This window comes from Miscanthus floridulus, chromosome 8 (genome assembly GCF_019320115.1).
Source record: "Miscanthus floridulus cultivar M001 chromosome 8, ASM1932011v1, whole genome shotgun sequence".
Classification (NCBI taxonomy): domain Eukaryota; kingdom Viridiplantae; phylum Streptophyta; class Magnoliopsida; order Poales; family Poaceae; genus Miscanthus; species Miscanthus floridulus.
Genome location: NC_089587.1, coordinates 154,031,340 through 154,102,524, shown reverse-complemented (window position 1 = coordinate 154,102,524; position 71,185 = coordinate 154,031,340). Strand labels below are relative to the sequence as shown.

Genomic DNA, 71,185 nt, shown 5'->3' with positions numbered 1-71,185 from the left:
ATCATGCTCGACCACCATGGCAGTGGAGACCACTCGATTAGTTGCCGCAATATAAAGCAGGAGGGTTTCGTCTTCTCTGGGAGCAGTGAGGACCGGAGGTGATATAAGGAATTGTTTCAACTGTGTGAAGGCATCGTCTGCTTCCTCCTACCACTCGAACTTCTTGGATGCTTTGAGCAGCTTGAAAAACGGTAGTCCTTTTTCGCCTAATCTTGATATGAAACGACTAAGAGCAGCCATGCATTCGGTAAGCTTCTGGACATCCTTCACCTTTTTGGGCAGCTTCATGTCTAAGACAGCTTTGACTTTCACCGGGTTAGGGCATATGCCATCATGACTGACGACGTTGCCAAGCAGTATACCAGAAGGAACACCAAAGATGCACTTCTTTGGGTTTAATTTCCATTGGAATGTATTAAGGGCTGCAAAGGTGCGTTCTAGGTTGTCAACAAGGGTATGTGCTTCCTTGGTTTTGACAACTATATCATCAACATAAGCCTCGACAAGGTCGTCTTTTATCTCGTCTTTGAGGCAGGCCTGTATGCCGCGTTGGTAGGTAGCCCCAGCGTTCTTGAGCTCGAATGACATGGTCGTGTAGCAGTAGGCGCCGAAAGGCGTGATGAAGGATGTCTTGATCTGGTCGTCCTTTTTGAGAGCGATCTGGTGATAACCAGAGTAGCAATCGAGAAAGGAAAGCAGCTCGCAACCGGTGGTTGAATCTATGACCTCATCTATGCAAGGTAAGCTGAAGGGGTCTTTAGGGTAGTGTTTGTTGAGATCAGTGTAATCAACGCACATTCTCCATTCATTATTCTTTTTGCGTACAAGAACCAGGTTGGCTAACCACTCTAGATGATACACTTCTTTGATAAATCCGGCTGCCAAAAGCTGTGTAACTTCTACCCTAATCGCCTCCTTTTTGTCGCGAGCGAACCGTCATAGCTTCTGCTTGACAGGTTTGACCTTGCCGTTGACATTCAAGGAGTGCTCGATCAAGTTCTGAGGTACACTAGGCATGTCAGTAGGTTTCCATGTGAAAACACTCACGTTGCTCCTCAAGAACCTGATGAGTGCGTCTTCCTATTTAGGATCCAGGTCGGCCCCGATAAGGGCCATTTTGCTGGGATCACCGTCGACCAGCTGGATCACCTTGTGCTCCTTGGACTTGATGTTCTTGCATGGGGCCTTGAGCTCTAGGATCTCTAGGTGGTCGGCTGAGGTCTTCTTAGCATCGAGCATGGTCTCAACCATGCGAATAGAGAGGTCGTGAGCCTCTGCTATTTTGAAGCTATCGTCCTCGTAGGTATAAGCTACATATATGTTGCCCCTAAGAGTTAGAACCCCTTTCTCGGTAGGCATCTTGAGCACCAAATACCTGTAGTGAGGTATGGCCATGAATTTTGTGAGCGATGGTCGACCAAGGATAGCATGGTAGGTGTCGTCGAAGTCAGCAACCATGAAGTTGACGTAGTCGGTGCGGAAGTGGTCTGGGGTACCAAATTGCATAGGTAGCGTGATCTGCTCGAGAGGTGTAGAGCTCTATCCGAGAACACCCTAGAACTATGCCTCGTATGGCTTGAGATCCGCCTAGGTTATCTTTAGGGCTGGTAGACTATTCTTGAATAGTATATCGATGGAACTACCGCTGTCAATCAGCACTCTATCGAACTGAACCTTGTTGATACAAGGATCGAGGACCAGAGGAAAACATCTTGGCTTAGGTATTTCAGCCCATTGGTCCTTTCTGCTGAAGGAGATCTCACAGTGAGACCAAGGGGGGAGCCACAGATCGGTGATGAGGTTGTCGGTGTTGGCCACGTTCAAGTAGGCACGGGTGAGCAGCTTGCATTCTCGTTTGGTCTCGATGAACACTTTGCCTCCAATGATGGTGTGGACGCGATCGGTTGGCTTCATGTACTTGTGACAGGGATCTACGTCTTCATCATCGTTGTCCTCATTGCGCTGTTCCCCTATGTCATTAGGCTTGTCGGATGTATCCAGAGCCTATTGACGCGTGTAGATAGACTTGAGAATGCGACAATTCTCCATGGTATGGTTTAACTTGGGATAGAGCTAGCAGGGCCCTTTCAATGCTTTGGCGTAGTCTTCTTCATAGTTACAATGTCTGTCGACAAAATATGGTCGGCAGTCTACCTAGGGGTATGCCCAAGGTAGTAGATTATTGGCAGATAGATGCGCAAGCCACAAACAAGATGGTGACGCAAGACAGACATGAGGTTTTATCCAGGTTCAGTCGCCGCGAAGGCATAATACCTACGTTCTGCGTCTAATTATATTGCTGTATGTCAATGAGAGATGTTTTTTAGAGGGGTCCCCTGCCTGCCTTATATAGTTCAGGGGTAGGGTTATAGATCTAGAAACTAATCTTAGCCAGTTACAATTGTCATAGGTGGTCGGATAAGGATTCCTATTCTAACCGACCAGGATCTTGCTTGATCTCTAAATCTGCCTTGATTCCTTGCGTGGGATTTCAAACAGGTTGACCGAGCCGCGCGTCGTCTTCTAGTGGACCGGACCCCCTGATCTGGGCTGGCCCAAGCCTAGCCGTAAGGGTATAGGGGTTAATACCCCCACAGCTAGTCCCCGAGCACCATGTATTATGCTGCGACACGCCATTCGATCTCCTTCGACTAATGCGATCTGTCTTCATGTCATCTCCAACCGATTGAAACATTGACCAATCGAATGTGCCAGCATTCTGGTCAGAACAAAGAGCAGTAGACCACGATTATAGCCGAAGATTCTGGTTGTCTGAAGAATGCATGGTGCTCTTAAAGAAAAAATAAAAAGATTTATTTCCTTATCAAGTGTGCCCACTTGTATTTCTGAAAAGAAATGTAAGTGACCCTTGGACAATAGTAATTCTGGCAATCAGTCAAAGCATAGGGGTTGATAAAATAAACACATTCACTGCAAGGTGAAGTGTGCCCACTTAGTCCCCGAGCCTGGCAGTAGGTGATGTAGGCACGTGGTGCCAGGGTCTAAAAAGAATTTCCACTGAAGTTAATAATCCAATCGTCATACAAGCAATACGAGATGCACTGGCAGGTGCATCGTACCGATGTAGTCCCCGAGCTTGCTGGAAGGCGAAGTATAAGCCTTATAGCAAGGTCCAAATAATGCCTCTCGACTATATGTGAGTACAAATCGCATGTAGTCGAGGAGAGCGGTCTCTGAGCAGTGGTCGGAATAGTCCCCAAGCATGGTAGTGGTCAGAGCAGTCCCTAAGCATGGTAGTGGTCTGAAAAGCATGGTAGTGGTCAGAGCAGTCCCTGAGTACGGTAGTGGTCTGGACAGTCCCTGAGCATGATAGTGGTCTGGGTAGTCCCTGAGCACGATAGTGGTCTGGACCATCCCTGAGCACGAGACATGCAGCAAAGAATCAAATGCCACTTGTACTATTATTTAGTGTATTTATTTATCTTCTTACTCTGTCAAGTCCAATCTAACACGTCTGGTCAAAAAAGTAGACGGGTATAGAACGTCATACTACCTTCTTGTCCTTTCAAGCAAACAGTCACTTGGCACCTGTAAGGAGGTGCGTTAGTGTGGGCCCTCTCACACTGGTAATGAAGAGGTGCATACACTGATAACGAAGAGGCACATATATTGGCATAGATCTCGATTTTGTGAAAACAACTGTCTATGGCACGTGCGCATGTCTCCCAAGAATCTCGGGCAGACGAAATGGCAAAACTCTTGGTTAAATATAGTATAGAATTGGTAAGTTACTTTTTACTGAACCCCATTACCATTCGCCGCCGTAGCCTTCTTCTTCCTCTTGCCAACCCTAATATCTCCGAAATCATCACCAATCACTCCTCCACCATATCCGCTTTCATCAACAAGGCCAAATTCATGGTGAAAAGTGACGCCCAGAAGAAAGCCGAAGTCATGGCGAAGGAGTGGTGGAAGTCGAGAAGCAACGAGCAAACCATCGACGACCTCATCATCATGGGAGTACTCCACAACAAGGAACTCATAGGATGGCGCGTGCCGAAGGGCGAGGGGTACCCCGATCCACAACTAGGTGAGATTGTGGTTTTCGAAGATTTCTTCAAGCGGGGTTTTGGGGTTCCAGTGCACCCTTTCCTTCAGGGGCTCTGTCTGTATTATGAGATTGGGATTTGCAATCTACATCCCAACTCGATTCTTTTTGTCTCCACCTTCATTTATCTTTACGAAGCATATGGCAGCTTCCAGCCCCATTTCGACTTCTTTCGCCATCTTTTCTGTCTGCGGAAGAAAGGAAGCGGTGGCTCAAAGATAGCTGGAGGTGTGTACCTCAACCTTCATGATAGGATGAAGGCCCAGTACCTGCACTGCCCTTGGAACATGTCGCTTGACGACTAGTACAAGAAGCAGTTCTACATCCGCGAAGAGCCAAACATGATCACACTATGCGACATGGGGTTCATTCCGAAGAAGGGGACCAGCTGGTCGGAGAAGCCCAAGCACCTAGAACAGATCCTAGAACTACTTGGGATGATCTCGTGGAAGAAACTGGATGGTCCAAGCATGGTCGGGAACTTCATCAGCCGAAGGATCCAGCCCTGCCAGAGGAGGGTACATCCCGGCTTCGAGTACCAAGGTAGCACAGACCCAATGAGGACAAGGCAAGAGGCGCTTGACAAGATCAAAGTCAAAGCTAGAATTGGGGAGCTATTTAACTTAGCTGATCTAAATTATGTTAGATTGAGCAACATCGAGCACGCTTTCAAGCTCGCCCGACCTCCCCAAAAGGTAAATCATCCTGCCTTGTACCCATAGTTTTATGTTGTAACAGAAACTTACTGTGTTATCTCCTTTGTGTTTCCCAGATTAATGGTCAGGATAGAGCAACAGTGTTTGTGTCACCACCCCCTGGTGTAGATTGGCCGCAAGTTGCCAACCCAACCGCCCAGTCCAACGCCAGGGTCGAAGACATTGACTGAGCCGTGCTTGGAGTTGGGGAGGAGGCAGCGGCCAAAGCTACTGGTAAGTGGCCGGCGACCAGCAAGCATCATCAGGCGATCTTTACTCTGTCGGACGATGACATAGAGGAGGGAGAGGACACAGACATCTTCTAACTTGCTCCTCAAAAGAGGAGGAGGCAACTGGAGTCGACAAAGCAAGGTAGCTCCTTTGTGCCGGTGGGACCCACATCGCTGACCACTGCAGCGCGAAGGACAAGTGGTGGAGGGGTCGAGCACTAAGCCCCAGCATCGGTGCTGGATGTAGAGGGAGACCAGGTGTCACCCGCACAGCACGTGGAGCAAGCACGGCCAAAGAGACGTGCCTTTGCCACATCATTCTGCGGTTCCAACATGTGAGTATTTGTAACTTTGATGTAAGCTTGCAATTTTTATTGATTATGGTTGCCTTTTGAACTTATCTTGGATATACTAGGTCGGTGTCCACTGAAAATCCAGATCAAGTAGCCAGGAGCAGCATGGCTCCGATAACAATTGCAGAGAAGACTAAGCAACAGCCGTCCATGGAGTAGCCATAGCAGAAAATCCATCGGAGTCTCAGCCCACCAGCAGTCAGATAACAGTCCCCGAGCAGGGGGTCGAGGGAAGAGCCGAGCCAAACACAAGTGCTCCGAGCACTAACCCTGCGGAGGGCGACACCTCAGCACCAGGGGTAATGGGTCAGACTAAGGAGCAGTGGCCGGAGGCGAGAGCATAGAGCATGTTTGTCGATGCTGCAGCCCATGGGAAGGCCATAGTGATCGCAAAAGCCACCAACTCCAGACCAGCACCAATACCCGAAGAGGAGGCCAAAGAGGATGAAGTAGAAGAGGTCATGGGTCATCCATAGGACAAGCGACAACATGTATATGTGTCGCGTTGGTGAAATGACCAATGGGTTGTTCATGAGGAAATCCCAGAGGTCGAAGAGACCAAGAAGGTCGAACAAGCGGCGAAACGACTGGTGACAGAGGTCTAGGTATGTTTTGCTTCATCACCTGATCTTACTGTGTAGTCAAACTTTCTTACTTAGCTTTTTGCACATAGGACTTAATGAAGACCGCAAGGTACCATAAGAAATGCTTCGACCAGATCGAGGGGATCACTACAAGCAATAAAGAGCTGACGGTGGAAGTGGAATGCTTGCGCCACCAACTTGAAACAGCCAACCATGAGAGGATGGAGCAAGGGACCTAGAACCAGAACCTGGTCGTCCAGCTCAGTAACAAAGAGTAGGAAAGAACAAGTAAGTAGTCACTTTATCACAACGAGTGCATGACAAGTGTTGTTGCGTTGTTGGTAGTAACAGCTGTAGTGCAGGCTTAGAAGCCAAAGTGGTCTATCTTCGAGAGGAGAACAATCGTGCGGTCGTGGAGTGTGATTGCCTAAAGGAGGACAATAGAAAACTAGCGCATGACCAGTCGCAGCTCCGGGACCACACGACCAAGATGAAAGATGAACTGAAAAGTAAGTTTTCCAAGACCCTTTGCTCACTTTTGTTGCCCGCTTTATCTTGTCATGGTATGACGTTTTCATGGCTTGTGTGGTTTGTAGTTTTAAAAGTCAATACCAAGAAGCATCTGGAAGCCATGATGAAAGATCATGACGGCTGGAAGGTGCAATGCCAAGAGATCACCGAGGATCAGGACACATGGAAAAACTGGTGCCAGGAGGTGGCAACGGGCATTTTGCCGGTCCTCAACCTTATCCACCTAGCGCTTACGGAGGATGTGCCAAGGATGCCACAGCTCGGGCTGGTCAATAGATTCCGAAAGGCATGGGGATGGTTCCAAGAGTTCGTGAAGGTGGCGGGTGAGTACACAGGCACACATGTGCTAAGCATGGTACGTGCTCACTACCCTTTGATCGATCTCAAGCGCCTGGAGGCTGGATACCCAAAGGAGGTAGATCTAGACAAGGCTAAAGAGCTTTGGATGACCTAGCTAGACTTGTCGACAAAAATAATTGGTGACATTAACCTGTGTGGAGGCAGGACAGCACCTATATAGGGAATGCCATCAACAAGATAGCTGGAAATGCCATCAGTTTTGAGCCAACCGGTGAAGCCTGTGGTCTCGACCAGCCAGGCATCGGTGGGGCCATCTTCTTTAGCTCGACCAATACAAGAGTCCTCAGGACTCGAGCACGATGTCAGGCCTAGCGAGCAGCAGGTGCCACGTGACCCGACCAGCCAATAGTATAGGCTATAGCTATAGAAGAAGATGTAGTTGTGTTATTGTAAACTTAGACCTTTTTAGGCAAGCTTGTAATAACATAACTGTATATCAGCATAAGCTTGTTTGTTTTGTTGAAAACGTATTTAAGCTTGAATCTTGTGTTGGTGTAACTAAGTGAGAACATGTTAGCGTTCTGTTTAGTTATACCAGTTTAGTCAACACGTCATCCTAATAGGTTTGTGTGACCCTGGTTTGTCCTGTGGTCAAAGTGTGAGGTGCGTAGCCTGTGCACACGTAGACGCAGACAAGTCAAACCAAAGGGGACTTGCCAATCACCCATAGCGTAGAGAGCAGATCCCATGCACATGTTAGGAGGAACCGGAGACAGGGCCTGCTCCAAAAACCCAGGAAGGAATGGTGGTCGGTTTTGACTGGTTGAGTTAGGATAACAATAGACTTCAAAGTGACACATTAGAGTGGTCGGAGAAATCATAATAGCTTTATTGAATTAAATCAAAAGTATAAGATGAGTACATATCTTAGTAGTTAAGCATAGAAACGCCTAAGCTTGTCGATGTGCCATGAACTGGGTACGTCCATACCGTCTAGGTGAGCTAACCTGTAAGACGTTGGTCGTGTGACTTCCTTGATCATGAAGGGCCCTTCCTATGGAGTTGTGAGTTTGTGGACACTAGCCTGATTCATCTTCCACTTCATGACCAAGTCCCCGACCATGAAGAACCACTCTTTAACATTCTTATTGTAGTACCTGTGCAAAACAGCAAGGTATTTGGCTGTTCATATGCAAGAATCAAGCCGCTTCTCTTCTGCACTATTCACTTCTAGCTCCCGCACTTCATTGACCTTGCCTTCATTGAAATTCTTTACCCGTGCTGATCTAAAGGCTATATCTGCTGGGAGGACTGCCTCAGCACCGTAAACCATAAAGTATGGTGATACGCCGGTATTGCGACTGGGCTGGGTTCTGAGGCCCCAGACCACTGCTGGTAACTCTTTGAGCCATCTTTTGGGAGCTTTGTCATTTTTTCTATGCATCCTCTTCTTTAGTGCATCCAAGATCATACCGTTTGCCCGCTCGACCTATCCATTTGCTCTAGGGTGCGCCACTGAGACATATTTTACTACTATGCTCCTTTCATCGCAGAAGTCCCAAAAAGTGTTCTCGGTGAACTGAGTACCTAGATCAGTGATGATGCTGTTGGGTATGCCGAAGCGATGGATGACCTGGTCGATGAACATGACAGCCTTTTCTAAGGATGCCTGTACCAGAGGCATGTACTCTATCCACTTAGAAAATTTATCGATCAGCACAAAGACACATGTAAATTTCCTAGGGGCCGGTTTGAAGGGCCTGATCATATCTAGTCCCTAGCATGCGAAGGGCCAAGAGGCTGGTATTGTCTGGATCTCATGTGCTGGCATGTGGATTCTCTTGGCGAAGAACTGACAACCCTCATAATGGCGGACTAGCTTCTCTGCATTGGCTACCACTGACGGCCAATAGAACCCTGCTCGGAAAGCCTTGCCAACCAGCGTTCTCGAGGCCACATGGTTGCCGCAGGAGCTAGAGTGGATTTGGTCCAGGAGATGTTCACCACTCTCCTAGGTTATACACTTCATCAAGATTTCCTCCTTTACGTTCAAGCGCCATAATTTGCCATCGACGAGCAGATACTGCTTATTGCGATGCATCAGGCGCTCGTTTTCCATCTCATCGGTGTAACCGCTACCATTTGTCAGGTACTTGATGAAAGGTACTCTCTAGTTAGGTTCATTAGTGGTCAGAGGTGGCTCGGTGGTGTTTGATGCTAGAACCGTAGCCACCAATAGCTAGTCTAGAGGCTTGTCAACCGTGGGATCTTCCTCTTCGATGGAAGGCGTGAGTAGGTCTTGAATGAATACGCCATGTGAGACTTTGGCTCGGGATGATCCTAACTTTGAAAGCACATCTGCTGCTTGATTTTTGTCCTGGACCATGTGTGTGTACTCGATGCCATAGAACTTGCCTTCCAGCTTTCTGATCGATTTGCAGTATGCATCCATCTTTTCATTGGTCGTGTCCCAGTCCTTGTTGAGTTGATTAATGACCAGAGCCGAGTCTCCATAGACATAGAGACATTTGACACCGAGCTCGACCGCAATGCGCAAACCATGTAGGCATGGTTCGTACTCAGCGGCGTTATTAGACATTGGGAAATAAATCATGAGGATGTACCAGAGCTATTCCTTGGATGGTGACATGAAAAGGACTCATGCTCTTGTGCTGCCAATGTTGAGAGAGCCATCAAAGTACATCTTCCAATACTCATCAGGCCCTTGAGAGGCGGGTGTACTTAAGTCTGTCCACTCGACGATGAAATCGACTAGTACCTGAGACTTGATTGTAGTACGGCTTGCAAATTCTAAGTAGAAAGGGCATAGCTCCATTGCCCATTTGACGATGCGCCCATTCGCATCCTTGTTGCGAATGATGTCTCCTAGAGGGTACTCAGTCATGACCACCACCCGATATCCGTCGAAGTAATATTTCAACTTTCGGGATGTTATCAGTATGGCATAGATCAGTTTCTAAATCTGTGGGTACCTAGTCTAGGATTCATTGAGTACCTCACTGATGAAATAGATTGGTCACTGTACCTTGTAGGCATGGCCAGGCTTGTTGCGCTCGATCACCATGGCAGTGGAGACCACTCGATTAGTTGCCGCAATATAAAGCAGGAGGGTTTTGTCTTCTCTGGGAGCAGTGAGGACCAGAGGTGATGTAAGGAATTGTTTCAACTGTGTGAAGGCAGCGTCTGCTTCCTCCTACCACTCAAACTTCTCGGATGCTTTGAGCAGCTTGAAAAACGGTAGTCCTTTTTCGCCTAATCTTGATATGAAACAACTGAGAGCAACCATGCATCCGGTAAGCTTTTGGACATCCTTCACCTTTTTGGGTGGCTTCATATCTAAGACAGCTTTGACTTTCTCCGGGTTAGGGCGTATGCCGTCATGACTGACGATGTTGCCAAGCAGTATACAAGAAGGAACACCAAAGATGCACTTCTTTGGGTTTAATTTCCATTGGAATGTATTAAGGGCTACAAAGGTGCGTTCCAGGTTGTCAACAAGGGTATGTGCTTCCTTGGTTTTGACAACTACATCATCAACATAAGCCTCGATGAGGTCGTCTTTTATCTCGTCTTTGAGGCAAGCCTGTATGGTGCATTGGTAGGTAGCCCCGGCGTTCTTGAGCCTAAACGACATGGTCGTGTAGCAGTAGGCGCCGAAAGGCGTGATAAAAGATGTCTTAATCTGGTCATCCTTTTTGAGAGCGATCTGGTGATAACCAGAGTAGCAATCAAGAAAGGAAAGCACCTCGCAACCGGTGGTTGAATCTATGACCTCATCTATGCGAGGTAAACCGAAGGGGTCCTTAGGGCAGTGTTTGTTGAGATCAGTGTAATCAACGCACATTCTCCATTCATTATTCTTTTTACGTATAAGAACCGGGTTGGCTAACCACTTCAAATGATACACTTCTTTGATAAATCTGGCTGCCAGTAGTCATGTAACTTCTACCCTAATCGCCTCCTTCTTGTCATGAGTGAACCGTCATAGCTTCTGCTTGATAGGTTTGGCCTTGCCGTTGACATTCAAGGAGTGCTCGATCAAGTTCCGAGGTACACCGGGCATGTCAGCAGGTTTCCATGCGAACACATCCACATTGCTCCTCAAGAACCTAATGAGCGCATCTTCCTATTTGGGATCCAGGTTGGCCCCGATAAGAGCCATTTTGCTGGGGTCACCGTCGATCAGCTAGATCACCTTGTGCTCCTTGGACTTAATGTTCTTGCGTGGAGCCTCAAGCTCTAGGATCTCCAGGTGGTCAGCTGAGGTCTTCTTGGTGTCAAGCATGGTCTTGGCCATGCGAATAGAGAGGTCATGAGCCTCTGCTATTTTGAAGCTATCATCCTCGCAGGTATAAGCTGCGTATATGTTGCCCCTAAGTGATGAGGACATGGCACCTTCGGATATGAACAATGATTATAAGGTGCACTCGTTCCTACATTTGCATAGTGGCTTTGGTTATAATTCACTTGGTTCCACATGTACATGTCACTATTTGATTGTAGGTTCAAATGTGTCAGGGTGCTGTGACACCTTCTTTTGGGCCGTTGGGCCTTGTAATGTGGTAGGGATAACTTTCACCGTTTGTTCCTTGTTTTTGTGTTTACAATGACAGGTCGTTCGTATCCACCGACTTATAATGGTATAGGTGCTGATGAGTACATGGAGTGGGAAATTGCCATTGATAACATATTTGCTACTCGCTTTATGTGTCCAAGGAGAAAGGTAAAAAATGCAGCTAGTGTTTTGCTACATTCTGCTTTATCTTGGTGGGAGTCTTTAGATCCTTCTGATAAGCCTCAAACTTGGAATGATATGAAACTTCTTATGCGAGAAACCTTTGTTAATCCACCTCCTGTTTTGACTTCATATGATGAGGTGCACAATTTAGAGGAAGAGTCTATTGTTATTCCTCCTACTATGCCTAACCTTTTGTAGGACAATGTAGAAAAGAGCAAGGATGACATGACAGAAAATGAGAAGCTCACAGCCTCATGTGAAAATTCAGAACCATCAACTATTACCCCTGCTGAACATGAGAGCAAAGGTAATGCCCATGATGCTAAACTCACAGAAGGTGAGAGTTCTCTTGATGTGCTAAATTTTTCCACCAATCATGCTATGATAGAGCAAATTTTAATGGAGCATTTGCTTGATTTACCTTTGTCACAAGATGATTTGCTTGATGTTTCTTATGACGAAGATGACTTGCATGATGATATTTATGTTATACCCATGCAATCATTAAAGAATGATCATGCTATATGTGTGCTGAAAATGAGCACTTGTGCTGAAAATAGACTTGTTATTTATAATGCTAGTGAAGTTGATGAGCTGAAATTGTTGTCTTCTTTAAATACTTTGGGTTACATTGAATTTGATGTTCTATGTAATCTTAGTTCTTTAGAGGAGAAACTTTATGCATATGCTGATTTGCCATGGTTCTCTAGACATACATATCATTTTATTAGAAAATATAATTGTAAAGGAGAGTATATGGTGCATCGTGTCTATATTTGTTCAAATCTGAAATCTCCTTATATTGTGCAAAAATATGATCAACTAGAGGGCACCAATAGTAATAATGTTGTCATGTCAAAATCCCCAAGTTTTGTAATGAGGCAACAGGTTAAATTTCAAGAAGGAGAGCAATGTTGGCTACTATCGACAACTTGTCCACCAGCTAAGCTCAAACCAAGGACGGTTTGTTGTCAAGAAGGGGAGGATGATGAGGACATGGCACCTTCGGATATGAACAATGATTATAAGGTGCACTCATTCCTACATTTGCATAGTGGCTTTGGTTATAATTCACTTGGTTCCACATGTACATGTCACTATTTGATTGTAGGTTCAAATGTGTTTCATAATGGAAGTTCATCAAAGTTGAATTTTCGGTTCGTCGGCAGCCCGATAGTGCCTCATTGGGAAGGCCATAACTCATCCATCTGGAGTGTGATCGAGGTCAATGAGCACTTGATGGAAAGCTTGTTTGATAAGATTTCAAATAGATCTAGTTCCATCTCAATATCACATCGGCAAGGGCTCCAAATCACCAATATATTCTGTCGCTATTTCTGGCGGGAGCTGCACTATCGTCATGGGCTTGTTAGACATCCTTGGGACCCAGGCCCAAGTTGGAGCACGCCCTAAGAAGATGGAGAACACCTAAGAGATGGCCTTGGACGTCCTTCTCCTTGGCCACCACCTTAGGAGGCCAGCAAGGACGTCCAAGCCAAGCCAGATGCCCAGTCTAATCCGAGTTCGAGTCTGCCTCGGCCATTAGGACCAGTCTGTAATAAAATGGACGCCCAGGACGCATCCGAACTCCGTTTCCAATGATCCACATATGGATGGAAAGATAATTTGATAAGGAAGCCAATACAAGTGGTTTCACATCAAAATCTCTTTGGAATCAATAGGAATTGTCAAAACAAGTCAGCATCCAGAATCTGTCAGGGTGCTGCGACACCTTCATTTGGGCCGTTGGGCCTTGTAACGTGTTGGGACACCTTTAGGACATGAAGAGGGATCCTTGGACGTCCCTTAGGCTATATAATCAGTAGCCACCACCTACTTTAGGGTTTAGGTTTTGTTTTAGATCAATCTATCATTGAACAGTCGCCGTTATCGGTTTGCAAGACCCCAACTTTGAGTGCTTAATCATTCATCTGCAATTGTCACTTTAATTGAGTTGCTCTTTATCTTGTTCTTACTTGTGTTCTTCGATTTGCAGCAGGGATTAGCCTTCTTGGTGAGGTCAACCAGATTATGACATGGTTGATAACCAGAGGAGACGTGGTGCTAAGGTTGCAGGGTTTAGGTCTTTGTGATCTAAAGCCAGATCAGTGTGTCGCTCTCCGAACAAATCGTTGTTTATCTTGAACCTAACGGAAGATCGGGATCCCTGTCTACATCACTAAGAGTTAGAACCCCTTTCTTGGTAGGCATCTTGAGCACCAAATACCTGTAATGAGGTATGGCCATGAACTTGGTGAGCGATGGTCGACTTAGGATAGCATGGTAGGTGCCGTCGAAGTCAGCGACCACAAAGTTGACATAGTCGATGCAGAAGTGGTTCGGGGTCCCAAATTGCACAGGTAGCGTGATATGCCCAAGAGGTGTAGAGCTCTGTTCGGGGAGAACACCCCAGAACTGTGCCTCGTATGGCTTGAGATCCGCCTGGGTTATCTTCAAGGCTGGCAGACTGTTCTTGAATAGTATATCGATGGAGCTGCTGCCGTCAATCAGCACTTTGTCGAACTGAACCTTGTTGATACAAGGATTGAGGACCAGGGGAAAACGTCCTGGCTCAGGTATTGCAGCCCATTGGTCCTTTCTGCTGAAGGAGATCTCGTGGTGAGACCAAGGACGGAGCCACGGATCGGTGATGAGGTTGTCGGTGTTGGCCATGTTCAAGCAGGCGTGGGCGAGCAACTTGCGTTCTCATTTGGTCTCGATAGACACTTTGCCTCTAATGATGGTGTGCACGTGATTGGTTGGCTTGACGTACTTGTGATGGGGATCTGTGTCTTCATCGTCATTGTCCTCATTGCGCTGTTCCCCTACGTCGCTAGGCTTGTCGGATGTATCCAGAGCCTATTGATGCGTGTAGATAGACTTGAGAACGCGGCAATTCTCCATGGTATGGTTTGACTTGGGATGGAGCTAGCAGGGCCCTTTCAATGCTTTGGCATAGTCTTCTTTGTAGTTACGATGTCTGCCACCTTTTTTAACGGTGTTGACCTCGCCGTCTTCTTCTCGAGCACGCTTGCCCCTGTAATCGTCATGGCGGTTACGCCGCTGATTATGTTGGTCGCGGTGGTCATGGGAGTCGTTGCGCTGGTTGCGGCGGTCAAAATTGTCGTTCCGACCATGGTTGCTATGGTAGTTGTCACGGTGTGGGGGGTGGTCAGAGTGTGGAACCCTTGCTGCTTCTTTGATAATTATCTTTTTAGCATCATCGGCGTCCACATATTTCTTAGCAGTGGCTAGGAGCGCTGTGACTGATTCAGGTCTCTTACGGAGGAGCTTGTCCCTTAGGCCATCGTGGAAGCGAAGGCTAGTGATGAAAGCCTCGGTTGCCTCGTTGTCAAAGATTGACAAGACCTTGATGCGCATCTCCGAGAAACGCCAGACGTACTCGCGCAATGGCTCATCTTTCCGATCTCGAATCCGCTGCAGATCATATTTGTTGCCCGATTGCTCGCAAGTAGCAATGAAGTTGTCGATGAAAGCTTGCTTGAGCTCCTGCCAAGAATCGAAGTAGTTCACCGGCAAGCTGACCAGCCATTAGTGGCATGCATGGCCGATGGCGACTAGGAAGTAATTAGACATGATGTGCTCATCAGCCATGGTTGATCTGCACATGGTTTCATAGAGCATAACCCATAATTCGGGGTTCTCCTTGCCGTCGTACTTCTGAAGCTTCTCAAGCTTGAAGTTCTTGGGCCATATGACTTGGCGAAGGTGAGAAGTAAACTGCTTCAAACCCGGAGGGCCGTGGGTAGTATCATATTCCATACGGCAATGGCTTTCGTGGGATGCACGATCGTGGGCTCTCTGGTTGATGCGATCGCACAGATCGCATTCTTCGAGGTAATGGCGGAGATCATTATTGCCATCACGGTGATCCTAGTTGCCACCCTGGTTAACCCTACGACCATGGATATCATGGTGATTGTCATGGTTGTCTCGGCGGTTGTCGTCCTGGTAGTTACGGTGGTTGTTGTCCTAACCACCATCATGGCCACTGTTTCCATCTTGACGATTGTTTGAGGGGTCATCGTTGTGCGAGCCATGTTGGTTGAGTGGCTATGAGCGACTTGAGTACTGGCGGCTGTGGCTTCACTCGACTGAGACGGATGGAGCCCAGGCTTGATTTACAATGTCTGTGGTCTGAGCCATAGCAGCCGTTAGATAAGCCTGTATATCATCGCGAACTGCCTGGGTTTCCAGGGTATTGGGTAGTCATTGCATTGTCACCATAGCAATAGCTATGTTGGCGCTTGGAGTCCTGAAGACCTGTTTGTCCCCCACCTTGTCGAAGGCATTATTAAGGTCGCATGGCTGGACCCTTATGCGTCGTGCCTCCTCTTCTGTCTCGGCTTTGATTTGTCGGCAATTAAACCGGTCAATATTGCGTGCTTCACGTGCAAGCCTTTCTTGTTCTGTTTCGCCAACTGCTAGTGGTTCGTCATTACTGACAACATTGATCAAGTCCCCTCGCCTTGGTGGGAAAGACGGGAATTGTAGGAACCCTGGGGCATGGTCTGGGATATCCAGATCGTATTCAACGCCTTCATCATCATGATGCTAGAGCTTGGTGTGGACGGAGGCATTGGATGCGATGCCAGACAAAGAGTTGGAGCCACCCTCTTGAACTGCGTGGACGGATCCTTTTCGATAATCCTCAATCCAGACCATGTTGACAAAGTTGCGTAGGCTGTAGGGCTAGGCCTGGTAGTTCTCCGTCAAGGCTTCGTACTCGGAGAGCTAGAGACCCATCATAGAGGCTAGCCGGCAACGAGTGGAGCGCCCTTCAGGAGTAGATGTGACCACAAGATCCATACCGAGTCATGCAAGACAACTGGCCTGAGCTAGTCGGGTAGATCTATTGTGGGTAGCGGTTACCTGCTCATTAGGTTGACTTTGAATTGAACTTACCAGAGCTAGGGTTTCAGCAAGTTTGGTGCCGACCCGATCGATGGAGTCGAGTAGGTCGGTGTTGTCGATCTGCTTCCCTTTGTAGCAAGGAAGTGGACGACGGGTTGTCGACGTGGCTGAAGATGATGCGGGCATGGTTGGAGCCAGATCCATCGTGGTCGGAGTCAGATCCACCGTGGTCGGAGCCATAGCCGATGCAGGTGATGCAGTGGTCGACACAGATTGAATCTGTGCCTCCTCCATGGTCATGGCGATGAAGTCGTCGAAGCCAGTGGTCCAGGTGATCTAGCCGACGATGAACGTGAGGCCATTCGGCGTAGCCATGGAGCCAAAGATGATGACCATCTTGTTTGCTTGGAGAGCAATACGCACACCCCTACCTAGCACGCCACTATCGATGAAATATGGTTGGCAGTCTACCTAGGGGTATGCCCAAGGTAGTAGATTGTCGGCAGACAGATGCGCAAGCCACAAACAAGATGGTGACGTAAGATAGACATGAGGTTTTATCCAGGTTCGGCCACCGCGAAGGCATAATACCTACGTCCTACGTCTGATTGTAATACTGTATGTCAATGAGAGATGTTTTTTAGAGGGGTCCCCTGCCCACCTTATATAGTCCGAGGGGCAAGGTTACAGATCTAGAAACTAATCCTAGCCAGTTACAATTGCCATAGGTGGCCGGATAAGGATTCATATTCTAACCAACTAGGATCTTGCTTGATCTCCAAATCTACCTTGATTCCTTGCGCGGGATTCCAAACAGGTTGGCTAGGCCACACGTCGTCTTCTAGTGGACCTGACCCCCTGATCAGGGCCGGCCCAAGCCTAGCCGTAAGGGTATAGGGGTTAATACCCCCACAACGTCCGCCACCTTTTTTAACAGTGTTGACCTCGCCGTCATCTTCCCGAGCATGCTTGCCCCTGTAATCATCACAGCGATTGCACCGCTGATTACACTGGTCGCGATGGTCGTGGGAGTCGTTGCGCTGGTTACGGTGGTCAAAATTATCATTCCGACCACGGTTGCCGTGGTATTCATCACGGTGTGGGGGGTGGTCGAAGCGTGGAACTCTTGCTGCTTCTTCTATGATTATCTTTTTAGAGTCATCGGTGTCCGCATATTTCTTAGCAGTGCCTAGGAGCGCTGTGACTGATTCAGGTCTCTTGCAGAGGAGCTTGTCCCTTAGGGCATTGTGGAAGCGGGGGCCAGTGATGAAAGCCTCGATTGCCTCGTTGTCAGAGATTGATGGGACCTTGATGTGCATCTCTGAGAAACGCCAGACGTACTTGCATAGTGGCTCATCTTTCCGATCTCGAATCTGCTGCAGATCATATTTATTGCCGGGTTGCTCGCAAGTAGCAATGAAGTTGTCGATGAAAGCTTGCTTGAGCTCCTGCCAAGAATCGAAGTAGTTCGCCAACAAGCTGACTAGCCATTGGTGGCCTACATGGCCGACGATGACTGGGAAGTAATTAGACATGATGTGCTCGTCAGCCATGGCTAATCTACACGCGGTTTCATAGAGCATAACCCATAATTCAGGGTTCTCCTTGCCGTCGTACTTCTGAAGTTTCTCGAGCTTGAAGTTCTTGGGCCATATGACTTGGTGAAGGTGAGAAGTAAACTGCTTCAAACCCAAAGGGCTGTGGGTAGTATCGTATTCCATACGATGATGGCTTTCGTGGGATGCACGATCGTGGGCTCTCTGGTTAATGCGATCGCACAGATCGCGTTCTCTGAGGTAATGGCGGAGATCGTTATTGCCATCACGGCGATCTCGGTTGCCACCCTGGTTAACCCTGTGACCGCAGTTATCACAATGATTGTCACGGTTGTCTCGGTGGTTGTCGTCCCAATAGTTGCGGCGGTTGTCGTCCCAATAGTTGCGGTGGTTGTCGTCCCGACCACCATCATGGCCATCGTTTCCACCTTGCCGGTTGTCTAAGGGGTCATCATTGCACGAGCCACATTGGTTGGGTGGCTATGAGCGACTTGAGTACTGGCGGCTGTGTCTTGACTCGACTGAGATGGATGGAGCCCGGGCTTGATTTATAATCTCTACGGTCTGGGCCATAGCAGCCGTCAGGTAAGCTTGTATATCATCATGAACTGCCTGGGTTTGTGGGGTATTGGGTAGTCGTTGCATTGTCGCCATAGCAACAGCTATGTTGGCGCTTGGAGTCCTAAAGACCTATTTGTCCTCCACCCTATCGAAGGCATTGTTAAGGTCGTGTGGCTGGACCCTTATGCGTCGTACCTCCTCTTCTACCTCGGCTTTGATTTGTCAGCGATTAAACTGGTCAATATTGCGTGCTTCGCGTGCCAGCCTTTCTTGTTCTGTTTCACCAACTGTCGGTGGTTCGTCATTACTGACAACATTGATCAAGTCCCCTTGCCTTGGTGGGAAAGACGGGAATCGTGGGAACCCTAGGGCATGGTCTGGGATATCCAGATCATATTCAACGCCTTCATCGTCATGATGTTGGAGCTCGGTGTGGACAAAGGCATTAGATGCGATGCCAAACGAGGAGCTGGAGCCACCCTCTTGAACTATGTGGACGGATCCTTCTTGATAATCCTTAATCCGAACCATGTTGATGAAGTTGCGTAGGCCGTAGAGCTGGGCCTAGTAGTTCTCCATCGAGGCTTCGTACTCGGAGAGCCGGAGACCCGTTGCGGAGGCTGGCCGACGACAAGCGGAGCGCCCTTTAGGAGTAGATGTGACCACGAGATCCATACCGAGTCATGCAGGACGACTGGCCCGAGCTGGTCGGGTAGATCTATTGTGGGTAGTGGTTACCTGCTCATTAGGTCGACTTTGAATTGAACTTACTAGAGCTAGGGTTTTAGCAAGTTTGGTGCCGACCTGATCGATAGAGTTAAGCAGGTCGGTGTTGTCGATCTGCTTCCCTTTGTAGTGAGGAAGTGGACGACGGGTTGTCGGCATGGCTGAAGACGATGCGAGCGTGGCCAGAGCTAGATCCACCGTGGTCGGAGCCATAGCCGATGTAGGTGAAGCAGTGGTCGACGCAGATTAAATCCGCGCCTCCTCTGTGGTCATGGCGATGAAGTCATCGGAGCCAGTGGTCTAGGTGATCTAGCCGATGGTGAACGTGAGGCTGTTCGGCGTAGCCATGGAGCCAGGGATGATGACCATCTTGTTCGCTTGGAGAGCAGTACGCACACCCCCTACCAGGCGCGCCACTATCGATGAAATATGGTTGGCAGTCTACCTAGGGGTATGCCCAAGCAGGGGCGGATCTAGCGGTGGGGCGGGGGGGGGGGCTCAAGCCCCCCCTACCCAAACCGAATTAGTGCAAATTACTGTAGAGCCCCTATGAATTTTTAGGCAAAGTTCTATAGTATAGGGGGGGCTGAGACTTAAGATCGAGCAGCAGTGTTGTTCAGTCCCCCCTAAAATATTTCCTGGATCCGCCGCTGTGCCCAAGGTAGTAGATTATCGGCAGACAGATGCACAAGCTACAAACAAGATGGTGATGCAAGACAGACATGAGGTTTTATCCAGGTTCAGCCGCCGTGAAGGTGTAATACCTACGTCCTGCATCTGATTGTATTGTTGTATGTTAATGAGAGATGTTTTTTAGAGGGGTCCCCTGCCCGCCTTATATAGTCCGAGGGGCAGGGTTATAGATCTAGAAACTAATCCTAGCCAGTTACAACTGCCATATGTGGCTGGATAAGGATTCCTATTCTAACCGACCAGGATCTTGCTTGACCTCCAAATCTACCTTGATTCCTTGCGTGGGATTCCGAACAGATTGGCTGGGCCACGCGTTGTCTTCTAGTGGGCCAGACCCCCTGATCCGGGCCAGCCCAAGCCTAGCTGTAAGGGTATAGGGGTAAATACCCCCACATACTGCTTGCTTATTAGGGTTTCACACCTCTAGATAAGTATAGTAATTACTTATATTTCCTATCTATTCTATCGTGCAGCGAGTCGGTGCTCTTGTGTTTGACTTAGCAGTTGTCAGTAAACTTAGGGCCAAGCCCACGAGTACGAATTGAGGCCAAGCCTCACGAGTGTCAGTTGATAGTTGTTTCTTGTCAGAGACAGTAATTCTCGTCCGCTTTAGCAATGGCACGTTGCAAGAATGCTGGAGGTGGTCCAAGAGATGAGGATCTAAGGCCTCTACCTCACCTAACTACTCAGGAAAAAGGAAAGGCAAAGAAGACTACAACAAAGAAGCAAAAGTTCATTGATGTGGAGACAGAGAGAGCAGCAGCAGTGGCAGCCGCCATAGAGCAAGCCGAGAGAGGTGGATCTAGGAGTGGCATTCATATAGGCGATCAGCTGTCACCAACTCAGAGGGCCGCCGTCGAGAGAGTTGAGACTCATCATGGTAGTCCACCTGGGACTATCATGCTTGGAGGATAGCGTGTCTCTTTGGAGGAGAGTCTACCTTAGGGGGAGACTGAGCAGTAGACAAAGCAGATTGAGGAGACAGAGCAGGCAGCATAGCCTCAGCTTCGATGCTCTGGTCGTACACGCACTCAGGTGTCATCGAGGCCTGAGACATAGAGGAGGGGCTCTTGTCCACCTCCTAGACTATAGGGTCTGCCTCTAGTGGTTCACCTTGACTTGAGGGCAGCTACATCTAGATAGGTGTAGTAGCTCTGCTTTGTGCAGTTTGAGGACTGGTTTCTGCCGAGGCAGGATGAGTGTGCTTCAGAGCACTTCTATACTATGTTGCAGGAGGACTTTTATAATGCTTATCTGAATAATGGAGTTGTCTTTAGATCTCAAAGAGTCTGCTCTATAGAGTCTATAGTTGTAGCTACAGGTGAGCAGATCCGTCTCCACCTTTTCTATCTACCAGGCTTGACAGATCTCCTTGGATAGACTAGCCGCTTTGTTCTGTCATGGGTCCATGAGTTCTACTCCTCTCTTTGGATTGACCCAAGGCATAGATTCATTCACTTTGCATTCAAAGGCCATGACTATAGGCTCTAGAGCTTAAGGGTCAGAGAGATTCTTAGGATTCTATAGTCACCTATTCACCTTCACGAGGTTTGCTATGGTCAGACAGAGCCTCCGAGACACCCTCATGGTGGACTTGTGCCACCCACAGATCTTGTCTGACCATGCTTCATAGAGCCATTTGGCTAGGGGTCGAGCAGGACACCACGTGATCTTACACCTACAACTCAGCTTTTTGATGCTATTATGAGGAGGACTCTGCTCCCAAGGATGGGTTACTGTGAGGGTTTGACTCGCATTTAGCTATGGTTAGTGCATTCTCTGGTGTCTCAGACCGTATTTGATATTTGGGATGTCATACTTTCAGAGATGGAGGATACACTAGTAGAGGGCTTTAGAAGTCACCATCAGCTGCCTTACGCTCATTGGATCACGTTCCTAATAAAAAAGGTAGTTACATAGAAGTCCCTAGAGACGATGGCAGAGTACACAGGTGCTACTACTGAGTTTCCATCATATGACATGACCTAGATGCTATGTCATAGTCATGCCAGAACACCTCGCCAGTTGAGCCATCGGCTAGAGGCACCAGAGACAATAGCATAGTAGGATGAGATCATCAGGGTCATTGCAACGATAGAGGAGGAGCTTGATGCTTAGTAGGAGGATGTGGTCGAGAGCGACCTGAGTGATAGCTCTAATGATGATTATCAACTGATTCCACAGATGGCTCCTCAACCACATGATAGACAGGCCAATGGCTCTAGCTCCGCTCCACCACAGCCACCGCAGACAGATCCAGCACTTCTTGTAGTACTTGAGCAGATGAGATAGGACCAGGCATGCCAGGCATAGGAGACAGCAGCTACACTTGCATAGGTTTAGGCTCAACAGGATGAGTTCTAGAGGCAGCAACAGGCCATGTAGCAGCAGCAGCTTATGATTTAGTAGCAGTTACTTGGCTTTATGCAGCATGTATTCACTGCTATTGGGGTTGCTCCTTAGTAGACTACACCTCAGATAGGCCAGCCTACTACCACCACTTTAGTGACTCTAGCTATACAACCTAGTGGGCTTGAGAGTCAGGGACCATCAGCTACTCGGTTTGCTTCACCTATAGAGCAGGTGTCCTAGTGGTTTGCTTCACTAGTGACAACTTAGGGTCCTCACTTTACTCCCATTATTACGGGCTTCACTCTGACTTAGAGTTCTTTAGGGTTAGTGATGGACACCTCAGTCTCCAAGAGTCTCGGTGCTACTTTTAGTGAGCTCATAGGGCAGCCTACACCTCCAGAGTTATGAGTCCCTATCCCTACCATAGTTGCTCTAGTGACCAGGACTATAGAGATGATTTCATCATCTGTTGCATCATCCAACCCATCTCAGATAGCAATAGCTATAGAGGCAGATGTGGCACCACTTCCTATAGTGATACTTCTAGAGTCACAAGACGCACCAGTTACTGAGTAGACCCAGACCGCTTCACCTTCACTTCCACCGATAGAGGGTTAGACCACTTAGAGTTCAGGGTCAGAGGATGCTGCTGCTTAGTTTCAGATTTCTCACCGCACTTCAGTGCATGACTCGTCTGCTCCAATTCCACCGTTTGACCCTTAGGTTTTGGTGCTTAATGCCAAAGGGGGAGAGGGAGCGAGTATGTTAGATCTAGGAGGAGCATGTGATTCATTTCTTTATGTGTGATACTTTGTGCATTCACGTTTTCTTTCATGCATTGCATTACATACTTGTGACGGTGAGACTTATATGACATATGTGCTCTCTACATTGATATCTTTATATATGTCATGTCACTTGGTTATGCTCATTTGCTTTGCTTCCATGTTTTACTCCAATTCAAATGAGCTTTACTTTATGTACTCATGCTTAATTCATATCTATTGAGTACACCATATTGGCTTGGGTCATATAAGCATGACTAACCCTTTTGCTCTTATTGTCAAAAGCTTATATGAACCAAGCATGTTGAAAACCTCACTCATCTCTTCTACATACTTGAGGTTGTGTTGTTATCAATCACCGAAAAGGGGGAGATTAAAAGCATCTAGGCCCCTAGTTGGGTTTCGGTGATTAATGACGACATGAGATTACTATGACTAACATATGTTTTATAGAGGCAATTTAAGTTAGGTCATGGTAATGGCAATTGATTGGGCATTCATGATTGTCATGCCCATGTTGATGGAAATCATTTTGGTTTTCAAAGGATGGATGACAAGGTTAAGGATGGACTAGTTCTAAGTGTCGCTTGGTGATGGAGAGACACTTAGAGTAGTTTAGGACTTTGTTTTTCCTTTGGCCATACTATTAAGGGGGGTATGGACTAGTAGCTTGACCTAGGTAAGTCTAGTGGGTTCGGTGTGGTGCACACTTGTCAAACCTAGCACTAGGTAGCTTAGGAATAGCCCTAAGATCAATTAGAGCAAACTTCATTCACATAGGATTTCGAGTTGGAAGTGAATGGAGGGTCAAATGATTGATCGAACGCTGGTCTGGTTATGACCAGATGCTAGAGGGTGAGTCCGGTCAGTTCATTTGATCTAATCAAGTCATCTGGTACTAACCAAACGCTAAGTGAAAGTGGACCGGACGATGGGTGTCCACGTTCGGTCAACTCTAGAGAGGTTCTAGAGAAGGATTTTCTTGACCGGACATGTCTGATCAGTGCTGACCGGATGCTGGTGAAACGTCTTAATGGCTAGAGGGGGATAAATAGCCTATTAAAAATTTCTACAACAACACTTATCAAACCAGTTAGACAATTATGAGGTGAAACAAGTGTTGCGCTAGCCTACTAAAATTACAAGCCACCTACCATAATTCTAGTTTATATAGTTTCTATCCACTCAATATCTATGTCACTACACTAAGTTAGTGCACTTTTAAAAGCTAACTAAAGAGCCACACTAACCAAACTAACAAGCTCTCACAACTAGCTACACTAAAGAGCTTGACAACTAGTTTGCGGTAATGTAAAGAGAGCGAGCAAGATGGTTATACTATCGAGTCGAGGAGTGAACCAATCAATCACAAGAATGAATACCAATGAAGACCAATCACCTCGGAATCAAATGACGACACAATGATTTTTTACCGAGGTTCACTTGCTTGTCGGTAAGCTAGTCCTTGTTGTGGTGATTTACTCACTTGGAGGTTCATGTGCTAATTGGCATCACATGCCAAACCCTCAATAGGGTGCCACACAACCAACACAAGATGGGGATCACACAAGCCACGAGCAATTCACTAGAGTACCTTTTGGCTCTCCGTCGGGGAAAGGTCAAGAACCCCTCACAATCGGAGTCGGAGACAATCACCAACCTCTACTCAACGATCCTCACTGCTTCAAGACGTCTAGGTGGCGGCAACCACCAAGAGTAACAAGCGAATCCCACAGCAAAACACGAACACCAAGTGCCTCTAGATGCAAACACTCGAGCAATGCACTTGGATTCTCTCCCAATCTCACAAAGATGATGAATCAATGATGGAGATGAGTGAGAAGGCTTTGGCTAAGCTCACAATATTGCTATGTCAATGCAAATGGCCAAGAAAGAGAGCTTGAGCCAGCCATGGGGCTTAAATAAAAAGCCCCCATGAATAGAGTTGTTGGGCTCCTCACTGCACTGAACATGGGTCGACCGGACACGCTGGTCACACGGGTCGACCTCAGCGTCCAGTCACACGATGCACGCCACATGTTCCCTCTCTTCAAATACCGAGTGCTCGATCCCAACGATCAAGTGATGACCAGGCGTGTTGCTGCGAAGTGACCGGACACTGGAGCTCAGCGTTCGGTTGTTTCTAGTAAGCATCCAAAAGCGAGAAATCACGACCGGACGCATCCGGTCATGCTCGACCAGACTCACCTAGCGTCCGGTCACTCGGCGTCTCCTCTGTGCACTGCCATGTTAGCAGGACCGAATGCACCCCTTTAGCGTCTGGTCACCAAGTGACCCAGCATTCGATCATAGACCGATGCCAGCGTCTTCACGCATCCACTGACCAGACGTGCTAGTCCTACCGAGACCAACATCCGATCACTTACAGTGACCTCTATCTTTTCTATATAGAGCGTCGATGGCACCGTCGGACTATCCGCACTCTATGGGCGGACACTCCGCCGGTGAAGTTCCTAACCCTTGCTCAAATGTGCCAACCACCAAGTGTATCACCTTGTGCATATGTGTGTTAGCATATTTTCACAAACATTTTCAAGGGTGTTAGCACTCCACTAGATCCTAAATGCATATGCAATGAGCTAAAGCATCTAGTGACACTTTGATAATCGCATTTAGATACGAGTTTCACCCCTCTTAATAGTACGGCTATCGATCCTAAATGTGATCACACTCACTAAGTGTCTTGCTCATCAAAACAAAATAGCTTCTACCATTTATACCTTTGCCTTGAGCCTTTTGTTTTTCTCTTTCTTCTTTTCAAGTCCAAGCACTTGATCATCACTATGGCATCACCATCATCATGTCATGATCTTCATTTGCTTCGCCACTTAGAATGTGCTACCTATGTCATGATCACTTGATAAACTAGGTTATCACTTAGGGTTTCATTAATTCACCAAAACCAAACTAGAGCTTTCAGCTGGTCAGGATCTGGTAACTAACCGGACACTAAACAGTGAAGTGACCAGACTCTGCGTGCCAGCGTCCGGTCAACATCAGTAAGGTTTTAGAGAGCGTTTTTCTTGACCGGACGTAGGTCAGAGTCCGGTCAGAACTTAACGGCTCTTTGTGGGTATAACTGATCGAAGAGTCTGGTCACCCTGACTGGAGCGTCCGGTCACCCCACAGAATGCTGACTCAGCCTCTAAACATTATGTTTTAAATGAGGGGGTATAAATACTTACTCCACTCATCCAAGGGAGGTCTCTTGACCATTTGTTCAGCTGAGAAACACCTTGAGAGTGCAAGGGAGAGCAAGAGCCTAGTGAGGTGATTGAGATTTGAGAATCCAAGATTAAGGTCCTCATTAGTGCAAGGTGAGTAGCAAGTGTGAATCCACCCTTCTCATTAGGCTTGTCGTGGTCAAGTGAGAGTTTGTGCTTGTTACTCTTGGTGATCGCCATCACCTAGATGGCTCGGTGGTGATTGGGAGTTTGGTGATCATCCGATGGAGCTTGTGGATGACCCAACTCAAGTTGTAAGCGGTTGTGGGTGATTCACCGCGATGGAGTGTCAAAGAATCAGCCCATAGAGAGCACTTGATCCTTGCGCAGATCAAGGGAGAGCTACACCCTTGCGCGGGTGCTCCAACGAGGACTAGTGGGGGTGGCGACTCTCCGATACCTCGAAAAAACATCGCCGCGTTCCTTTCCCTCTCTTTACTTTGAGCATTTACATTTGAGCAATTCATTTCTCATCTTTACATTCCTAGAATTTTCATGCTAGAGTAGGATTGAAACCTAAGGTACAAAACTTTTGTGCGGTAGAACAATAGAAACACATTCTAGACATAAGGGGTGAAGTGGGCTAAGTGTAGGTTTAATTATTGCAAAGAATTTTAGAATTAGCCTAATTCACCCCCCTCCTCTTGGGCATCTTGATCCTTTCATCACCGACCTCAAGTTTGAGGTTGTTGAGTTCATTTAGGACATCATCCACATGTGTGAGGGACCCAATTGCATCATCATCGGCAATGTGCCTAGTTCATAGGGCACAAATTCTTGAACTTCTACAACAAACAACACATCCGAAACGGCTAGGCCTCTATGTCCCACCCGCGGACCAACGACCAGGTGGAGTGCACCAACGGACTCATCCTATAACCTTAAAGGTCCAGATCTACAACGAGCTCAAGAAGTTCGCCTCGCGATAGGGTCACTGAGCTCCCCAGTCCTCCATTATTCACTATTTGGCCATCACTTTAATAGGCTGGTGCTTGTTTTTTTCTTACCGCCGGATCATCTGGTGTGTGCATCTTTTTGCATGTTTTGTCATTTTCTATTTTAATGTCGGTTTTCACGCCACTTCTTTCATTGCATCCATAGGGCCTATTAGAGTTTGACAACACATCTTGGCATACATGTTAGTTATAGTGTTTGAGTTGTCACCATCTCGCCAAAACTATACATAATCATGCACATGGGTGCATGATCCTTACACTGGGAGCAATTGTGACTAGCTTTGTATGACGGGGATGGTGGAAAGCAGATCTTATCTTTCCAGATTAGATTGTTGGTGGCCTTCTAACACTTCCATCAATGATCCTCGAGGAATGTTGTTGGGTGTAATAACTTGTCAACTCCGATCTGGTTCTAGTGGATGGTGGGAGGGCGTTGTGGGAAATGATGGAGAGCCCGTTGCTCGCTCTCGATGGTGGTAATGCCTATGGATGCCACTCCCCTGAAGGGAAGCATCGCCGTGCCCCTTTGCCTCTTGCTGGTGATCGATTCGGGTGAATCCTACCTCCAGTCATTGGTGCAATGACAATGTCTTTGCTGTCATTTTCGTTTTCTTCTTAGAGACGTCATTTTGGTATGATCCCCTTGAGGTGCACATTGTGAGGTTATACGTCATTCAACAATGGCTATGTATCCCTCAAGAGCTTCGAGCTATTGCCACGTTCTAGTATCTAGAATCTTTAACAACGGGCAATGTCTTATTGACTCACTTTGTTCGTGGGCGGTGAGGTCATTTTCTGGTGGTGTTTTCTTTGCTCGATGTTTAGAGTTTGATGTCAATTTATTTTTATCTTTGCCGGTTTGGCAAAAGCTTTGGTTCAGTATTCATTCGCTTTGTGTGAAGCTGATTCTTTTAGAGTCGATATCACGTAAAGTCCAGATTACCATGGGTTTTGCTCCTCAGAGATTGTGATTTTATTCAAAATTAGTTTTTAGTTCTCAAGGTATCATGCATCGATAGTGCTAGCGTCTGGACATCAGGACAGACGCCCGCATCCACACTCCATTTCATGTGCCTTACATGGGGCCCATGCCGCCCTGAATGTCACTAGCATCGAGAAGAGGGGGAGAAGGCAGTGCCTGCCTACGCCTCTAGTTTGGATGCCTAGCCGACGTCGAGAGGATGAGATACCAAGGCGAGGCAGCAGAAGGCGAGGAGGGAGATACAACACACGATCTACTTTTGAAACATCCAGATGTAACACTTGTGACATACGTCTGAAAACAGATGAAACACTTGAAACATGCACCTGAAACACTTGCAAAAACACTTGAAACCATTATAAAACATATGCAACATCTAGATAAACACATGCAACATATGTGTGAAACATATTCAATATCCAAATAAACATACTTGCAACATATCTGAAAAAACAGATAAAACATTAGGAACAGAAGCTTGCGACATATGTGTACAACCATTGCAACATATATAACATCTCGATCTACTTTGCAACAATCATATAAAACACTTGCAACATACCTATGGAACATCTGAAACACTTGAAAGATACGATTGCAACATGCTCTTTCAGCACAACATCTCCTTGCTGCTTGCGAATGAATGCTCGTCGGCTCGTGGAGTTCACCAATGGCGCAAAGCTCGCCACTCCTGGTGGAGAAGGCCGCGGCAGGTCTGGTGGAGAAGGCCGTGGCGGAGTTCACGTGGCTGGAGAAGGCCATGGCGAGCGGGAGGCGCAATGGAGAGGGAGGAAGATCTGGCTCCCACGCCTAGGCACGGTGGAGATGTCGGCCGACGGAGCGGAGGTGCGACTGGAGAGGGAGACACGATCGCCGAGGTGGTACGGTAAAGCGTGGTCGCGGAGGGTTGTCGCGGTGCTGCAATGAGGTGAGTTTTTTTAGAACGGTTGTAGAACGAGTGGATGAACAAATAAGAGGCTTGACATTGTTGGGCTGGCGCCATGGGCACTAGCGGAGTGTTCCGGTGGACGGGCGCCCACTTGGCAGAATTACCGATCGTGCATTAGAGCTATCTCATGTCTTGGCTACATGTCCATTTGATCACAGTGACATCTTTTGTAAAACAAAATATATAATTGTGATATGATCCATTGTCGCATCACGGGTAAGACTATCTCTAATAGCCGATACCTAAATCAACTACCTATACCCGGATTTGAGTTCTACACAGTAAATAGGTCGCCTACCCAAAACCTTCCTTCTCCAACAGCCTGCCTCCCTCCCCGCCTCGTCGTCGTCGTCGGGCCTGCATCGCCGACGAGCTCCCTCCCCTGCACGGCCTCCCTCCCTCCATGCGCGCAGATCCGACGAGCGCCGCCCGCCTCCCTCCCCGCCAAGCTCCGCCCACTTCCCTCCCAGGCGAGCTCCGCCCGCCTCCCTCCCCGCCTCGTCGGCGAGCTCCCTCCCCTGCACGGCCTCCCTCCCTCCCTGCGCGCAGATCCGGCGAGCGCCGCCCGCCTCCCTCCCAGCCAAGCTCCGCCCACTTCCCTCCCCGGCGAGCTCCACCCGCCTCCCTCCCCGCCTCGCCGGCGAGCTCCTCCCACGGCAGCGAGGTGAGCCCCAGCGGGCACCTGGACTTCACCGTCCTCGTGGGCCGCCGGCACGTCGGGCTTCCCCGCGCGCGTCGCAGCAGCGGCCACGCCTCAGCCGCCGTGTCGCGGTACCTGGCCCGATGGACGGCCACCGCGTCGGCGGACCGAGCCCCAGCCTCGTGCCCGGAGAGGAGCACGCGGCGCGCGGCGTCCGCGTCGTCGGCGCTGTCTATGACGAAGGCGGTGGTGGCCCCCCGCTGGCGCTCACCTCGCTGCCGCGGAAGACTTTGCGTCTTGGAGAAATACGACACAAATAAACATCCTAGTTGACGTCGTACCCAAAATGCATGCTCTGTCTGCGTCGTTGGAGCCGGCTAAAACACTGTGCATAACCGATTTTGGGTATACGGCAGTTTGCATGAGCTGTTGGAGACGGTCTAATCTAGGGGGTCAAGCGTTCGCGTGCAGAAGATACGGTAACAGGCCCGTCGAATGCTCATCGGACGGGCGGCGCCAGCGCTTTGACAAAGCCCTCACGTTCGCGTGAGACGTGGCGAGACATACCGTCCGTGGCCACCGCCAACACGATACGGCCGTGGCCCGTGGGGGCCCCGCCTCCGGCCGTAAGATACTCCTACTTCGTTCATTCTATCATCAGCCCCACCGTCACCGGCACCGGCGCTCCGGTATAATCGCGGCCCGATCGCCGATGCCTCCCCGCCCCGCCCCACTATTCTCTCGCCTGCGCTTCCGCCTCCCGACGTGCGCCGCTATCCCCATCTCCCCCCCTCCATCCTCCGCGCCGCCCCTGCGCTACGGCCGTCACACTCGCCTCGCTAGCCCCTTCCCTCTGTCCACACCTTGCCAGCGCATCCTCCGCGCCGCCACCGCGGTCTCGTCGTCGCTGGATCTGCGCTCGATATCCGGCGGGTTCGCACTGTTCAGCATGGCTGCTGCCTCCTCCGCCACCTCCGTCCACGACTTCATCCGTCAAGGTGCGCAAAACGGCCCAATCGCCTGTATAAAATACCAATTCCTCATTTCTCTTTGAAAGCGAGAGCTACAAAGTTTGTACACATGTCCTCGCCGAGTTTAGCATTTGCACATATATCCTTCCCTGATTCCGCTGTTTTTCAAGTCTTGTCTTCCTACTCCAGTTTTGGTTGAAGATTGCTTCGTTCCCGATAGTCTCCGGATGTGCTATCATACTAAATGCTTTTTTTCGTCTTGGATTCTTTTCCTAAATGATCTCTTTTTTTGGTTGTTGTTGATCGCAGGATGCTAGCGGGAAAGATGTGGACCTTAGCACCTACAAGGGGAAGGTTCTGCTCATAGTCAATGTTGCATCTCAGTGGTACCAATTTACTGCTTTCTTAACACCATTTTCCATTATGTTGCAAAATTGATCATGGCTTGAAAAGTTATGTGGAATGCATCATGTAATCCTCTTATTCATAATGAAACAAGCCATGTTTCACGGTGAAACTGGCCGTAGGAGAGTGCTTTGGTGCTTACTAGTGGCAATATGCTCATTTAGTTCTTCTAATCATCTAATGTAGTGTACTCCCTCCGCTTCCAAATTGTAAGTTGTCTTGGCTTTTTTAGGTACATAGTTTTTGCCATGCATCTAGATATACACTATGTCTAGATACATAGACATAGTAAAAACTTTGAATGTAGAAAAGCCAAAACGACTTACAATTTGGAATGGAGGGAGTATTTATAATTTGAGCTTTATGTTTGTGGATAAGTGTGATGGAGCTAGCAAGTAAAGATGCACATTATATGCTTTGTTATGTAATATAATCGTAGCAAATTCAAATTTAAATTTTTACCTGTTAAATATATTGTGCTAAACGCGTACCCTGAGCGCCATAGTAATTTCTATTCTTGAGAATCAACATTTGAGTTATCCATGTGTGGGAGGAATTTGCCTGTTAAACAGACAGCGTGGTAGTGGTTGCAGTTGGACATCAAAATAGTGGGACACCTGCCAACTGCACTATTTATTTATGGAGATTTAAGTGTCAATGTTATTCTCCCCATTTCTATTTGTACGTTAGGAATATAGGAATATATGTATGTTCTTGCATAGTCTTTTTATCCCTGATCATGAGGTGCACATGTACCATTGTATTAGATTATGTTGACTACTTTTGAGTTAACATGGCCACTTCTCTTTTATTCTGTTGCAGTGGCTTGACCAATTCCAACTACACAGAGCTGAGCCAGTTGTATGAGAAGTACAAGGACCAGGGTAAGTATCTAATCTTGTGCCTCGTTATTCCTTAATTACGGAGTGTGTTTTTGCGCATGCTCTGTTGCTCATATAGATTGGCTCCTTCATATCAAAACATGATTGATGTGCTAAATGTTGTCAATCTGATGTGTCTTCAGGTTTTGGGATCCTTGCTTTCCCATGCAACCAGTTCGGTGGGCAGGAGCCTGGCACTAATGAGGAGATTGTTCAGTTTGCTTGCACTCGCTTCAAGGCTGAATATCCAATTTTCGACAAGGTAAATCTGCACACAGTACTTATTTCTTTTGTCTTTGTATTTTCCAAGCCAAAAGGGGGAAAAAATCTGCTTGACGTTCATGATCAGCTACCGTACTTGATCAATGAATCCAAGCATTCTCTCTCTCTCTCTCTATATATATATGTTGTCTGTGTGAAATGTAATATTTGAACTCACTGTGCTGTTGCTAAGGCTATCTCATAATTGTTTTAAAAATCAAATGGCGGGGATTAGGGACCAGTTTCATTGTTTAAGTTTAATTTATGCATCAGTTGAATTATCCATGTGCTTGTGAATGTGATTCTAATTAGCATACACGGAGTTTAAAGTTTTTAACTTTCATTTTGCTAGGTTGATGTCAATGGTGACAATACTGCACCCATCTACAAGTTCCTGAAGTCCAGCAAAGGTAGTCTCTTTGGTGAGAACATAAAATGGAACTTCTCCAAGTTCTTGGTTGACAAAGAGGGGCGTGTTGTGGAGCGGTACGCACCAACAACTTCCCCACTGAGCATCGAGGTAAGTTCCTACATCGACCTGGTCGGTGGTCTGGTCATTTGAGTTTTCTTGTTTCATCTTGCAGCACTAACTTTGGCAAATTTTTGCAGAAGGACATCAAGAAGCTACTAGGGAGTTCTTCAACCTTGTAATTGGATCCACTAGCCCTACTAAACTGCTGCATTGCATTTGCCTCAGTAGCGTTTTAATAAAGCTGTTCTTAGAACCGAGATGTTTGAAACTGTGCTTAGAACCGAGATGTTTTTACTGTATTTCTTCTGTATGCCCTGTTTTGTGGTAAATGCCATGTATGTAATAAAATGATGCAATGCATGAATTCTCTTGAAAGGTTATGTATCCGGGTTGGTTGTTGAGATCTTTGAGAAACCGGGTTGGTTGTTGAGATATTTAGAAATAAGTTTTGACATGGGGGCATATCTTGCGTACCTGCTCGCCGGAGCAAGGGCAAACATCGGAAGAGATATTGCTAAAGAGCAACGGAATTAATTTGGCAAGGGGCAATTATTTTGTAATGGTTTGATGTTTGAAGTGGGAATTTCTAAATTGCTATGGTTCTTAAGTGGTATGCATTCAGTTTGTCTTTCTCATACCTCTCCACATCTTATTTTCCAAGCGTTTTGCTAGGATAGGCACAAATTATCTGTTGGGCTAGTGGCTACGCCACGCTCCATTAGCCCCAGCCAACCACCGGCTGCCAGACTGCAACAGCCACCGGCGGTCGGCACGACGGCACACTCACATTGTTGCTCCCAGCTCCAATGCTGCATTACTCGTCTCCATTCTCCAGTCCAATTTTCTTTCCACTTATTTATCTCATCATCGTTTCCAAGAGCAAAGCTTTCCACGCAGATTCCACGATTAAATTAGGCCAACTTTTTTGAATTAAAAACTCAAATCCTGTAAAACGAGATGTGGTAGCCTGGTAGGAGTAGGACTAATCATGTGGGCGTCGTTACATAAACCCGTCGCCCACGCCAACCTGCATCTCCTCATCGCAGTCTCCGCCTGTTCTGGACCACTTCACTTCGGCACAGCCAGCGCTGTGGCGGCGGCGGTTACGACTCGACGCTCGAGTCCTAGCAGGGGCGTCTCGGCCACCGCGATGCCTTCGTCGTCCCCGTCTCCGCCGCCACCAGCCGAGGAGACGACCGCCTCTGCTGCCGCTCCCGCCCCTGCGGGTGGATTCCGCCTCACCGAGCCCTCGTTCCTCGAGTCCCTCATGCCGAAGAAGGAGATCGGCGTTGACCGCTTCCTCGCCGCGCACCCTGAGTACGACGGGCGCGGCGCACTCATCGCTATCTTCGGTGAGTAAGTAGGTGTGATTGCGTACCCCTATGGGTTGGCTGTAGTTGACTTCGCCCCGTTGCTGTAGGGCTGCACGGCTGGTTTTCGCCGGAGTGATAAGATTGGGTGTTGGGTGCTATCTGTTCGGCTGAGGGTTTTAGTAGGCGATGCTATGATAGGGCATGTGGCTAACTGGTTTGGTTCGTAGTTGTCATTTGTGTGGTTTGCGGTGTTTAAGTAGGTGAAGTCACTGAGCTGTGTGGCTTGTAACTGCATGCTTTTCGGATTCATAACTGAGATGGGCGCTGTGGGTTTTATACCAGTTAAAGGATAACAGCCTCTCTGAATTTTAGCGAGTATATTTCTGTTTTCGATATCTGTGGTTTAAGCTGGTGTGTATGGTGTGATCTTTGTCACATATAGGAGGCTCATGGTCTGTGGAAGTGACACTGAATTTTGCAGAATATGATTTGTTATTTATAGAACATAAATCTAAATTGAGAGCTCCCTAGATTTGGAAACAAATTGCTGTTGAGCAAGGTTATTAAAATTGTGAACCTAAATCGGATCGGAACTCCAATGGTAGGGTAAAAAATGGTAGGATCATAACTACTAGAATCGTAGATTCTAATTAACAGAATCGTAGATCAACCCGATAAACTTGGATCGTAAAGTCGTAAAACCGCACCATAGAATCGAGAATTCGAGATTTTAACAACTATGGATGTCAGAATCAACAAAATCCTGAAAAGAAAAGAACAAGAGGAGAAGCTGCCAACTATTAAGGTTAGGGTTTGGGGCTGGGATTACCTGGTGCTGCCAGACTAAAGGGAGCTTTGGGGAGGACACCGGACTGGCAGTTGGGTGGGTGAGGGTTTGGTGCCAAGGGCCAAGGCTGCAGCTGTGACGGTGAAGGATGGCGGGGCTTTGTTTTGAGCACAAAACCTTGCTCTCCCCGATCAAGGTACAATAATTATGTGGCTAGTGCTTGAGGATTTGAGTGGTTTGTGTAGCGGTGGTGGCGCTTGGTGAGTCAATGAGATCCAGTTGTGGCTGATGGCGGCACGAGCAAGAGCGTTTTTTTGCCTGTTGGGGGAAGACGTAAGGCGTGGACTTTTTTTTGTGTTTTTTTTTGGGGGGGGGGGGGGGGGGGGGGGGTTGCACTCTAACTGTTATTGGGAGAACTCTCTCCCGATAGTTGCATCCTTAATTGAATCCTGCTTGCAGTTTATGGGCTTGACTTTGCTTGCTTGTTGTATTGTTCAGATGATATTAGCAGCCTTTACCTGTTGGCATGAGTGTTCATCTTGCTAAAGAAACACAACCAAGTTTGTTCAAATAAATAACCATAGTTAAGAAATATATGATAAATAAACATGGAGAGAAGTATAATCAGTGGGGGGTTGTTACATCTCCATTAGATATTGCTTTGTAAAATTTCTTGTTTAGGCAAAGCATGAATGCAGGGCATGGGCAGTCGGGCACAGTCTGAGTCTTGCGTGATCTACGATGGATCCGATTTGTGTGCAATTCCATACATTGATAGGCTTGATTCTCCTAGCTGTGTTGTGCTGATGTTGACTTGTAAACATGACAGATTCCGGAGTCGATCCAGCTGCTGCTGGGTTGCAGACTACTTCAGATGGAAAGCCTAAAATCCTTGATGTACTTGATTGGTACTATTGATCCTTCCAACATTTGGATGCTTACTTCTCTTGAATTATGTGTCCATTAATTCAAATACATGTATGCTCTTAAATGCAGCACTGGTAGTGGTGATGTCGACACGTCCAAAGTGGTGAAAGCTGATGCTGATGGTGCTATTGTTGGTGCTTCAGGTTGGTGAGATGGTGTTTAGCTTCCATGCCATTTCTTGTTCTTCTCAAATGGATGGTAGTTTTTAATACTCAGCATTCTTGTGAAATAATAAAATGTATGGAGTGTATACCTTTCTTACTTGCAATGGATTTATGAATGAATGTTCCTTGTCTCATCAATGCTGCCAATAGGGATCCATATTCCTATTGGAATTCTACTGACTCTTCCCTGATATGCTGTTTACACCCAGGTGCTCGTTTGGTTATAAACCCCTCATGGAAAAACCCTTCTCAAGAGTGGCATGTTGGCTGTAAATTAATATATGAACTGTTTACTGACACACTTATATCTCGATTGAAGGTAAATTTCATTTTCAGTGCCTACACTCCAAATTTTTTATATTGAACTTGATATCTTAACAAGGATCTACCCACCCGCACTTCAGAAAGAAAGAAAGAAGAAATGGGACGAGGAAAACCAGGAAGCAATTTCCAATGCTCTGAAGCAGCTGAATGAATTTGAAAAGGTTTAGGTCCATTCTGGTTGCATCTTGATTCTCCACTCCTGCCTATTGTTTATTTTATTGTATGTACTGCATTTAGTTTGCTCTTTGCAGTGTAGACAAGTATTGCTGCTGGGGGCATTGTTAAGTGCTCTTTCAGAAGTTCTCATGTTAGTTGGTAATGGTTGCAGAAGCATCCTAAGCCTGATGACACCGTGGTGAAGAAGGCTCATGAAGACCTGCAAAGCAGACTTGAATACCTGAGGAAACAAGCTGAAGTAAGAAGACCACATAGAACGCAAGGGGATTTTTTTTTTCTAGTGTAATGTATTCCTCCTGTTTTTGTAGGGTTATGATGATAAGGGACCTGTAATCGATATTGTTACATGGAATGATGGTGATGTGTGGAGGGTTGCTGTCGATACCCAGACCCTTGAGGGTAGCAATGATGGTGGAAAACTAGCAGATTTTGTTCCACTGACAAACTACAGGTATAGTTGATTTTGTGTTGTTAACTAGATGTTGCAGTTCCTGGTCTTGTTCATTTCTTATACTGGTTTTGTTTTCTATTACTGTATAGCCCATGCTTTGCTGCATGTTGTTTGAATGAACTGCATTCATTTATCAATGGTTCTTGTCATAATTTCTAAACAGTGCCATAAAATACTCCATGAAAATTTTATATGGTTTCGCAAACATCCACCGTTTGAACACAAAAAAAGAAAGGAATTGTCTAATCAAAGCACCTTAGGTATTCAAATGATTAAATCTCATATGTGCCGGAACGCAAGCTCTATTTTTTTTAAGCCCGAACCAGAGAGCATTTTATTTCGAGTCATAGACTTCTCTATATACCATTTGTCCATTACTGATGTAACCCTTATTGTGGCTGGGGCATCTGACCATTTTATATTTGTATGTGATAGTATGTGCCTAGCTTCAGGTTTCTATGCAGTATAAATTTCTACTTTACAGCTAACCGTTGAAACATAATCTTTTATCTTTGTTTTAGCTTCAGTTTGGTATGCAGTGTTCTTATATATTAAACAATGTGTTTCTGATCTCAGATGAATGGTTGATGCACTATTTTTTTTCCTGCAGGCTTGAACGTAAATATGCAATTTTTAGCAAATTGGATGCTTGCTCTTTTGTAGCAAATGTTTATAATGATGGGAACCTTGTTAGTATAGTAACTGACTGCTCTCCCCATGCTACTCATGTCGCGGGCATTGCAGCTGCATTTCATCCAGATGTATGTTACCTAACTGTTGGCTTTTCATTTGTATTAAAATTTTCGAAGGCACTATTGTGTTGAGTTCTTACACAGGAACCTCTGCTGAATGGAGTTGCGCCTGGTGCACAATTGATTTCCTGTAAGATTGGAGACACTCGCTTAGGATCAATGGAGACAGGGACGGGCCTGGTGAGGGCCTTGATAGCTGCTGTAGAGGTTATAACACTAACCTTATTCTGTATATCATTTATTGGTGTGGAGTGCAAAATGCATTTGCTTGTGGTCTATTGAACACAGTACCATTGTAAATGCATCCTTATGAAGTTTTAATGTAATGTTCGAGGAATACCTGTTCACTAAAGATGCTCAGCAGCCTTCTCCATCAATTCTTAGGATTTTCCCTAAACTGATTCCTTGAATTCTGGCATCCAGCACAAATGTGATCTGATTAACATGAGCTATGGAGAGGCTACCCTTCTTCCTGACTATGGCAGATTCATTGATCTTTCTAATGAGGTGGGGTCCTTTACTGCAGTGTTATTTCATCAATTCTTTGGTTACAGTATTCTATTTTAGAATGCTCATGGAAATGTGGCTGAAGATCTATATTGTTTCACAGGTTGTGGACAAGCATCGTATTATATTCATTAGTAGCGCCGGAAACAATGGACCGGCTTTAAACACTGTTGGTGCTCCAGGTGGGACTAGTACAAGCATTATTGGTGTTGGTGCTTATGTTTCACCAGCTATGGCTGCTGGAGCTCACTGTGTTGTACAACCACCTGCAAAGGGAATGGAGTACACATGGTATGTCAGTCCCACAATTTCATGTGACGCTGTTTTGTTATGAATGATGATATATATTGTGCAAACCGTATTGTGCAACTAATAAAATAAGTCTCGTAGAACCACTGGAATTTAACATCAAGTCCTGTCTCTGTTTGTTCGGGCTTTGCTTCCTCTTCTCTTGGAAAGTAAACCGAAATCCAAATGTGCGGCCTTTCCAAAAGTGAAAGCAACCCGTATGACTAGAAGCAAGAAGATGGTAGTTGTTGTTTGAGATAAAATTTGGAGACTGAAACCCATAACATAAATGCTTGAATCCAAAGTTTTAAACATTTGATGTCTTCAATATTTTCAATAGATTAGATTTTGAAGTTGTTAGAAGGGCGGGCCTGGTGCAAGCGGTAGAGTCTTACCTCCTGACCGGAAGGTCCCGGGTTCGAGTCGCGGTCTCCTCGCATTGCACAGGCGAGGGTAAGGTTTGCCACTGACACCCTTCCCCAACCCCGCACAGAGCGGGAGCTCTCTGCACTGGGTACGCCCTTTAGATTTTGAAGTTGTTGATGGATAAGTCTCATGTGTGGCTGGTCTTTGTGGGGTTGTGTTGCTCACATGGTCCTTGTGGCTGTTTTTCTGTTTTTAGGGCAGCATCTTAGACTAGAGGACAGCATCTTAGAGGACAGCATCTTAGCTAGGACAACATATTAGCATCTTAGACTAGCATCTTAGACTAGCATCTTGGCATATGCTTGGCTGGCTAGCAGCCTATAAGTATGTAACCCCAACCCCTCAGGTTGGTATGGCATTTGTGTGAGCTTGTGTGAGAAATAGACAAGAAAATTGCCCCAACTCCTAGTGTCATCCTCTCTCGACGAGAGTAAGAATTCTCCTACTACCAAGAGTGAGAATTCAGCGACTAACAACTGGTATCAGAGCCGTATTATCCTGTAGCCTGAGCATCTCTTGCTCATCTTCTCTCCCAGCCCCACAACAGCCCTAGCTGTTGGCAGCACCAGCTCCTCCGGCCGCTCCTGTTCACTCCTCCCCCGCGCAGCTCGTCTGAAGCAGCCCTCTCCTCACGCAGCAGCCCCCCGGTAGCGCGTCATATCCGCAGGGCAGTCTCAGCGCTCGGTCGCCTCGAGCACGCGGTGTCGGCAGGAGGCCGAACTTGCCGCGGCAGAGGAACGCGAGCGAACGGCGGCAGAGACCGCTGCGGCGGCGGCAAGGGCGTCAAGGCTGGCAGCGGCGGAGCTGGCAGCAGCCAGAGCGGAGGCGGGAGCAGCGGCGACGGAGGTCGAGGCTCTGCGCGGCAGCATCGGCAGCTCCATTTCCGCTGACGACACCGCCGACGCGGACCTCGAGCTACTAGAGAGGGAGGCAGCGCGAGCGCGGGCGGCGCAGCCGCGCACGTCCACGAGCGTGGCGGCAGCCCAGACAGGCGCGGACGTGCTGGCGGCGCTCCTGGAGGAGGCGCGCACGGCGGTGGCGCTCCTGGGGCAGCCGCGCACGCCCACGAGCGCGGCGGCAGCCCAGACAGGCGCGGACGCGCCGGTGGCGCTCCTGGAGGAGGCGCGCACGGCGGCGGCGCTCCTGGAGGAGGCGCGCACGGCAACGGTGGCGGACGGGTCGATGGAGAGCGCGGCCTTCACAGGCAGCGTGGCTCTCTCTCCCCGGATCGGTACCGTGGTTACCACGGGCTCCAGGCTGTTGTCAGGGACGTTGGTCCCGGTGGTGGGTGGCCTACCCTCACCAAGACCAACTACGTCGAGTGGGCTGCGGTGATGAGGGTAAAGCTCCAGGTGCGGCACATGTGGGAGGCAGTCTGGTACGGCGACGTCGACTACGACCTAGATCGACGGGCGCTGGATGCTCTCATCGCTGCAGTCCCGCCCGAGATGTAGTTCTCGCTTACCAGCAAGCGGACTGCCAAGGAGGCTTGGGACGCCATCGCTGCGGCACGCATCGGCAGCGACTGCGCCCGCAAGTCCACACTGCAGGCACTTCGCAAGGAGTGGGAGAACCTGGCCTTCAAGCCAGGTGAGGACGTTGATGACTTTGCTCTCCGTCTCAACACTCTGTTGCAGAAGATGGTGCAGTTCGGCGACGACACCTACGGCGAGGAGAGAGCTGTCGAAAAGCTTTTCCGCTGCGTCCCCGAGAAGTACAAGCAGATGGCTCGCTCAATCGAGTCTCTGCTGGATCTCTCCACGATGTTGATCGAGGAGGCGATAGGTCGCCTCAAGGTCGTCGACAGCGATGAGCCACAGTCCCTCTCGGGGCCCATCACCACTGGCGGGAAGCTCCTTCTCACTCGGGAGTAGTGGCTTGCCAGCCAAGGTGACCGGAGGAAGGGGGGAGCCTTCTTCCGCGACAGGCGGCCGCAAGCGTGGCAAGGCGCGCAGAGACGCCCAGGCCGGGGCGCGAGGACGTGCCGAGGGTGATGCCCGCGGAGGCGCCCAAGGCGGCGCCGCCGGCAGGCACAAGCCGGCACGAGACGACACCTGCCGCAACTGCGGCCAGCTTGGCCATTGGGCCAAGGACTGTCGACAGCCACGACGCGGCCAGACCCACGTCGCACAGGCGGAGGAGGAGGAGCCAGCTCTGTTCATGGCACATGCCAGCATCGAGCTACCTCCAGCGGCACCGGCCGCAGCGGCTCTCCTCCACCTTGACGAGCCAAAAGCACACGCCCTCCTCGGCGACAGCTCCGGCAACGACAAGACTGACGGGTGGTGCCTCGACACCGGCGCCACCCATCACATGACCGGTCGACGGGAGTTCTTCACCGAGCTTGACTCTAGCGTCCGAGGCTCCGTCAAGTTTGGGGATGCCTCCGGCGTGGAGATCAAGGGCGTCGGCTCCGTCATCTTCACCACCGTGTCTGGTGAGCACAGGCTGCTCACCGGAGTCTACTACATCCCCGCGTTGAGGAACTCCATCATCAGCTTGGGACAGCTGGATGAGAACGGTTCGCGCGTGGTGGTTGAGGACGGAGTCATGAGGATTTGGGATCGTCGTCGTCGCCTTCTTGCCAAGGTATCCAGAAGCGCAAATCGACTCTACGTCCTTAACGTGCAGGTGGCACAACCCCTCTGTCTCGCTGCTCGTCGGGACGACGAGGCGTGGCAGTGGCACGAGCGTTTCGGGCACCTTCACTTTGAGGCCCTGAAGCGGCTCAGTGCCACGGAGATGGTGCGAGGCCTGCCGTGCCTCGACCATGTGGAGCAGCTCTGCGACGTCTGCGTGTTGACGAAGCAGAGGCGACTCCCCAGCGGGCTAGCTTTCGAGCCAAGGAGAGGCTCGAGCTTGTGCACGGGGACTTGTGTGGCCCGGTGACACCGGCCACACCAGGAGGATGACGCTACTTCCTGCTGCTCGTCGACGACCTCTCCCGCTACATGTGGGTGATGGTCCTCGGCAGCAAGGGAGAGGCTGCGGACGCCATCAGGCGCGCGCAGGCTGCTGCGGAGGCGGAGTGCGGCCGCAAGCTGCGCGTGCTGCGCACCGACAACGATGGCGAATTCACGGCGGCTGAATTCGCGTCGTACTGCGCTGACGAGGGCATTCAGCGCCACTACTCCGCGCCGTACAACCCGCAGCAGAACGGCGTCGTCGAGCGGCGCAACCAGACGGTTGTGGGGATGGCTCGGGCCCTCCTCAAGCAGAGGGGGATGCCGGCTGTCTTCTGGGGAGAGGCGGTGGTGACGGCCGTCTACATCCTCAACCGCTCGCCTACCAAGGCGCTCGACGGCAAGACGCCGTACGAGGCTTGGCATGGGCGCAAGCCGGCGGTCTTCCACTTGCGGGTCTTCGGCTGCCTCGCGTTCGCCAAGGAGCTTGGCCACATCAGCAAGCTCGACGACAGGAGCACTCCGGGAGTGTTCATCGGCTACGCGGAAGGCTCGAAGGCCTACCGCATCCTTGACCCGAAGACACAGCGTGTGCGCACGGCGCGTGACGTTGTGTTCGACGAAGGGCGAGGATGGGCGTGGGACAAGGCGGTGGACGATGGCTTGGCTCCGACGTACGACGACTTCACTGTCGAGTACGTCCACTTCGAGGGAGCTGGGGGAGTAGGCAGCTCTTCTTCGGCGAGCGCGTCTACCCTAGTCCCCGAGCCTCCACCGACCCCGGCGCCTGCTACTCCGACAGCACCACGCTCTCCAGCCAGGACCTCGGCTGCGATGAGTTCTTCGCCGGCTCCACCACAGCCGGCAACGCCACGCACTCCAGCATCGACAGGCACCTCTCTGGGCACGTCTACTCCAGCTCGTGTCGAACACAGCCCGGTTGAGCTCGCTACTCCGCTCTCTCACGACGAGGAGCGCATCGACGCGTACCACGACGGCGAGCCATTGCGGTACTGTACGATGGAGAACCTTCTCGGCGACCAGCCGGTGCCGGGACCGGTGCCTCACGACCTGGAGGCGTAGTTGCACCTTGCGTGTGACGACGGCGAGCCTCGGTCGTATGCAGAGGCCGAGAGACACACGGCATGGCGCGCCGCGATGCAGTTGGAGATGGATGCGGTTGAGAAGAACCGCACCTGGGAGCTTGCTGACCTTCCTCGTGGTCACCGCGCGATCACCCTTAAGTGGGTGTACAAGCTGAAGAGGGATGAAGCCGGCGCCATCGTCAAGCACAAGGCTTGCTTGGTGGCACGAGGTTTCGTGCAGCAGGAGGGGGTCGACTTCGACGACGCCTTTGCTCCCGTGGCACGAATGGAGTCCGTGCGACTCCTTGCGCTAGCTGCCCTGGAGGGCTGGCGTGTTCATCACATGGACGTCAAGTCGGCGTTCCTTAACGGCGACTTGAAGGAGGAGGTCTACGTGCACCAGCCGCCGGGATTTGCGATCCCCGACAAGGAGGGCAAGGTGCTCCGCCTGCACAAGGCCCTCTATGGCTTGCGGCAGGCACCGAGGGCGTGGAATGCCAAGTTGGATTCCACGCTAAAGGGGATGGGCTTCGAGCAAAGCCCGCACGAGGCGGCCATCTACCGACGGGGCAATGGAGGAAATGCCCTGCTGGTGGGTGTCTACGTCGACGACTTGGTGATCACCGGCACCAAGGATGCGGAGGTGGCGGCATTCAAGGAAGAGATGAAGGCCACTTTCCAGATGAGTGACCTGGGGCCTCTCTCCTTCTACCTGGGAATCGAGGTGCACCAGGATGACTCTGGGATCACGCTTCGACAGACCGCCTACGCCAAGCGCGTCGTTGAGCTAGCTGGGCTCACCGACTGCAACCCAGCTCTCACTCCGATGGAGGAGAGGCTAAAGCTGAGCCGCGACAGCACGACGGAGGAGGTGGACGCTACGCAGTACCGGCGTCTTGTGGGGAGCCTTCGCTACCTCGTCCACACATGGCCGGACTTGGCATTCTCCGTCGGCTATGTTAGTTGGTTCATGCAGCGACCGACGACGGAGCACCAGCAAGCTGTGAAGAGGACCATCCGCTACGTTGCGGGGACTCTCGACCACGGCCTCTACTACCCGAGGTGCCCTGGGGCGGCACACTTTGTCGGGTACAGCGACAGCGACCACGCCGGCGACATGAACACCAGCAAGAGCACGAGCGGGGTCCTTTTCTTCCTCGGCAAGTGCCTCGTTAGCTGGCAGTCGGTCAAGCAGCAGGTGGTGGCCCTGTCCAGCTGCGAGGCCGAGTACATAGCGGCCTCCACCGCTTCGACTCAGGCGCTCTGGCTTGCTCGACTGCTTGGTGATCTTCTCGGCAGAGACACTAGAGCGGTGGAGCTCAGGGTGGACAGCAAGTCCGCTCTGGCCCTGGCAAAGAACCCTGTGTTCCACGAACGCAGCAAGCACATCCGGGTGAGGTACCACTTCATCCGAGGCTGTTTGGAGGAAGGGAGCATCAAGGCGAGCTACATCAACACCAAGGACCAGCTTGCGGACCTGCTCACCAAGCCCCTTGGGAGGATCAAGTTCCTTGAGCTCTGCTCCAGGACCGGGATGGTTCAACTCTCCCACAAGACGACGCACAAGACTTAGGGGGAGAATGATGGATAAGTCTCATGTGTGGCTGGTCTTTGTGGGGTTGCGCTGCTTACATGGTCCTTGTGGCTGTTTTTCTGTTTTTAGGACAGCATCTTAGACTAGAGGACAGCATCTTAGACTAGAGGACAACATCTTAGCTAGGACAGCATATTAGCATCTTAGACTAGCATCTTGGCATATGCTTGGCTGGCTAGTAGCCTATAAGTATGTAACCCCAACCCCTCAGGTTGGTATGGCATTTGTGTGAGCTTGTGTGAGAAATAGACAAGAAAATTGCCCCAACTCCTAGTGTCATCCTCTCTCGATGAGAGTAAGAATTCTCCTACTACCAAGAGTGAGAATTCAGCGACTAACAGTTGTTAGCTTAAAATCTGGAATCCAGATTTTAATTTTTATTTAGCATTTGGAATCCAGAATTCAAATCTTAATATCTAGAAGGTTTTGAATGCTTGAAATCCATAATTGCAAAATTTAAAGTTTTTATTTGAAACCATATCTGAATTATGGCTTTTGAATTTGTAAAATCTATAAAAGAATTTTGAATGTTTTTTCATATTCCTACCTTTATATTTTTCGTGCTCTTGGATAGTTTAGCCTTATGACTTCCTAGAGCAGCCACCTAATCTGGAGAAGTTTCAGCCCTAACAAACAGGGCCTCATTCTCTGTATACTAAAAATCTTTCCACTCTTTGGTTTGTTTATAAGGTAATCCTTTCTAGAGATAACCTGGTATGAGTGCATACATAGTGAGCAGTGAGGGACAAGCCCATAGCAAACTTAGAGGAGATAGTTGTTTATCATAATCCATGAGTTGTACGGCGCCTTGCATTATGAATTGTTGCCCTAGCCTCCCAAATTTATCAGTATCTGACAAATAATATGGAGAAGGGGATTAGGGGAAATCTAAGTTATCGTAATTGGGTTCCCACCAAGTAACCTTTTTCTATGTAATCTTTTGAGAATAAATGTTTCTCAGGTAAGCTTTTTTCCTACAAACCAAATGTTCAGTTTCAATCTAACCTGTTTTATCATATTCCATACTTGTCCTGGTGAAATATATTATACTTGTCCTTGTGAAATATCGGGTGGTGGTTGGAGAAAAATGCAAGGGGTGGTAATGTGTCTTGTGGTATTGTTTCCAATTGATCCAATAGGATAGGTGGCAAATTCTAGATTCTTTACTTGTCTTGACTTAATAGGTTTATTACAACTGTGCTTGTTTTTAGGCAGTAACATTTAAATCTGTTATTGGAAATGTAAGGTCTAGCCGAGGCCCTACTGCTGATGGGGATCTTGGCGTCTCCATTAGTGCACCTGGTGGTGCAGTTGCTCCTGTACCAACTTGGACGCTTCAATCTCGCATGCTCATGAATGGCACTTCCATGGCATCTCCTTCTGCCTGTGGTGGGGTAGCTCTTCTTGTTAGTGGCATGAAGGTTTGTGTGGCCAATTTTTTTTTGTTCATTAATGCAATACACCCATTTTTATGTTTGGTAAAGGCATAAAGCAAGACATGTTATTCTAATTTGGAATATATTTCAGGCTGAAGGCATTCCATTAAGCCCTTATTCTGTGAGAAAAGCAATAGAGAATACAGCTGCATCTATAAGTAATGCAACTGAGGAGAAACTGACCACAGGAAATGGGCTTTTGCAAGTTGATAGGTTAGCCGCAGTTAACTTGTACATGTTATTCTATTTGACGAAAATTTTGTGATATGATGTTGGAATTTCAGTTGACATCATAGTTTTGCTTTGGCAGGGCCTTTGAATATGCACAGCAGGCTAAGAAGTTGCCACTTGTTTCTTATAGAATCTCAATCAATCAAGTGGGAAAGTCAAGTAAATACCCTCTCTGTTTTTAGTATTTAATCTAATAAATCTTCTTCCAAGGGCTTTTGAAATTTCATTTAATTAAATCTGCGAAAGTGCCTGCAGCCTAGTGGTTGTAATGCCTTAGTAGCATCCCAATGTCCCTGGTTCGTCTCCCCATGGGTGCGAATTTCCGGGGCTGGGTTTAAATCGAAACCCTTGCCCCCTGCTATTAATCTGTTATGGCCTGCAGGCGCGTCCTGGTTGCTCCTGGACAGATGCCTCGTGTGGGTGGGGGGTCTTCAGGGTATTATACTATATTACTATTATCTCAGTCCTGCAGTGAGAGTTTCTTCTGCTATCAATACCTTGGGGTGGTCTTTCCCTCAAGACCGAGTTTTTTTAATTAAATCTTAGGGTTCTCTTTCTTTTCATCGAAGCCATTTTTTTTCCTCTAAAGCATTTTTAATTGCATGATGTTTTCAATCAAACCATTCAAAAATAATAAATGACACGCCACCAGCCAGATAATGCTATCTCCAACGAGAAAGACCCATACCAAAGACCCATTCCGGGATTTAGGTGACGCACAGTGAATGAGTGAGCAACCCAAATTCCTCGGTTTCCAACGGCGAAGGCAAAATATCTTCGGTCCTCTCTCTCCCGGGCATGGCGACGGCGACGACGTGGGGCGACGGCGCGCTCTGGCGCTGGCGCGGCCCCCGGATCCGGCCCCCCTCCCTCTCCTTCTTCTTCCCCGAGCCCGGCGGAGCTCGCGCCCGCGTCCGGCCCCCCTCCCTCTCCTTGTCCTTCGCGCCCGCGGTTCGGCGGAGGTCGCGTCCGGCCGAGCTCGCGCTCGCGCCGGCGGATCTTGCGCTCGCGGCTCGGCGGAGCTCGCCCCCGCGGCTCGGCGGAACTCGCCCCCGCGGCCCGGCCGAGCTCGCGCCCGGATCCGGCCCCCCTCCCTCTCCTTCTTCTTCCCCGAGCCCGGCAGAGCTCGTGCCTGCGTCCGGCCCCCCTCCCTCTCCTTCTCCTTCGCGCCCGCGGCTCGGCGGAGCCTGCATCCGGCGGAGCTCGCGCACGGCCGAGCTCGCGCCCGCGTCGGCGGATCTCGCCCCCGCGGCTCGGCGGAGCTCGCCCCCGCGGCTCGGCGGAACTCGCCCCCGCGGCCTGGCCGAGCTCGCGCCCGGATCCGGCCCCCCTCCCTCTCCTTCTTCCCCGAGCCCGGCGGAGCTCGCGCCCGCGTCCGGCCCCCCTCCCTCTCCTCCTTCGCCCCCGCGGCTCGGCGGAGCTCGCGGCCCGGCCGAGCTCGCGCCCACGGCTCGGCGGAGCTCTTGCGTCGTCTTGCCCCGGCTCCCACCATTTGCGTTGTCTCTCTTCGAAACGCAGATTTGCCTTACCAATCGCAGAGGACCCAGAATGGGTACCTGGTTTCGGTCCTCTGTTGGAGGAGTGTTTTGGTACCAAAAACACTGTGCCGAGCGCATTTTTGCGTTTAGGTCGTTCGTTGGAGACAGTCTAAAACACACGACCTTAGGCACCTTGCCAAACTATCTTAGGCTGCATATGCTCATTACATTAGCCCTGGCTGCACACCACATGGCAGCCTCCTCTGTTATCGACCTAATAACCACACTAACACTAGGAGCCTCCACTGAAAGCTCACCCATAGTGGTGCTTTCATGGTGTTTATTCTCTATTGCCTCTAGTTTCGAATAATGATGCAATCTCAACATCTGTTGTGTTTTTATGACATGCAAGCTAAAGGATCTGTATTGATAATTGATGTTGATTTGATATATATGTATTAGGATAACATGGTAGCATGTATGCCTTGCAGTTCCAAAACTAAGAGGAATATACCTCCGCGGGGGCAATGCATGCCGCCAAACAAGTGAGGTTAGTTCCTGCTAACCTGTTTGGGTTACAGTGTCCTGCTTTGTATTTTTCCTTCCCAAAAAGAGGCTGGAGGTGCAAGAAGCATTATTGAGCAATGGAAGATGTGCTTTTACAAAGTTACAAACGTGTTTTTTCTTTCTTTTTTCTGTGGGGCTAGGGCTGCACAAAAAGGTTTCTACTGTATTAACTGTTTCACTTTTCAGTGGACTGTGCAACTTGACCCAAAATTTCATGAGGGTGCGAGTAACTTGGAGCAACTGGTTCCTTTCGAGGAGTGCCTGCAACTGCATTCAACTGATACCTCTGTGGTTCAAATTCCTGAGTATATATTGGTCACAAACAATGGGCGCAGTTTCAAGTTGGTATCTTTTGTGTATTCAACCACAACCATATCGTTTTCTTTTATATTCAGTTCCTCCGACTTCAGTGTAGTGTTTCATTAATATTTGTTGTGGCATCTGTTTATATGAACACATACAAAAAGATAACACGTGTCGCTCATCTGATCATGGTTGATGACATGATTTTGTCACTGGACAATGTTCATTAACTTATTGCTGCAAACTTTTATTGAAGCGATAGCATAAGCTCTTCAATTGAAGCTAAATGTTGTTTCTTATCAAACCATAAATTTGGGAAATGATCACATTCTCTTTCAATTTGCACAATATTAATAGTATATCAAAATTATTTGATCAATATATGATTTCAATTCTGTCGAGTGAAACTCTTCATTTGTTTTTTCTTTGACTTCCTTGCAGCATTGTCGTCAATCCTGCTAATATCAGCAGTGGCCTTCACTATTTTGAAGTTTATGGCATAGATTACAAAGCACCATGGCGTGGACCTATTTTCCGTGTGCCAATTACTGTAATAAAGCCTATTACTCTATTGGGAGAGCCACCACTATTGTCAATTTCAAACCTTTCTTTTCAATCTGGTATTCATTGCTACTGCCTGCTAAAAGTCCTTTTTGCTAACTTATATATCTTTGTTTTTTGGATGTACACTTATTTTTAGTATGGTTTGCACTTATGAATATTTGAGGACCTTTTTTTTAGGCAAATTTGAGGACCTTTTAAGCACCAATGTGTACCAACACAGGGAGGAGGGACTGACAAATTTTGTAGGTTCAAAGTAAAGGCAACTTTTTTTTTATACATATTCTTTCCTTCAGGTCATATTGAAAGGAGGTTCATAAATGTACCTTTTGGAGCTTCATGGGCGGAAGTTACTATGCGAACATCAGCTTTTGATACTCCTAGAATGTTCTTTTTGGATACTGTTCAGGTATACTACATAGGATTTTATCTTAATTCCTATTTCTAAGATGCAATCTCTAACATCAAATATGACAGATCTGTCCACTGAAGCGGCCTGTTAAATGGGAGGCTGTTGTTACTTTCTCTTCTCCATCTTCAAAGAATTTCAGTTTTCCTGTTGAAGGTGGCTTAGCTTTGGAGTTGTCCATAGCCCAGTTCTGGTCTAGTGGAATTGCTAGCCATGAGCCTACCTGTGTTGATTTTGAGGTGCTTCTATCTACATCAACAATCTTTTTCTTTCTTTCTTCTTTCTCTCTGATCAGCCTTAATCCTTGGTCTCCTAGATAAATTTGTAAGTTGACTGGTGAGGCAATTTGTTTATACCAGTTATTTCCTTGCTGAATATTTTCATTACAAATTGCAGATTGTGTTCCATGGAATATCCATTGATCAGAAAGTAACTACCCTTGATGGTGAGTCACCCTTGCTTATAGTTGCTAGATCACTTCTAGCATCAGAGAAGCTTGTTCCTGTTGCCACCCTGAACAAGGTCAGTTGAGAATCTGTAGAAGTCTGAAGAGTTTTTTTCCTTCCATATATTGATTTTTAAGATTGCAGATCAGGATGCCTTATCGACCTGTGGAGTGTAATCTTTCTTCGCTTCCCACTGACCGTGATAGATTGCCCTCTGGCAAGCAAATTATTGCCCTGACCTTAACGTGAGTTTATATTTGCTTCTGACATACCTATACACAAAGTTCTGCTAGGCGCTAGGCGGAATCTAGGCGCTGACCCATTGCCTAGCGCCTAGTCGGGAGTACTTGGTCCTAGGCGCTCCTAGGCGTTTTGGCAATATAGCCATAAATTATATATATATTATGTATATAACTATATATATGTATATAACTACTATATATGAGTCACAGTAAGTATAAAAAGAGGGCCAGTAGACATATCTGATTCCTAGCTGGCTTACTCTTGCATGTTCCTAGCTCCTGCAACACATTTTGACAGCTAGTAGTTAGTAAATTAGTCAATAGACAGCTAGCTGTTACAACAACAACAACAACAACAAAGCCTTTAAGTCCCAAACAAGTTGGGGTAGGCTAGAGTTAAAACCCAACAGAAGCAATCAAGGTTCAGGCACGTGAATAGCTGTCTTCCAAGCACTCCTATCTAAGGCTAAGTCTTTGGGTATATTCCATCCTTTCAAGTCTCCTTTTATTGCCTCTACCCAAGTCAACTTCAGTCTTCCTCTGCCTCTCTTCACGTTACTATCCTGACTTAGAATAGACAGCTAGCTGTTCATAAAAAAAAATAGAAAACACTAAGTTGTGACTTATCTGGATTCATTATGCTTCTCCTCTTCCTATCTGACCAAGCATCAGTCATAATAGAACATCCAACTTTATTTTTATGGCAGCAACAAATATATACTTGTTATAAGTAAAATGACAACAATGCACTGGTAAATCATATCCATTCATGACATATACATAGATCCACTAGCTGGATCCTAATTTCCCAGAAATGAGACAATATTTCTTATGTCATACTCATGATTTTCACAAAATCATTTTGATTTCTTATTGTAGTACCTAAGGTAAATTTACCACATTTTGTACCCAAGCATACAGATCTTGCAGAACTGCATGTGCATATACATGATACGCAATAGTTCGACAATGCAACTCAGACACATTGGTTCAGACCCACAATCATGAAGGTGAAGATTGGTGATAGAAATGGAACAGGGGAGATGAGCAGGGGAGGAGCTGCCGGCATGGGAGGGAGAGGAGCATGGGAGGGAAGAGAGCTCACCTTGGGGACTTGGGGTGGCCGGCGGGGAGGGGTTCCAGTCGAGGACGAGCAGGACGGCGGCGGCGAGTTGACGACGAGCAGGACCGGCGGCGCGCGAGTCGGGGACGAGCTTGGACGAGCAGGGGAGGAGCAAAGGAGGAGCAGGACCGGCGGGAGGAGCAGAGGAGGAGCAAGGGAGGAGCAGAGGAGGAGCAGGACCGGCGGGGAGGAGGTCGTCCGGCGGGATGGACCTTGCCCGGCGGGAGGAGTAGGACCGGCGGGGAGCAGGGGAGGAGCAGAGGAGGAGCGAATGGCGCCGCGCTCCATTAGCCTCCCGCGCCTGGGTCTCATGGCCGTGCGCGGTCCTGGCCGCACGGGAATTCCTCCCGTGCTCCGATTTGGCTCCAAATCGGAGCCACCCTCGAGCTCGCGCGCCTACGCGCCAGCCTAGCGCGCCTCCGCGCCGCCTAGCGCCACGATGCGCGACTATGCCCCTAGTCGCGGCGACGGGCTTCGCCCAGCGACTAGGCGCGCGTAGTCGCTGAGTAATCGCCGCCTAGCCGAACTTTGCCTATACATTCTTGTCAAGACTCAAGACTTGCTTTTTTTTCATTTTCTTTCTGTCATTGAATCTCTGCAGTTACAAGTTCAAACTAGAAGACAGTGCTGAAATAAAGCCCCATGTGCCACTGCTTAACAACAGAATATATGACAACAAATTTGAGTCTCAGTTTTATAGAATATCAGATTCAAACAAGGTGCATTTCTTTTGCTTATAGAAAAACATTTCTTTAATTTATTTGTCCCTTCCAATGGTGGTGAATTTTAGATGTTATCTTTCCATTGACTGTTTCTCTTGTGTTGATTAATTCATCCTCATCTTTTCCCTTTTCTGCATGGATCATTATGTACTTCGTAATTTGTGTTTTCGCTCTTCTTAAAAATACAACTTTGTTAATGTGAGAGAATCAGAGAAACTATGGAAGTATTAACTTATTTTGCCAATTGATTGAATTCCTGTCTAGACATCACTATGATTTATCGATGTTACTCTTGCTCCCCTTTTTAGCCCAACTAACATATCTGATGTTGCCTTGCTTAGAATATATATTTTTTTGTGTTAATCAGCGTATTTACTCGTCTGGAGACGTTTACCCTAGTTATGTCAAACTTTCAAAAGGCGAATACACGCTGCAACTGTACATAAGGTAAATCTCTCCCATCTTCATATGCATTCTCTTTTTTTTTAATGTCATCTTGTTTTAATAATATGCAAATGTTGCACATGGGTTAACATAGAGTAACTTATTATGACACTGTATATCTTTGCACAACCAGTACTCAGCGAGAACTCTAACCAACCTACTGGTTTACTCAAAAAGGGAAGATACTGAAAAAAAAAAACTCGACCTGCGGGGGTAAGACAGCCCCCGGGCATTGCATTAAGAATACCTTCTCACGCAGGTCAAGAAAACCCCTGAACCCCTGCCCCACCCATACACAGCGCCACCGTCGCTCATGTGTTACTGACTATTGAAACTTGAATAACTCAGCTCCAACAGCCAAGATATTTACACACTGAGTATTTGGCACTTAATTAGTCGTCTTTGACTCTATACCATCTTAGCATCAAATCTCTTTAAACCATGCTATCTGATGGCAAATCATGAGCTAGGAACCCCCAATAACATAAACTAGATTTATGGCTACAGAGAAAGACTGTTGCATACTAAACATTGAGCTTTCTTTTTCCATGCAACCCCTGTGGTTATTTCTTCATCTACATCTTTAGATCTGTCTGCACAGAAAATGTTGGCGGGGGGGGGGGGGGGGGGGGGGGGGGGGGGGGGGGGTGGCATGCTTCTTGCCAGAAAGAATAAATTGTGCATCTTTAAAATTTCATACATGTTTTGTTCTCAGTTATTAAATACGAACTCATTTGTTTTGGTTGTAGTTTCATTGCACAATAAATTCTTTTGCATCATACGGCAATACATGGGAATCCTTTTTTATTTAATACTAGAAGGATAGTCCGCAAGTTGTAGCGGGACTTTCCTAGAAATGAAGGTGTTGTATGTATAAGCTGGACATGCATGTTCTTACATTACTTCTGGGTCAAAACTGAGCAAGTTAATGGAAGAATAAACAAACTAATAGAATATTAGATTGCATTAAAAGATGATGGAATAGCAAAACTAATAGCATTGTGTGGATGCCTTGTATTTTGATAGATTAAAAATGCAAGGTTATCGTGTCAGATGCTGTAAGCTATTTCATTTACCATGGTCTCGTTTATTTTATAATATATCTAATGGTGTAGGCATGAGAATGTGCAATTCTTGGAGAAACTCAAGGAATTGGTTGTGTTTATTGAGAGGAAACTAGATAAAAAGGTATTCTTTCTATACTCATGTTACAACCACCTCTTTGACATACGTACTTTTGGTCATGGGTGGGCTGATAGCCTCATACCCATAAAATGTAAATTGTCCTGGAGATTTACTCTGAAAATGCTGTGAATATCCCATGTAAGGACTAGATTTTTTTATTGACATCCATTATTTGAATATGGTTCTGTACACAAGGCAATAATACAAAACTACTATCACTAGTTTGCATCTGCTTGTACATCTGAAATTTGCCAGCCTGTCAACTAACCTTTCTACTTGAACAAGCCTGCAAGAATGTATGAAACAACATGTTCCTGAGTCCTGGTGATTCTATGTCTGAGCAACAGTATAGATCACAGAATTGGCTGGAAGATAAGATTTTCTTACGTTCGTTTCTGTAGGCTGGTTTGAGCAAAAAGGTGGTGCCAGGTTTGCCTGCCCAATAATTGCTACTACTGCTTGGCTCATGGTCTTAACTCTCAAGGATGATTTACTGAACTCAGTGCCTTTTGCTCTGTGGAGTGTGGACCTTGCAGTCAATTATATTCTTGTTAGTTGTTAGTTTGTTGCCAATGATGGCCTATTTGGTTAGGGAATTTGGGATTTAAATTCCTTGGATTTAATTCAAATTTTACCCAAATCCAAAACCTCCCCTCATCCAAACATGCTTTATTGTGAAAGCTAGCCAGGGGTCCATGTTCATCAAGAATTGTGCACATTTAGACCGATTACCAATATGGCTGATGTAGATGTTATGACTTTATTGCAGGATTCCGTTCCATTGAGTTTCTACTCTGAACCTGATGGCCCTATAGTTGGAAGTGGCACCTTCAAATCCACTGTTTTAGTTCCAGGGTACCTCCTACTCAAATGTTTGTGATTATCTTATTATAAGAGCACTTAGTTACAACAATCATTTACATTTTCAGCGAACCTGAAGCATTCTATGTGGGTCCTCCATCTAGAGAAAAACTCCCAAAGGTATTTATCCTCTTGATGTATAATTTTGATTAGATTTCACTACTGTCGGTCATATGATTTTGTTTTTGTGTTATTTGTTTATTGCTCTGCAGAATGCTCCACCTGGGGCTGTTTTGGTTGGGTCCATAACCTATGGTACTGTAAGCACATTTAACAAGAAAGGTGAACAAAACCACCATGCTCCAGTATCTTATAGTATCTCATATACCATTCTGCCATCAAAGGTCAGTAGTATTGAATGCACCAGCTCCCAATTTTCTACCTTTGTTGCTGTTATGATCATCCTTGTATTAGTTCTGGATCTCCAGTTCAGGATCACCATACAGGCACACAGTCCTGATACTTTTTGTACAGCATATATTTGTGCTCTACATTTTGTCTCATATATGTTGGGATCTATTTTGTTTCATACTGTGGTTCATTCCTTGTTCGACGTAATCAATACAAGTTATTGCAGGTTGATGATGATAAAGAAAAGGGGGTTTCAGTTGGTACAAAGAGCGTATCTCAGCAGTTAGATGAGGAGGTTGGTACACATTTAATCTGCTAGTAATACTATTTATTGGAATTCAGTATTCTTTTTACTTTTTAGTTAGGTTTCTTACTTCTTTCATGTACTATTTTTGTTTCATAATAAGTTCTGATCCATCCAATTTTTTTTTTATCTGAAACTTAATTGCTTTGAAAGGTTTTCATCGGATAATAAATTTTAGACCCATGTAATATATTATTATGCTGATTAAATAGTTGTAAATTTCAGTTACATGGAAATAATGATCAAATCATGTTTGTATACATGATTACAGTGGTTTTCTCTTATTGCCATCCAAACTCTTGAGAAGTAATACAATCCTCAATGTATCATTGTATTGCATGACTAGGTTCGAGACACCAAGATAAAGTTTCTTTCCAGTGTTAAGCAACAAACTGAGGAGGACAAGTCTGCCTGGTCGGAGCTTGTGGCTTCTCTGAAGGTAGCGTTGGCATATGATTCTTAGTAACAATTTCTCTTATGATTAGCTGTATTCAGAAAGATCAAATGTTACAGAATAGCTGCAGTGCCAAACATACACTAGTCTAACGGTCTGCTAACTATGTGTCCACTGTCCTTTATAGCTGAAGCTGTAGGCAATCTTATCTGCAAGGACTATTGTTTCCTTTTATGATGTTTTTGTAGTATCCTCAGATGTAGTACTGCTGAATCATCCTTAATTCCTTATTCACATTTTACTATCTTATTTCACATGTTTTTACTCATTATGTTGACATAAATTTGGAGGTCTATGTGTGCTTAATTTGGGTGCCATGCATAATGGCTAAATGACAATCATAAAGATGCTATAAGTGTATAAGAAAACTCAAGGTGTGCTATTTTTCATGTTGTAAAAATCATTCATCTGATATGTTTTGGCTCGCCTTTCATGAGAAGTCTTATCTTTTATTCAAGTTCTTCTACCAAAGGTTCTTAACAAAAATCATTCTGTTCTTGGATCAAACTTGCAGTCCACTTTTCGATGAATAGTTAGATTTCGTTTCCTATAGAACTGTTTTCTCCAAATATATCTGTTTCCTACATAATTTCATCTTCGAAACTTTGATAAAAGATATGGGTTGGAACCCCTGATGGCCAATACTTTGATGTTGAAAAACTCCCAATATTGATCACTGACTTAGCATATTTGTACGTGGGCGCCGCTTTTTCTTGGTTTCAATGTGGGCATCAGCTTTGTAGTGCATGCATGCAACATAACAATGCTTGCATAGTTATGGGTAGTTGCCATTCTCTGGTTGATTTAAATCCCTACGTGCAACATGTGCCAATGGTGGGCGTACACTAACGGCAACGAAATGTCCTCATCAGATTTGATGCTTCAATTGTTGCATTGTGGGGAGGATTTATCCTTGGTCTCTGTGCGCAGAGCTTATACATCCATCATATTTGGTTGGGGGGAGTATCATTTAGCTTACTAACAGTTTATTTCCTTCTCTTTATTTCTTTTTTTTCTTGTTAGGATGTGTACTTTACAGAATTACTATGCACTAAAAAAACTAATCCAGTAAGAGGAACTAGGTGGCTAAACTAGACCAACCTATGGATTGACATCCAAATTTGTCTCGATGAGGACTTAACCTGGGCGGTCTAGGCGTGCATCCATATCCTCAACCAACCGAGCTAGGCTCAGCTTCCTTCTATGCACTACTTCTAGCCCTGGTGGTTACTATTACTTGAGGAGGTTTTGGTTTGTTTGGGCGAGGTTGTGTTTTTTTTCTCCTGGTGCATTTGCATTCTCCTGACCTGTGAGGGGTGTGTTTTGGGTGCGTTGTTTCTATTACATTGTGAGGGGTGTGTTGTTTCTATTACATTCTTCTTAATGCAATGATATGCAGTTCTCCTGTGTATTTGAGAAAAATTTATAAATAAGATGGGAAATAAGATACCTTATTGTTTCTCTTTCCAAAAAGTTTTTTTCTGCCATCAAAATTGTAGAAACTGAATATTTATATTGTATTATTTTGTTTTGTTACTCCAACTGACTTAACTTTCTTGGCATGTGGCAGTCAGAATATCCAAAGTACACACCTCTGCTCTCTAAGATTTTGGAACGTGTTCTCCAGAAAGGAACTGATGATGATAAGATTAGCCATAAAAAAGAGGTAAATGTTGAATAATGTTCCATTTCATTTAGGTGCCCTGCATCTTATGCCTACCTACTGAGCTTAGCAACGCTTAAATGAATTTACAAATTTGTTGTCCTTGTATGAAGCTGTCCTTGTTTAACTATCTACCATGCCTATGGTTGGTGTGTTGGAACTGTTTGGTTAATGCCCGAACTCACTACTAGTGGCAACATGCATATATTGCCCCCCCCCCCCCCCCCCCCCCCCCCCCCCACCCCCCCCCCCAAAAAAAAAAAAAAAAAAAAAAAAAAAACTGGCCGTTTATTTGGTGCAATAGAATTGGCATCTATCCCTGCAGGCTCCATTTCGGCGTCCTTAAGTTTGGATTTTCTGGCAAGCCTGATTAGTGTTGGAATTGGAAACTTTAGCTCATGTCATCACTGTTTAATGAAAAATCTTGTTGCATTTTTCTCTTAGGAAACAATCACACAGGTAAAAGTTTGGCTATAGCTTTGACATGAAATGGATTTGAAAAGTGGAATATGGCCAAATAATTGTCCTTAGAAGCACATGGGAATCAGCAGTCGACATGCCTGATTCATGAACTAGGCTTTTTTGGTGCCTTTTTATGGTTATATATTACTATTACCATTATTAATGCATCTATATTGCTGTCAACTCATGTTGGCTTTCATCTATACCCTACCCAAAACTTGCTTGTGGCTACAAGGCTTAGTTGCTTTCACTTCCTCTGTTCCATATTATAGTTCCCTTTGTTTCTGTTCTTAGTCAAACTTCTCTAACTTTGACCAAGTTTCTAGAAAAAAAATATATTAACATTTACAGGTTCAAATTAATCCACTATCAATATTTCATTGAGATTCCATGAAACTAATTTGTTGTCGTTGATGTTGGTGCTTTTTCCAATAAAATTGGTAAAGGTTAAAGAAATTTAACGTAGAACAAAACCAAAGTGTACTTAATTTGGAATGGAGAGAGCAGTATTTATTTCACATGAAACATAACCATATAAATATTCCATAGAATTTTCATAGCCAGATTGCTGATCATACTAACTTGAAAAGGATCCAGTCACATCTAAGCATTTTCAAATGCGGTTTGGGTGTATACCGCTATTTACTCCTCATTCAAAATCAGTTTGGCTGTTACTACTTCAGTGCTGGGACATTTGAGACTTTTGAATGTAAAACTATACTTCAAACATATTCTTCATCAAGCATAATGTACAGTGCTCATTCTCACTTCCATTCGAAGATTTTAGACAGAAGGGGGCGGCAGCCGCCTGGTGTTCTCCTGCTGGGCCTGTGCGCCCCTACTAGACCCTCACGCCCCATATGGCTAGGATAGATAGATTGATCTCCAATAGGTAAGGATCACTGTTGATTGGTTCTACTCCCTCCGTCCACAAAGGACGCAGTTCTCACTTTTCTAGGAGTCACAACGATTCGAAGTTTGACCAAAGTTATATAAAAGGGTACTAACATTTATGATACAAGATAGGGACCATTAAATTAATTATTAAATATATTTTTGTAGTAAACCTAGTTGGAGACATAAATGTTAATACTATTCACTATAAACTTGGTCAAAGTTAAGCTAGTTTGACTTGCACAAATCCCATAGTTGCATCCTTTTGTGGATGGAGGCAGTATTTCTATAAACCTAGGTCATCCTTGCCTATATATGTCTACAATTATATCTTCCATAATAAACCGATTATTCCGTGTGCCTATTCCAACTTACAGAAGACATTTTCCTGTCACATAGGTGGGTTAATGCCTTTAATCTGTCAGATAAAATCATGTTATATTTTCGACCTTATGCAAAGTTCAAGTGTATTACTTTTATGTCAGTGCTGTGCTTTGATAAGTTGTCTCCTTTTTTAAATCAACTTTCATTTTTCTCTCTCTTTTTAATCAATTTCACTATTCCTTATCAAGCAAGAGTTCTTTTTTCCACTTTGTCATTTTGGTGTTCAGGTTATTGCTGCAGCCGATGAGGTTGTTGGCAGTATTGATAAAGAGGAACTGGCCAAGTATTTATCTCTAAATTCAGATCCCGAAGATGAAGAAGCACAGGTAACAGATAGTACTTCCTCCTTTTGAAGTATTTTGTTTCGTTAGTGCAAGCCTTTACCAGCAATTACTATATCAATACATGATTTTGATTTTTGTGAAACAAACTTGATGGTATTAGATTCGTGTTGAACATACATACTTATGATTATGGGTTTATATCACATAAGTGAGTAATTGTTGGTCAAAACCTTGTCCTAACAAAATGAAACGTGCCTTGTAATCTCAAACGGCAGTAGTACTTTGTTTTGTTCTTTTCTTTTTCTGAAAATGTATTACTCCCTCCATTCCAAATTATAAGACGTTTTGGCTTTTCTAGATATACACTATGTCCAGATACATAGTAAAAGCAATGTATCTAGAAAAACCAAAATGTCTTATAATTTGGAATGGTGAGAGTAGCTCCTACTTAATGCTGACTATCTGAAATATTTTCTCCATGACAGAAATTCAAGAAAAAAATGGAAGAAACACGGGATCAGTTAGCTGATGCACTATATCAAAAGTGTCTTGCATTGGCAGAGATTGAGTCACTGAAGGTACAGCATCTTTGCATTTCATATTTTCTTGACATTAATGCCTTTACTGTTTTTATTTTACTTTTTATTACTCATGTTATCATAACCTAGAACTTAGACCTGCATCTTGCTCATTGATTTCCTGGATTTCTTTTTCCTGAATTTCTAACTGTCCAAACCTTGTATCAACATTGCAAAGCATAACAAGATTGTTTTTCTACTTTTTGCTCAGTCAGTATGTGGATCTTTATGCCATGCATTGGTATTCTAATTTCTTGCATGACGTCATACAACTGAACTTGCAATACATGTATTTTATGTCTATCTGTGTATTGCCATGGGTCATGTTTTGGAAATAATTCTTTTGTTTTGTGACAGTCTGATGAGTCAATTGAGGCATCTGCTAAAGATATTTTTGAGGAGAATTACAAAGAATTGATTAAATGGGTTGATGCCAAATCTGCAAAATATGGCACTCTGACTGTTTTGCGTGAAAAACGCTGTGGAAGACCTGGTACAGCATTGAAGGTATGCTCTGCCTATCAAGTGCTTACTATTTGCAGTTATGTAATCTTCATGTTAACTGTTAGAGGAGTGGTTGTTCTGCCTACATGTCATTAGTTATTCTATGGTTGAGTGGTTGCTGGTCCAAGTGAAGACAATAGTATTGCAGAGTACTATATTTTGTTAGCAACTATGTTTAATGATAATAGATGATTATCTGTTAGTTATTGTTTGATCTGATGCTTGCCAGTTACTGTTGTAGTACTACTTTTTGTTTTTTTTTTCCTTGCGTCCATCTAAGCTCAGTGCTAATAGTAACTATTTTCATGATGGCCAGATTCTAAATGATTTGATTCAAAATGAATCTGAACCAAAGAAAAAGCTTTACGATTTGAAGATCCAGTTGATTGAGGAGATGGGGTGGAGCCATGTCTCAACCTACGAAAAGCAGTGGATGCAAGTCCGCTTTCCCCCAAGTCTGCCACCATTTTGATTGTGAACTCATATGTTAGCAATCATTCTATCATCCTGGGTTCAGTAGTTGTCATTTTCATTGTTGGGTGCGTCAGTTCATTATTTCGATGGTCATTTGCTTACACTGCAGTTTTCTCTTATAAATAATAATATAAAATTTTCGCAAAAAAATAATAATATAAAAAGCCAACTAGGCAAGCTACTGGATTTGTGCGTTATTCTTTTTTTTTTGTCATCTTTTGATCGCAATTGACTTTTTAAGATCCAGATTGTCGTTTATTATATCAGGGATTCAGGGTCAAACAAAGTTTGGATTATGATTTTGTTAAGGCCTTGTTCGGTTGCAAATCAATCCAAGGGGATTGAGGGGGTTTTAATCCCTAGCAAGTCAAAATCCCCTCTAATCCCTCCTAATCCCCTTCAAACCCCATGGAATGGGGAATAACCGAACAAGATGTAAAGAGGAAGAGACTGCGCACGGGCATCTGTGCACTGGGAACTGACGTAATGAGTAGCAATGTATAGGCAGGAGGAATCTTCGATTTCAAGGTTAGCCGTCACACCGCTGTTTCAAAGTTAACCAGTGGTACAATAGAACCCTTTCAGGCCTGGTTCGTTTGAACTTATTAGCCGTACCGTTTTCGTGAAATAACAGTATTTTTCTCTCGCAACGAATCAGTGTTAGCCGTTTTTTCAGCCAACCGAACAATGCTTTAATCCTTGGAGTCCTTTCTCCAAGGAGATAGGATGGAACACTGGGCGATTTTGACTTGAAGGGGATTTTATCCCTTCAATCCCTATAATGCCTATCAAATCGAATAAGGTCTTCCTTATCAAACCAAACAAGACCTAAAGGAGTGTAGTATAGTCGAGGATGATATGGACTTGGCTTTAACAATTTAGCATTAAACAGAGTTAGATGAACATTAAGCAGAATTGAAAGCATCTAGGCTCTTAGTTGGGTTTCGGTGATTAATGACGACATGAGATTACTATGACTAACGTGTGTTTTGCAGAGGCAATTTGAGTTAGGTCATGGTAATGGCAATTGATTGGGCAATCATGGTTGTCATGCCCCTGTCGAGGGAAATCGTTTCGTTTTTCAAAGGATGGATGGCAAGGTTAAGGACGGACTAGTTCTAAGTGTCGTTTGGTGTTGGAGAGACACTTAAAGTAGTTTAGAACTTTGTTTTTCCTTTGGCCGTACTATTTAGGGGGGTATGGACTAGTAGCTTGACTTAGGTAAGTCTAGTGGGTTAGGTGTGGTGCACACTTGTCAAACCTAGCACTAGGTAGCTCAGGAATAGCCCTAAGATCAATTGGAGTAAACTTCATTCACATAGGATTTTGAGTTGGAAGTGAATGGAGAGTCAAATGATTGATCGGATGCTAGACTGGTTGTGACCGGATGCTGGAGGGTGAGTCCGGTCAGTTCATTTGATCAACTGAAGTCGTCTGGTACTGACCGGATGTTGAGTGAAGGTGAACCGAACATTGGGTACCTGCGTCCGGTCAACTCCAGAGAGGTTACAGAGAGGGTTTTTCTTGATCGGACGTGTTCGGTCGGTGCTGACCGAACGCTGGTCAGGATCCGGTAACTGACTGGACGCTGAATAGTAAAGTGACCGGACTCTGGGTGCCAGTGTCTGGTCAACATCAGTAAGGTTCCAGAGAGTGTTTTTCTTGACCGGACGTGTCCAGTCAGTACTGATCGGATGCTGGTCAGAACTTAACGGCTCTTTCTAATATAGTGGCGGGGATAACTGACCGGAGCGTCCGGTCACCATGCAGAGTGCTGACTCAGCCTTCAAACGTTATGTTTTGAATGGGGGAGTATAAATACTTACTCCACTCGTCCATAGGAGGTCTGTTGCCCATTTGTTCAGCTGAGAAACATCTTTGGAGTGCAAGGGAGAGCAAGAGCCTAGTGAGATGACTGAGATTTGAGAATCCAAGATTAAGGACCTTATTAGTGCATAGAGAGTAGTAAGTGTGCATCCACCCTTCTCATTAGGCTTGTCGTGGTCAAGTGAGAGTTTGTGCTTGTTACTCTTGGTGATCGTCATCACCTAGATGGCTCGGTGGTGATTGGGAGCTTGGTGATCATCCGGCGGAGCTTGTGGATGACCCAACTCAAGTTGTGAGCGGTTGTGGGTGATTCACCGCGACGGAGTGTCGAAGAATCAGCCCGTAGAAAGCACTTGATCCTTGCGCGGATCAAAGTTGAGCTACACCCTTGCGTAGGTGCTCCAACGAGGACTAGTGGGGAGTGGCGACTCTCCGATACCTCAAAAAAACATCGCCGTGTTTCTTTCCCTCTCTTTACTTTGAGCATTTACATTTGTGCAATTCATTTCATGTCTTTATATTCCTAGAATTACCATGCTAGAGTAGGATTAGAACCTAGGGTGCAAAACTTTTGTGCGGTAAAACAATAGAAACATATTCTAGGCACAAGGGGTAAAGTGGACTAAGTGTAGGACTTAATTATTGCAAAGAATTTAGAATTAACCTAATTCATCCTCCCTCTTGGGCATCTTGATCCTTTCAATTGATATCAGAGCCTCGTGCTCGTTAAATTAGGCTTAACCGCCTAGAGAAAGATGTCCTACGGGGATGGACCTCCTCCTATGTTTGAGGGAGATGATTTTCCTTATTGGAAAATTCGTATGGAGGCTTATCTAGAAGCTTTAGATGTTGGAGTTCTTAGAGCCGCCTAACAAGGCTTTCCAAAACCTAAGGATCCCACAAACCTTCAAGGCGATGAGGTTAACTACGAGAAATAGAATGCAAAGGCTAGAAATACCCTTTTTAGAGGGCTTTGCAAAGATGTTTTTAACCGTGTGTGGAACTATAAGAATGCCCATGCACTATGGTCGGACATTTGTGCGCTCCATGAGGGAACTAAGAGTGAGTGTGAGGAACGCTACCACCTTGTTATGAAAAAGCTTAATTCATTTGAGATGCTTCCTAGAGAAAGTGCAAATAAGATGTATTCACGCTTGAATGTTCTTGTAGAGGAAGTCAATGGGCTTGGACTCCCACAAATACAACCCTCTGATGTTGTAAGAAAAATCTTGAGTGTCCTCCCCATTGACAAATATGGGCATATTATGACGGTGCTTCCTTAAGGTGATCTTTTCACCGCTACACCAACTCAAATATTAGGAAAGATCAATGCACATGAGATGTACATGCATATCACACCACAAGATGGCTCTTCTTCCACCAAGAAGAAAGACTTGGCATTTAAGGCTAGCCAAGAGAAGAAGGACAAAGCAAGAGTTGATCATGATAGCTCAAGTGATGATAAAATTGATGATGCAAGTCTTGATTTCATGGTGAGAAGAATCACCAAAATGCTCAAGAAGCTCAACAAGAACGGTGTCAAGTTTGATGGCAAGAAGAAGAAATTCTTCACTAGCAATAGAAGGAAGCCCATCTTCGAGATGGATTGCTATAATTGTGGAGAACTTGGTCATCTAGCTCATCAATATCCTAAACCCAAGAAAGACAAGTACAAGAAGAAGTACAAGGGCAAGAAAGATGACTCAAGTGATGAAGACGATGATGAGAAGAAGAAAAACAAGCCATACAAGAAGAAGGATGGCAAGAAAGAATTCCACAAGAAGAAGAAGAATGGCAAGGCATACATTGTTGGTATTGGCTCATGGATATTGATTCATCAAGCGGCTCATCCGATGATGAAAGTGAGAATGAGAACGAGAAGGTGGCCGCTATTGTAATTGATTCTTCACTATCTTCATCAACACCACCGCTGTCATTCTCTACACACCTATGCCTTATGGCCAAGGGTGAACGAAAGGTACAAAATGATGATGATAGTAGTGGTGATGATAATGCTCGCAATGATGATAGTGATAGTGATGAAGAATTTGAATCACCTTCTTATGATGATCTTATCAAGTTGCTAAACCAATACACTAAGATCATTAGAAAGATAAGAGCTAAAAATAAAAAGCTAGAACTTGAGAATGACTCACTCTTAGCAAAATATGACAGCCGAAAAAGCTAGTGTTGAGCTTAAAGAAGAGAACAAGAGACTCAAGATGAAGAAAAATCATGATGAACTTAAAGAAGAAAACAAGAAGCTCAAGTTGGAGAAAGAACATCTCAAGACCAGTTTGAGCAAGTTCACAAGAGGCCAGTATCTCTAAAGTGAGCTACTCATGAACACCGTAATAAAGATGGATAGAAGTGAAGAAAAATCATGATGAACTTAAAGAAGAAAACAAGAAGCTCAAGTTGGAGAAAGAACATCTCAAGACCAGTTTGAGAAAGTTCACAAGAGGCCAATATCTCCAAAGTGAGCTACTCATGAACACCGTAATAAAGATGGATAGAAGTGGCATTGGGTACTTGGCACATCAAGAAAAGAAAGCTCAAGCTCAACATTAATAACAACACAAGTCAAAGCCTAAGCCAAAGAGATGTATTGAATGTGGACAAGAAGGTCACTTTACCCATGAGTGTCAAACTCCACCCCCATAACCCTTGGCCAAGCATGCTAGACCCTTTGCCTTCAATGCTTATTAAATGCTTAGAAAGGATTCTAGTGGAAAAATAAAAGTCATATTCTTAGGTCCTTCCAACAAGAATATGCCTAAGAAAATTTAGGTTGTAAAGTCACTAGTTGAGAAAGTCAAGGGCCTCCATCAAGTTTGGGTCCCTAAACATCAAGCTTGATCTCTTGTGTGTAGATGAACTACAAGACCGGTGAAAGTTATTAGGTTATTGATAGTGGTTGTACTCAACATATGACCGGTGATTCTTGTATGTTCACCTCACTAGATGAAGAAGTATATGGTCAAAAAATAATTACATTTGGTGACAATTCAAAGGGCAAAGTTCAAGGATTGGGCAAAGTTACAATATCAAATGACCATTCAATATTAAATGTGCTATATATTGCTTCATTGAGCTTCAACTTGCTATCCGTTGGTCAATTATGTGATCTTGGCTTTCAATGCTTGTTTACCGAGAAAGAAGTGGTTGTATTAAAGAAAGATGATGATCAAGTTATATTCAAGGTAGATACAACAACCTATATCTAGTAGATTTCACCTCCAAAGATGCAAACTTAAAGACATGTTTATTCACCAAAATATCACTTGGGTGGCTATGGCATAGAAGGCTTGCACATGTTGGGATGCGCTCACTCAAGAAGCTAATAAAGAATGAATTGGTGAGAGGTTTGAAGGATGTGAAATTTGAGAAGGACAAGCTTTGTAGTGCATGTCAAGCCAGCAAGCAAGTTGCAAATACTCATCCTACAAAAGCTTACATGTCAACAACAAGAGTGCTAGAGCTCCTTCACATGGATCTATTTGGACCAGCAACTTACAAGAGCTTGGGAGGAAATCTCTATTGTCTTGTGATTGTTGATGACTACTCTAGATATACTTGGGTGTTCTTCCTTCATGACAAGACCGAAGTGACCTCATGTTTCAAGAAGTTTGCCAAGAGAGCACAAAATGAATCTGAAGTGAAGCTCAAAAAGATAAGAAGTGACAATGGAAAAGAATTTGATAACACAAATATTAAAGCTTATTGTGATGAAGTTGGCATCAAGCATGAGGTCTCCGCAACATACACTCCTCAACAAAACGGTGTAATAGAAAGAAAGAACCAGACACTTATCACACTTCAAAGAATAATGCTTGATGAGTACAATACACTCAAAGCTCTATAGGCGGAAGCTATCAACACCGCATGTTATGCATCCAATCGCCTATTTCTTCAAAAGTTTCTTGGCAAGACCCCTTATGAGTTGCTCAATGGGAAGAAGCCAGACGTATCATTCTTCCGGGTGTTTGGTTGCAAATGCTATATCTATAAGAAGCGGCAACACCTAGGGAAGTTTCAAAGACGTTATGATATTGGATCAAAGTCCAAAGCATATCGAGTATTCAATCATGCCACCAGCTTTCTTGAAGAAACATATGATGTGAAATTTGATGAATCTAACGGCTTCTAAGGAGCACATGAGAATCTTGATGATGTAGGTGATGAACCATTGAGAGAGGCCATGAAGAACATTCTAGTTGGAGATATCAAGCCCAAAGATGATGTACAAGTGATTGATCCACCTTCTTCGTCAAATGTACCACAAGATAATGATAAAGATGAGAGAGTAGAAAATAAAGATACTCATGTCTCTCATGATCAAATGGTGGCACAAGCATAAGACGTTGATGCTCCACAACCTCCTCCTCAAGTGGTTGATAGAAGAAATTCACCTCTACTACAAGCACATTCATAAGATCTTATCATAGGGAGTCCTTCAAAGGGTGTAATGACTCGCTCTAAAAAATTTGCTTCATTTATTGAATATCACTCTTTTGTTTCTTGTATTGAGCCTAAAAAGGTAGAAGAAGCTCTTCAAGATCTAGATTGGATAAATGTCATGCATGAAGAGTTGAACAACTTCACCCACAATGAAGTTTTGACTCTTGAAGAGCGACCACAAGGTGCAAAAGTCATTGGAATAAAGTGGGTGTTGCACAACAAGCAAGATGATCAAGGCATTATTGTGAGAAATAAGGCAAGACTAGTGCAAAGGGGTTCTCTCAAGTTGAAGGGTTGGATTTTGGAGAGACCTTTACACCGGCTGCAAGACTTGAAGCCATTCATATCCTCCTTGCATATGCATCGCATCATGAAATAAAATTATATCAAATGGATGTTAAAAGTGCATTTTTAAATGGCTTTATAAATGAACTAGTCTATGTTGATCAACCTCCCGGGTTTGAAGACCCTAGATATCCTAATCATATTTATAGGTTGTCCAAGGCATTATATGGGCTTAAGCAATCCCCAAGAGCTTGGTATGAGCGCCTTCGGGATTTCCTCATTGAGAAGGGCTTCACCATTAGGAAGGTCGATACCATACTATTCACCAAGAAGCTTGATGGAGAAATCTTCATTTGTCAAGTATATGTTGATGATATCATATTTGGCTCATCAAATGAAGACTATTGCAAAGAGTTTGGTGAATTGATGTTAAAAAAGTTCGAGATGTCTATGATTGGAGAGCTTACATTTTTTCTTGGTTTTCAAGTCAAGCACATGAGAGAAGGGATTTTCATCTCTCAAGAAAAGTATACCAATGATCTTCTCAAGAGGTTCAATATGGATGAATGTAAGCCAATCAAGGCACCAATGCCATCTAATGGACATCTCGATCTAGATGAGAGAGGTAAATCGGTTGATCAAACTCTCTACCGTTCTATGATTGATAGTTTATTATATTTGACCGCATCTAGGCCCGACATCATATTTAGTATGTGTATGTGTGCTAGATTTCAAGCTAATCCTAAGGAGGCTCACATGGTTACTGTTAAAAGAATCCTTAGGTACCTTAAGTACACACCAAGCATTGGTCTTTGGTATCTCAAAGGAGCTAGATTCTAACTAGTTGACTATTCTAATTCGGATTATGCCGGTTGCAAAATTGATAGGAAAAGCACATCTGGAGGGTGCCATTTGCTTCGTAGATCACTAGTGTCTTGGTCCTCCAAGAAGCAAAATAGTATGGCTTTGTCCACCGTCGAGGCAGAATACATTGCCGTGGGTGCTTGTTGTGCACAAATTCTTTACATGAAGCAAACTTTGCTAGACTATGGTGTAGTTCTAGAAAAAGTACATCTTTTGTGTGACAATGAGAGCGCGGTAAAGCTTGCTAATAATCTAGTTCAACACTCTCGCACCAAGTACATAGATATTTGCCATCACTTTTTTAGAGATCATGTTGCTAAAAATGATATATCACTAGAAGGTGCATCCGGTCAGTTGAATCCGAGTGGATCTCAAACTTCTTTTCTTCTCTGTCACATGGGGGCCACCATATATATCTCCATACACCGCACCGCTACTGCTGCCCTAATACCGCACCACCACATCCCTATTGTTGCGCAGCCACCGCGTTTGTGCCGTCGTATCCTTGTCGTCGTGTAGCCCGCGCACCCATGCCCGCTAAGCCCACGCTTGCCTCACCAAGCCCACGCCCACACCTGCATCCTAAACCACGCCGCGCCCGCACCCGTGCCACTGTGGCTCCTACCATCATGGAGCCCGAGGACCCGAGCCACCTATGTCGCGCCACCATACGGGTCCTACTCGTGCCACCATCCACTATGCCACCGTGTCTCCTCGGTCGTCGCACCACTTCGCACCATCGAACCCTAACCCTAGGCGTAAGATTGCCGATCCTAGTGGTGCCCCGTGATCCTCTCCTTTGCTCGTCGGTCGCCGGTTCTTCAAATTTCATCAGGTAGCAAGCCATCGCTTTCAATTTCTTATCTATTGCTTGCTTCTTAGGGTTTCGCACCTCTAGATGAATATAGTGATTATTTATATTTCCTATCTATTCCATCGCGCAGCGAGACGGTGCTCTTGTGGTTGATTTGGCAGTTGTTAGTAAACTCGGGGCCAAGCCCGCGAGTATGGATTGAGGCTAAGCCTCACGAGTGTCAGTTGGCAGTTGCTTCTTGTCAGTGACAGTGATTCTCATTCGCTTCAGAGATGGCACATTGCAAGAATGCCGGAGGTGGTCCCAGTGTGGCAGAACCGCCTAATCTAATGCCTCCCAGGAGTGCTTGTCTTCCATTAGACACTAAGCACTCGAAGGAGAATACTAAATTACTCGGTTTCATCGGGCATACCACAAGAGAGAACCCAAAAATCCATATTTTTTTATCTGGATCATAAATGAGAGAATAAAGCTTACAACATTCTTAACCATTTCTTACATCACTTTTAATACAACATCAGAGTATAAGAGCTATTGTATAACAGCGGAATGTAATTATATTATCAGAGTTATGAACAATTTAAGTTACAACGGAATATAAACATGTTATCAGAATTACAGCGGAAATAAATAAATATCTATTCATGACATGAAGAAGCATTGATATATAAACTATGACAACAGATTATGAAATTTTCATTTATAAAAGTATTTGGTGAGAGTTATAAATAACAACTACGATCGCAGCGTAAAGGAATCCTCGTTGAGCCCACTAGGAGGTATCCACACACAAGGGTTAGCTCAAGCATCCACCGGTCACTTGCAACAGGGGGAATAAAACTTTGAGTACTCAATTGTACTCAGCAAGACTTACCCGATAGGAGGAAAGAAAAGACTCCAAGGATATGTAAGGCTATCTGGCTTGTGGGTTTATTACATTTGCAGGAAGCATTACTAAGCGTGCGTCCTTATATTTAATTTTTATTAATAGCCGCATTGGTTTATTAACTAACCATTCTATGTAAGCATCTGTGCTACTTTCAAGCAGGTGGTAAGCAATCAGATTTCCTTTTTCTATCTTTCATCTTTCATCTTTAGTTCTTACTACGGTGCTAGGCCATAGACAAGCCGTACCAGATTTCTCAGCGATTCGCGAATCAATGCCCCTAGCTGGGTACCCCGAAAACACATGCCCCGCTTGTACCCAAGGCACAAGCAGGACCAACCCATCACCCTCCTGTCCTAGGTGTCCAGGTCCCCGTCCAAACTAGGACTCCAAGCCCCCGCCCCTGAGTCTCAGACTTAGTACGGTGCAAGGACCTCCTAACCCAAAAACCACCTAGACAGTCGATCCGAAAAGAGCCAGATCCACGATAAGAGAGCAACAAGTCTTCCAAGCGTCCATACCCAAGTATGTGCTCGGGATAATAAGTCTGTGACTTACCTAGAGTCTTATGCAACGACCAGTCCTTAACCGACACGGATAGGGAAAGCAGTGTAACCAAGCCATGCCCCGCGTCCACGGTGACACAACCTCTTACACCCATCAATATCCAAACCATATCCCTGCTCGGTTATCATTTTTTCTTTCCACCATTTATATTTTCCAAGTGATAATAATACAGTAATATATTTCCTATTTCTCGCGAGTGACAGGCAATCACTCGACTTCTACCGGAGTCCTGTAGCATAGCATTCTACACGATCCTGTCATACTAGTAAGACTCATAGGATAAAGATATATATGCAAGTGGGTTTCATTCAACTCCTTAAAACTTAATGCACAAATATAATTTAAACTGTAGAAAAGTAGGGGTTATGCACTGGGGCTTGCCTGGGTAAGATATATATTAAAAAGTTAGTATCTACATCTTTAGATCATCCACCATCAACTGAATAGAAAGCTCATTGCATCATCTCCTAGAGAGAATACCATTACACCATATTTGGATTCCCAATCATCATTCAATTGATCCGTTGATCCATCATCGTACCTATATGATATGCATTGATACAAATGCATAGATGTAAATAACCAACAACAA

At 46.0% G+C, this 71,185-nt stretch overlaps 3 protein-coding genes across 3 annotated transcripts; all 3 read left to right on the top strand.

The window, feature by feature from the left end:
• The first annotated feature begins 28,922 nt into the window (after positions 1-28,922).
• LOC136470039 (uncharacterized) lies at positions 28,923-30,161 on the top strand. Its single transcript, XM_066468013.1, has 2 exons — positions 28,923-29,015; positions 29,523-30,161. The coding sequence occupies exons 1-2, from the start codon at positions 28,923-28,925 to the stop codon at positions 30,159-30,161; spliced, it is 732 nt and encodes a 243-aa protein (XP_066324110.1).
• Positions 30,162-30,469: 308 nt separating this feature from the next.
• On the top strand, positions 30,470-33,232 carry LOC136470038 (probable phospholipid hydroperoxide glutathione peroxidase). Its single transcript, XM_066468012.1, has 7 exons — positions 30,470-30,839; positions 31,002-31,006; positions 31,122-31,198; positions 32,040-32,101; positions 32,242-32,360; positions 32,712-32,879; positions 32,969-33,232. The coding sequence occupies exons 1-7, from the start codon at positions 30,554-30,556 to the stop codon at positions 33,008-33,010; spliced, it is 759 nt and encodes a 252-aa protein (XP_066324109.1). The 5' UTR covers positions 30,470-30,553; the 3' UTR covers positions 33,011-33,232.
• A 559-nt stretch (positions 33,233-33,791) lies between these two features.
• LOC136477403 (tripeptidyl-peptidase 2-like) lies at positions 33,792-61,072 on the top strand. Its single transcript, XM_066475554.1, has 34 exons — positions 33,792-34,183; positions 35,761-35,839; positions 35,928-36,001; positions 36,232-36,341; positions 36,427-36,507; positions 36,675-36,761; positions 36,832-36,974; positions 37,585-37,735; positions 37,811-37,933; positions 38,150-38,233; positions 38,337-38,524; positions 45,776-45,950; positions 46,057-46,178; positions 46,276-46,355; positions 48,166-48,224; positions 48,428-48,582; positions 48,986-49,164; positions 49,402-49,514; positions 49,583-49,753; positions 49,911-50,036; positions 50,105-50,205; positions 51,927-52,044; positions 52,415-52,494; positions 53,607-53,679; positions 54,446-54,531; positions 54,606-54,657; positions 54,750-54,881; positions 55,115-55,183; positions 55,539-55,631; positions 57,217-57,312; positions 59,277-59,375; positions 59,819-59,911; positions 60,269-60,418; positions 60,732-61,072. Exons 1-34 carry the CDS (start codon positions 33,820-33,822, stop codon positions 60,885-60,887), a joined length of 4,062 nt encoding a protein of 1,353 aa, XP_066331651.1. The 5' UTR covers positions 33,792-33,819; the 3' UTR covers positions 60,888-61,072.
• Positions 61,073-71,185: the final 10,113 nt, after the last annotated feature.

Excerpts from the sequence above, each read along its gene's own strand:
- LOC136470039 (XM_066468013.1), top strand. The coding sequence starts at position 28,923 with ATGGCGCAAAGCTCGCCACTCCTGGTGGAGAAGGCCGCGGCAGGTCTG. Across the intron at positions 29,016-29,522 it reads CGTGGCTGGAGAAGGCCATG|CCTGCCTCCCTCCCCGCCTC; the intron begins GCGAGCGGGAGG and ends CTTCTCCAACAG.
- LOC136470038 (XM_066468012.1), top strand. The coding sequence starts at position 30,554 with ATGCCTCCCCGCCCCGCCCCACTATTCTCTCGCCTGCGCTTCCGCCTC. Across the intron at positions 31,199-32,039 it reads GTCAATGTTGCATCTCAGTG|TGGCTTGACCAATTCCAACT; the intron begins GTACCAATTTAC and ends ATTCTGTTGCAG. Across the intron at positions 32,102-32,241 it reads TGAGAAGTACAAGGACCAGG|GTTTTGGGATCCTTGCTTTC; the intron begins GTAAGTATCTAA and ends ATGTGTCTTCAG.
- LOC136477403 (XM_066475554.1), top strand. The coding sequence starts at position 33,820 with ATGTGGGCGTCGTTACATAAACCCGTCGCCCACGCCAACCTGCATCTC. Across the intron at positions 36,975-37,584 it reads GTTCCACTGACAAACTACAG|GCTTGAACGTAAATATGCAA; the intron begins GTATAGTTGATT and ends TTTTTCCTGCAG. Across the intron at positions 38,525-45,775 it reads AAGGGAATGGAGTACACATG|GTCTAGCCGAGGCCCTACTG; the intron begins GTATGTCAGTCC and ends TGGAAATGTAAG.